This window comes from Pongo abelii, chromosome 5, assembly GCF_028885655.2.
Source record: "Pongo abelii isolate AG06213 chromosome 5, NHGRI_mPonAbe1-v2.0_pri, whole genome shotgun sequence".
Lineage (NCBI taxonomy): Eukaryota > Metazoa > Chordata > Mammalia > Primates > Hominidae > Pongo > Pongo abelii.
Genome location: NC_071990.2, coordinates 172525072 through 172596727, shown reverse-complemented (window position 1 = coordinate 172596727; position 71656 = coordinate 172525072). Strand labels below are relative to the sequence as shown.

At 39.7% G+C, this 71656-nt stretch overlaps 3 protein-coding genes across 9 annotated transcripts; 2 read left to right on the top strand and 1 right to left on the bottom strand.

The window, feature by feature from the left end:
• The first annotated feature begins 17542 nt into the window (after positions 1-17542).
• On the top strand, positions 17543-24912 carry PDCD2 (programmed cell death 2). Of its 2 annotated transcripts, none has more exons than XM_002817610.6 (6): positions 17543-17953; positions 18521-18763; positions 19075-19206; positions 22160-22263; positions 23310-23423; positions 24557-24912. In XM_002817610.6, exons 1-6 carry the CDS (start codon positions 17671-17673, stop codon positions 24713-24715), a joined length of 1035 nt encoding a protein of 344 aa, XP_002817656.3. In that variant the 5' UTR covers positions 17543-17670; the 3' UTR covers positions 24716-24912. The 2 variants fall into 2 exon arrangements, with proteins under 2 accessions (XP_002817656.3, XP_024104643.1); XM_024248875.3 differs by having other exon boundaries at positions 17550-17953; positions 23620-24912.
• A 4555-nt stretch (positions 24913-29467) lies between these two features.
• Positions 29468-47970, bottom strand: TBP (TATA-box binding protein). 6 transcript variants are annotated; one of them, XM_009242466.4, is made up of 8 exons: positions 47787-47970; positions 45166-45370; positions 40084-40493; positions 37669-37756; positions 35306-35397; positions 32540-32707; positions 30808-30902; positions 29468-30139 (listed from the first exon to the last, which is right to left on the bottom strand). In XM_009242466.4, exons 2-8 carry the CDS (start codon positions 45217-45219, stop codon positions 30060-30062), a joined length of 987 nt encoding a protein of 328 aa, XP_009240741.2. In that variant the 5' UTR covers positions 45220-45370; positions 47787-47970; the 3' UTR covers positions 29468-30059. The 6 variants fall into 6 exon arrangements, with proteins under 6 accessions (XP_009240741.2, XP_002817654.2, XP_054414506.1 ...); XM_002817608.5 differs by having other exon boundaries at positions 45166-45367; positions 47787-47926; XM_054558531.1 differs by lacking the exon at positions 47787-47970 and adding an exon at positions 47566-47758 and having other exon boundaries at positions 45166-45367.
• An 866-nt stretch (positions 47971-48836) lies between these two features.
• PSMB1 (proteasome 20S subunit beta 1) lies at positions 48837-67432 on the top strand. Its single transcript, XM_002817607.4, has 6 exons — positions 48837-49137; positions 53164-53271; positions 56353-56434; positions 58810-58939; positions 65215-65321; positions 67147-67432. The coding sequence occupies exons 1-6, from the start codon at positions 49025-49027 to the stop codon at positions 67330-67332; spliced, it is 726 nt and encodes a 241-aa protein (XP_002817653.2). The 5' UTR covers positions 48837-49024; the 3' UTR covers positions 67333-67432.
• The last annotated feature ends 4224 nt before the right edge of the window (positions 67433-71656 follow it).

The following is a 71656-nucleotide window of genomic DNA, read 5'->3' as shown; positions in this document are numbered from 1 at the left end:
GCAGTGGCTCATGCCTGTAATCCCAGCACTTTGGGATGCCGAGGTGGGTGGATCATCTAAGGTCAGGAGTTCGAGACCAGCCTGGCCAACATGGTGAAACCCTGTCTTTACTAAAAGTACAAAAAATTAGCTGGGCATGGTGGTGTGTGTCTATAATCTCAGCTAATTGGGAGGCTGAGGCAGGAGAATTGCTTGAACCCGGGAGGTGGAGGTTGCAGTGAGCCAAGATCATGCCATTGCACTCCAGCCTGGGCAACAAGAGTGAAACTCCGTCTCAAAAAAAAGAATAAATAAACATAAAAATAAAGAAATCTTTCCTTTCCAAATATATGAACTTCATCATTCTTCAGTTAACAGCATTAAAACGTTCAAAAAGACCTTCCATACTGTCCCACAGAAGCCCTAGAAATTGTCATTTTGTTAATCACTTTGGATACCTGAGAACTTGTAATCAAATGAGTAGAAATGTTGGTACCCCATCTGTGGCTGTCATCCTCCCTGTTCTCAGGAGTTTGTATAAGCCTAAATCTGAAAGGGTCTCATCCCATAAGGACCCTTGTCTCTTTTTCTGTTGCCTTTATCCACTGGCTCTGGCAACAGGGGTCTTTCTTTCTCCTTGGCTATCTTTGGATATAGGGGCTCCGTCTTCTGTGCCACCTTAGGGAATGCCTTTTGCATGCATAGCTAAGTCCTTAAAAAGCCTAAAGTTTGAGTAACATTTTGAGTGAGTACTCTCTGAATCTGGGTTGGAATCCCAGGCGTCTTTGTCTGGAAGATAACTCTTGGGCTAGAAGTTTCTTATCCTAGCTTTGGTTTTGAGGCCTCTCTGTTCTCCTCTTGAGTTGGAACTTATTCCTGGATTTTGTTTCATGCTGTCTCTTCCCCTTTCATCAGATCTTGATCTTGTTCCTTTCATGGGAACTTCTCAGTTGACTAAAATCTCCCTTCCCAAACCTCCACTGACTATGTGTTCCACCAATAAGGAACTAATCCTGTTTACTTCCTTTCCTGTTTGCATGACTTTACTAAGAATTATTTAGAACTTTAATGGCTCCTTTGAGAAAATTTTTATCTCTCAAATTGCCTCCTTTAGACCTTTCCTTTCCCAGTTGAGTCTCTCAGCTCCCTATAATCACTGAAACTTTAGGCACCCCCTCCATGCCTTGGAGGCTCTCAACGTGCTCAAGAATCTTCAAAAGCAAACACTTGAGCCTGAAAAATAAAATAGACAAATAATTTTAATTCCCAGGCTTCATAAGATTATATGTCAAGACAAAAGAAAATCTTAAAAATTTCCAAAAATATTGGTGAGAAAAAAGCTTTAGCCTTCATATGAAGAAGATAAAAACTTGTTCCATTTTCCAGAAACAGTTATAATACGAATATAAAATGGGGCAATGGCAAAAACCAAGTCTTCCATATAAACTAGTGAATTTTGTGTTATTGTAATCACATTAGGGTTCTCCAGAAAGGCAGAATCAATAGGATATATGTAGATAGATAGATGAGAGAAGACTCATTAGGGGAATTGGTTGACATAATTATGGAGGCTGAGAAGTTCCACGATAGGCTGTCTCCAAGTTGGAGAACAGGGAAAGCTGGTAGCATGGCTCAGTCCATGTCCAAAGGACTCAGAATCAGAGAAGCTAATGGTGTAACTCTGAAGCTCTGATGACAAGGGCAGGGGAGGAAGGATATTTCAGTTTCAGAAGGACATAATTCGCCTTTCCTCTTCCTTTTTCTTCTATCTGGGCTCTCAATCAATTGGATGGTGCCTGTATTAGTCCACTTTTATACTGCTATGAAAAAATACCTGAGTCTGAGCAATTTATAAAGAACAAAGAGGATTGGGCTGTGCACAGTGGCTCAGGCCTGTAATCCCAGCACTTTGGGAGGCTGAGGCAGGTGGATCATGAGGTCAGGATATTGAGACCATTCTGGCTAACACAGTGAAACCCTGCCTCTACAAAAAATACAAAAAATTAGCCGGGCGTGGTGGTGGGTGCCTGTAGTCCCAGCTACTCAGGAGGCTGAGGCAGGAGAATGGCATGAACCTGGGAGGCAGAGCTTGCAGTGAGCCAAGATCATGCCACTGCACTCTAGCCTGGGTGACACAGCCAGACTCCATCTCAAAAAAAAAAAAAAAAAAAGAACAAAGAGGTTTAATGGGCTGGCAGTTCCATATGACTGGAGGGGCCTCACAATCATGGCAAAAGAGGAAGTGAAGAGTCCTTCTTCACATGGCAGCTGTAAGAAGAAATGTTGAGCAAAAGGGGAAAAGCCCCTTATAGAACCATCAGAGCATGAGAACTCACTCACTATCATGAGAACAGCATGGCAGTAACCACCACCATGATTCAATCACCTACCACAGGGTCCATCCCTCAACATGTAGGGATTATAGGAACTACAATTCAAGATGAGATTTGGGTGGGGACACAGCCAAACCATATCAGTGCCCATCCACATTGGGTCAGGGTGGATCTTCCTTATCTCAGTGTCTTCCAGAAACACCCTCACACTTATGCCCAGAAATTGTGCTTTCCCAGCTATGTTAGTATCTCTTAATCAATCAAGCAGATGTCTAAAATTAACCATCAGAATATTTATGCCTGATTCATGGCTAATATTTCAGGATGGAAGCTATGAGACCTCTATTTGTGTTTCTATGTATATTAATATATGTTATGTATATGTGATTTTTCTTCACTCCGGAGAGCATTGCAAAATTCACTTATAAAATCTTCTAAAAGTGCTCTATTCTAACTTGGCTTGGAAAAAAAACAAGCATTTATAAATAAATATTCCCTAAACTCCAATAAATATAGGAACTGATCCAAATGATTTTCAAGTTAACACAATTTCAATAAAACTTAGTTAAATAAGAGTAATTTTATATTTTTGGTGTAATAAAACAACTATGTCTTCAGAGTTATCACCATTAAATATAAAACAAATTTCTATTCTGCTTGAGTTCTACTCAAATAAGCTAATATTATACTTACTAGATACTTAAAATCTTAAAGCTTATAGATTTGATTCTAATTGTCATTCTTATGAAAAGCATTATTTCAATAATAATTTTTTACAGTAAATCTGCCTAATAATAGTTTCTAAAATACTTTTGGTAATTTTTAACCTTAAAGTTAAGCTAAGTAAAAGATTTGCATTGAATATCTACATCATTTATAAATAAGATACAATACTAAAACATTAATTACTGAACATAAGTAATGCAAGTTTATATACTTTTGGCTTCTTGTTTTTACAGAGAGACTAAAGATATTTTGGCCCGTTAATAAACATATTTTTGTCTACCACACTGAGAAATTGTACAATGAGGAAACACATCCCTCTAGATGTTGGGAGATGATATACTCATACATTTTCTAATCTACTATAGAATGCTAATGTGCGACAGTTTAAAATTGTCTACTTCCTAGTTTCTCTGGAAGATAGAGATTACTAAGTATTAAAAACTAGAAACAACTCTATGAAAAGTACACAAAAAGCAGGGCATGTTTTGCAGGTAAAGTAGGATGTATTTTTTATAAGAAAAACCATACAAAATATAAAATAAAAAGAGATACCTAACCTTCCCTGGGTTATATTTGTATGGGTAAAATGTTATGTTTTCAGAAATTGTATAAAATGACTGGAAATTTGTCAATGTCCTCCTTATCCATGCTATGTGCCGGTATACTGTTTTGAGTCATAATTTTAATTATTATTTTAAATGTTTTGTGCCACCAAAAAAATAGAATATCCTTGTCAGTTGTGGTATAATGAACTCTCATCAGACCTTTCATCACAGCCATTTCATACTCTTTGGCGTTTAGATATTATTTCCCCCTGATACTTTCCTGAAAGCTCCTGCAATCAGCTACAGGTCAGAATGTTTGTCTCCAACACAGGACTCGCTCTGAGACTCACGGAAAAGCCTATGACAGGTACTCTGGTTGTAGGCTTCTGATGATATTGTTTAAATAACTTTAAGACCATACACTTGACTCAGTGAAGATCTCCAGAAGTCTAGTTGAGAAATTGATGGGTTCATGACACTGCTAACCCAAGATCCAGCAAGACTGGAATTGATTACATGGCACTGAATGAACTGATGAAAACTGATTATAATTTTATAGATTTATTGGAGCACTGCTGGTTCTTTAATGTTCCAGTTTCTGGATTTAAGAAATCTCTTTCTCTTAAGCTAACTATAACTCACAAACATTTAGTAGATTATAGTTTTGTAAACAGAAATGAAGCATGAATCTTTTTTCCCTGACTGATTTCTCCAAAATTTTGAAAATCTTACTGAATACTCTTATTTGCATGACAATATAGTTGTTAGCAAAAATCCAATAAGAATCTGTTCACCTTATAGCAAGACATAATTGGAAACTTTGGTTATATTATCAAGGTTTTTACTGGAATATCATATTTAGGAATAGTGTACCTGAGATCAGTTATGACCAGCAATTTTAAGGAACAAAGGCTGACTTTTATGAAGCCAATGCTTACAAAGCACTTTGACAAAAGCCAGCCTGGTACCTACATTACAGGGTTCACAGCCTTACCGGTTAGTAAAGAAGGTCATTTCCTGGTAGGCCCAGGAATTTGGGGATATTTTGGGGGAGTCAAGAAGAGAGGAATTCACATAAAGCTATGACTGCAGCTGAAATTTGAAAGTATGTTCTTGGCTTGGCTTTTAGCCTCAATAAGGCCTTTAAAAGTCCAATCTGAGATTCTGTATGAAAACTTCCAGCGAAGAAGCTTGAAAGCACCTATGTGGTCAGCTCTTGCTCTTGCTGCACTTACATAAATACTCAGGCAAAATCTAACAAAACTAGACTTATTTTTAAAACAAGAATAATCTTACACCGATTATCTATGATCAAAAATGATGGTTACTACAGAGAGAAATTTTATGTTTCAGTGGAAAACTGTAACTAAGCCACGCGTGGTGGCACATGCCTATAATTCCAGCACTTTTGGAGGCCAGGAGTTCAAGACCAGCCTGGGCCACATGGCAAAACCCCACCTCTACTAAAACTGCAAAAATTAGCTGGGCATGATGGCATGTGCCTGTAGTCCCAGCTAATCAGGAGGCTGAGGAGGGAGGTTCACTTGCATCCAGGAGGTAGAAGTTGCAGTGAGCTGGGATTGCATCCTTGCACTCCAGCCTGGGCGACAGAGCCAGATCCCGTCTCAAAAAATTGTTTTTAAAAAGGAAAACTATAGCCCTTGTGGGTTATCAGATTCTAGTCTTGTTTCTCGTTTTGGGCTATTTTCACCTCTTTGTAAACTAGATCCTGCCATCTGATGAATTTTGTCCCACAATGATACTTGTGGAATAAAAAGCCAAGTATTGTCTCTCCTACTAATATATCTATTGTCAGTTAATTTGAAGGTCTCCAACCCTGGAACAAAGTTAGAAGAGGAAGGTTTTGCTCCCTAAAACGCATAACCAAATTGTGGTACATTCATGCAATGGAATACTATTTAGCCATAGAAAGGAACAAGCTATCAACTCACACAAAGACATGAGTGAATCGTGCATGCACATTACTAAGTGGAAGAAGACAGTCTGAGGAGGATACACACAGTGTGACCTCATTTAATGAGATTCTGGAGAAGGCAAACTGCACAGATGGGAAAGCCATTGGCTGCATGGGGTGGGGATTTGAAGCATTCCATATGATTCTTTAATAGTGGATACCTGCCACTATGCATTTGTTAAAACACACAGAATTTTACAGCAAAATGGGTAAATCAAACTCTATTCTAATTAAATTAAAATATTCAGGATGTGGAGTATCCCAGCACAGAATACATCATGTGAAAAAGAATTTAACTATGCTACAAATTACTATGGTTTGGATGTGGTTTGTCCCTGCAAAATCTCGTGTTGAAATTTGACCCCCAATGTGGCAGTGTGGGGAGGTGGGGCCTAGTGGAAGGTGTTTGGGTCATGGGATGGATCCTTCATGAATAGATTATTGTCCTCCACAGGGGTGACTGAGTTCTGCTCTCACAGGAATGGATTAATTCCTGCAAGAGTAGGTAGTTAAAAAGAGTCTGACTTCCTCAGCTTCCCTGTTGCTTTTGCTCTTGCTATGTGTTCTCTGGTGCACTCCCTTGCTCCCCTTCCACTTTCCACCATGAGGTGAAAAAGACTGAGGCCCCACCAGATGCCTCTGCCCAATCTCGGACATTCCAACCACCAGTATTGTGAACGTTTTTTACTTATAAATTACCCAGCCTCAGGTCTTCTGTTACAGAAGCACAAAATGGGCTAAGACCCAAATACAGGGAAAAAGTCGCTGAAGGTGTAGGGAAAATGGTGTTGACCTCAGTCACTTTGAAAATGAATAGAATCTGTAGGCAGAATGCAAATTAACTATACTTCTTTTCTTTTTCTCTGTTTCTCTTTCTTTCTCCTTCCTTCCTTCCTCCCTTCGCTACCCTTCCTTTTTCTTCCCTTTCCTTTTCCTTTTCCTTTTCCTTCCTTCCTTTCTTCCTGTCTTTATTTGAGGCAAGAGACAGGATCTCGCTCTCTTGCCCAGGCTGGAGTATCATGGTACAACCATAGCTCACTGCAGGTTGGTACTTTTGTGCTCAGGCAATCCTCTCACATCTGCTTCTTGAGTAGCTGGGATTAAATGCTCCTGCCACCATGCTCTGCTAATTTTTTTTCTGCAGAGACAGGGTCTCTCCATGTTGTACAGGCTGGTCTGAAACTTCTGGGCTCAAGCGATCCTCCCACCTTAGCCTCTGGTGGGATCCAGGACCCCTCTTAACGAGGCCTGACCCTAGCCACCATCCCTCCTTGGCAGAGCCTTCACAGGATGTGAGATCACTCAGGCCAGCACACTTGCACGAGACCAGCTTCAGTTGGGAACTGAGTTAGGTCAGAAAGTCGAAGTGTTTGGTTCCTTTATTGATTTTAGCTCAAGTAGTCCCTGGGCTATTTGCTCACTGTTGTTACCTCTGCTTGCCACACATTAAGGACCCCAGTGCCACGTTGATGAATAAGCTGAGAGTGTGTTTTGTGGTGGATGATGGGTTATTTGCTTTCGTGGAAACTCTTCCCAGTTTTGTACTGTCCATTATGGGCACCCTGGGATAAATCCTGGAGATCCCTAAGGGCCCCAGCAATGGAAAATGCTCTGCTGAACCATGGAACCTGGACAGTTTATTAACATCTTCCACCTAAGAGCCCTCAGCTCTAATTGAATGCACTAATATCCCATATACTTCATGAGATTTACAGCGTCTGTCCCCTGCCACAGCTGGTAGTGCTGCAGTACATTTATGCTGCACAAATGCTGTGAGCCTTCTGCCTGGGGAACCCCCACAAAAGGTCCCAACAGGAGTCTGTGGACCATTGCCAGCAGGGAAGATAGGATTACTTCTAGTAAGGTCTAGTTTAAATTTAAAAGGGATACAAGTACAAACAGGAGTCATTGATTCACATTACAATGGGGAAATTCAAATTGTTATATCCACTTCTGTTCCCTGGAAAGCAGAGCCAGGAGAGCTTATAGCACAGCTCCTGATTGTGCCATATGTGGAAATAGGGAAAAGTTAAATTAAATGAACAGGAGGATTTGAAAGCACAAATAAACAAGGCAAAGCTGTCACAGATGGCAGAAGAAACCCTGAGGAAAGCAGGACAACCAGTCACAGTGACTAATTTAATGGTAGCTATGACAGCAGTGATCACCATTGCCATGAGTATTCCTTCAACAAGGGCTGACACGGAGAACAAATGTACTTATTGGGTATATTTATCAATCTTGGCTGGCAATAATGCCTGGATGTAATCACTCTATGACACACTTACACATGCTTTCTGATCTCAGTATTTACCATAATAAATCTGCTCCTATAATTAAGACATACTGCCCTCAAAAACCTATTTGTAAACAGGATTGGACCCAGTTAGAAAAAATGAACATACTTGTTTAGGAAGAATGAATTGCAGAACAGGCAGAGGTGCTGCACAATGCTTCCTATGGAATCATTATTGATTGGTCCCCTAAGGGGATGTTTGGCTTGAATTGCACCTCTCAGTCTGCATGCCATGGCCACACTATGTTCAGCTGGTCTGAACAAAATGGTCAGACGGTAGAAATGATAAGAAGGTCAGATGGTAGAAATGATAAGACATGGCAAGAGTTCCTATCATCTGGAACCATGGCAGTATAGTGGCACCTCAACCTCAAATGATATGGCCCACTCTAGGAGCTTAAATAAAGATTTGTGGAAATTATTAATAGCTCTTAATTAGATCAAAATTTAGGAAGGAATTTAAAAAGCATCTAGAAGGACACTCTACAAACTTGCCTTTGGATATTGCAAAATTAAAAGAACAAATAAAGCATCCTAGGCACACCTGACCTTAATGCCAGGAAATGGAGTACTTAAAGGAGCTGCAGACAGATAAGCAGCTAGCAACCCATTAAAATGGATAAAAACACTTGGAAGCTCTGTGATTTCAATGATGATTGTGCTTTTAATCTGTGTTGTTTTTGTATAGTCTGCAGATGCGGATACTGACTCCTGCAAGAAGTAGCCCACTGTAACAAAGCTGCCTTTGCTTTTATCACTTTGCAAATCAAATAAGGGGGACATGTTGGGAATAGGCCCCCAAAATCTGGCCATAAATTGGCCCCAAAACTGACCATAAACAAAATCTCTGCAGCACTCTGACATGTTTGTGATGGCCATGATGCCCACGCTGGAAGATTGTGGGTTTACTAGAATGAGGGCAAGGAACACCTGGACCACCCAGGGTGGAAAACCACTTAAAGGTGTTCTTAAACCACAAAAAATGAGCTTGAGCAACCTGTGCCTTAAGGACATGCTCCTGCTGCAGATAACTAGCCAGACCCATCCCTTTATTTCGGCCCATCACTTTGTTTCCCATAAGGAATACTTTTAGTTAATCTATAATCTATAGACACAATGCTTATCACTGGCTTGCTGTCAATAAATATGTGGGTATATCTTTTTGAGGCTTTCAGCTCTGAAGGCTGTGAGACCCCTGATTTCCCACTCCACACCTCTATAATTTTGTGTGTGTGTCTTTAATTCCTCTAGTGCCACTGGGTTAGGGTCTCCCCAACCAAGCTGGTCTCAGCAATAACCAACTTTTGATTTTGTTACTTTCTCTGTTTTTTTGGGTCTTCCATTTATTTCCACCCTAATCTCTGTTATTTTCTACTTTCTGCTTGATTTAGATTGTTTGCATTTCCTTTTTCATTTCTAATGGTAGAAGTTTAGATTATTGAACTGGAATCTTTCTTTTTAAATATAGGTGTTTACAGCTGTAAATTTCCTTTTCAACACTGTCCTGTGTCCCATAAATTTTGACATGGTGTATTTTCATTAATCTCTACATGTTTTATAATTTCCCCTGTGATTTCCTTTTTATCCCATAGGTTATTTTGTTTAATTGCTACTTATTTGTGAATTTCTCACATTTTCTTCTTTTATGGATTTCTAATTTCATTTTATTGTGGTTGGAACACATACTTTGTATGATTTCAGTCCTTTTAAACTCATTAAAACTTGTTTTAGGGCCTAACACATGGTCTATCCTAGAGAATGTTTCACGTGTATTTGAAGAATATATATTGTGCAGTTGTTGGATGCAGTATTATACAGATATTTGCTGGGTCTATTTGGTTCATAGTGTTGTTTAAGTATTCCATTTTTTGTTGATCTTCTGCCTAGATCTGTTCATTATTGAAAGTGGGATATTAAAGTCTCCAACATTTATTCTTGACCTGTGTATTTCTCTTTTTAAGTTAGTTTTTGTTTCATTTATTTTGGAGCTCTATTGTCAGAGGTATATATGTTTATAATTGTTATGTCTTCATGATACATTGACCATTTTATTATAAAATATCTTTGTCTCTAATAATTCGTGCATTAAAGTATATTTTGTCTGGTGTTTATATAGCCACTTCAGCTGTCTTTGGGTACTGTTTGCAGAGTATATTTATTTCCATCCCCTTTCTTTCAACCTATTTGTTTTCCTGAATGTAAAGCAAGTCTCCTCATATAATTGGAGAATGGTTGTTGTTTCTGTCTGTGTTTTGTGTTTTAATCCATTTTGCCAATCTCTGCCTTTTTTATTAGAATGTTTAATTCATTTACATTTAATTACTGATATGGTAGGATTTGTGCCTGTCATTTTGCTCTTTATTTTCTGTATGTTTCAAGTCATTTTGCTCTCCATTATTGCTTTCTTTACTGTTAGATATTATTATGTGCCATTTTATTTCTTTGTTTCTTTTACTCTATTTTCTTAGTGACTGCCTTTCAATTAACATTTAATTTCAGTTATCATCCTAATTTAAAACAATCTAGTTCAGATTAATACCAACTTAATTCCAAACATACACAAAAACTTTACTCCAATATAGCTCTATTCCCCTCTGTCTTATTTGTGGTATTAACATCATGCAAATTAAATTTTCATATAACATTGTCAAAACATTTTTATTGGTATTGTTTCCTGCAGTTGTCCTTTAAATCAGAGAGAATGAGTTACAAGCAAACAAAAATACATTTATACTATCGTTTTTATATACCTATGTAGTTACTTTTAACAGTGCTCTTTTTTCTTCTGTAGATTCAAGTTATGTGTAATGTTCTTTTATTTCAGCCTGAAAGAGGATGCCCTTTAGTATTTCTCATAAGGCAGATCTATGAATGACAGATTATCTCAGTGTTATTTGTTTATTATTAATTTGGGAATATCTCATTTTTTTTATTTTTCTTCTTTGGTTTTTGAAGGCTAGTTTAGCTGGATATACAATTCTTAGTTGGCATGCTTCTCCACTCCACTGCCTTCCCAAGTATGTCATTCTGCAGCATTTTGTTCTCTGTGAGTTTTTTACAAGAAGCCAGCTATTAATCTTACTGATGATCTCTTATACAAAATGAATTGTTTTTCTCTTGGTGCTTTCACGATTCTCTCCCTCTTTTTTGGCAGTTTGACTATGATGTGTCTAGGTATGGACCTCTTTAAAAAGTATGAGTAGGATACACTTAACTTTTTAAAATATATAAATTTTAATCAAATGAAAAGCTTAATGGAAAATTTTGGCTATTATTTCTCCAAATAGCCTTTCTGCCTTTTTTCCCCCTCATTCTCTCCTCTGGGACTTCCAGATTTGTTTGATGGTATCCTACAGATTTCAAAGGCTCTGTTCATTTTTCTTTATTCTTTTTTCTTTCTGCTCCTCTAATTGGGTAATCTCAATGTACCTATCATCAAGTCTGCTGTTTCTTTCTTTTGCAATCTCTAATCTGCTGTTGAGTGCCTCTAGCGAATTTTGTATTTCAGTTTTGTAATTTTCAACTCTAGCATTTCTTACTTGGTTCTTCTAATTGTTATCTATTCATTGGTATTCTCTATTTGGTGAGATATTCTTCTACATTCCTTTAGTTCTTCAGAAATGGTTTCCTTTAGTTCTCTGAACATATTTATAATAGCTAATTTAAAATTTTTGCCTAGGAAGGATAACATCTGGGCCTCCTCATGGACAATTTCCATTGACTGCTTTATTTTCCTGTTGGGAACAAGCCCCCCAAAATCTGGCCAGAAACTGGCCCAAAACTGGCCATAAACAAAATCTCTGCAGCACTGTGACATGTTCATGATGGCCATAACACCCACGCTGGAAGGTTCTGGGTTTACCAGAATGATGGCAAGGAACACCTGGTCCGCCCAGGGCGGAAAACCGCTTAAAGGCATTCTTAAGCCACAAACAATAGCATGAGCAACCTGTGCCTTAAGGACATGCTCCTGCGGCACTTAACTAGCCCAACCTATTCCTTTAATTCAGCCCATCCCTTCATTTCCCATAAGGGATACTTTTAGTTAATTTAATATCTATAGAAACAATGCCAATGACTGGCTTGCTGTTAATAAACATGTGGGTAAATCTCTGTTTGGAGCTCTCAGCACTGAAGGCTGTGAGACCCCTGATTTCCCACTTCACACCTCTATATTTGTGTGTGTGTGTGTCTTTAATATCCCCTAGTGCCGCTGGGTTAGGGTCTCCCCGATCGTGCTGGTCTTGGAATTTCCTCTGCGCGGGCTTTTGTTTCTTTGTGTATCTCATATTTTTGCTCAAACATGAACATTTTAAAGAATAGGATGTGGTAACTGTAAGCCAGACCCTTCCCCAAGGGTTTTGTGGTTGTTGCTGTTGAATTTTTTAGTGACTTTCCCTGACTAATTCTATGAAGTCTGTATGCTTTGTTGTGTGTCTTTCAGTCTTTGCTTAGTGTGCTGAGTGGTCAGCTAATGATTAGATAGAGATTTCCTTAAATGCCTTGAACCTATAAGTCTCCCAGCCTTTTTAGAGTGGCTCTGTATGTGTTGGGACACATCTTCAACACTCTGGCAGTCCAAGTCTGCTTTAGCCTTCACTTTCTGATTGCACAGAACCCCAGAGTCAGATGTAAAACATTACAGCTGCCTCAGGTCTTTCATGGCCATGCACAAAGCCCTGCCCCTGTGTAGCTGTCTAGATTTCTGGAATATATCAGAGCTTTTCAAAGCCTTCTTTGAACATATCATTCCCCAGGATTTTTTTTTCATTTTTAAAAATTGTGGTAAAATACACATGACATAAAACTTATCATCTTAACCATTTTTATGTGTACAATTCAGTACTATTAAGTCTAGTAAGTCCTCATTCATCATGGATAGATTCTTGGAATCTTTATGTGACTTTAAGCAACACTACTGGTAATAAAACCAATTTGCCATGGGATGATTGATATAAACAAGAGTTAAGTTCTTGTAACATATTTCTGGTCACAAAAACATCAACAAACATCTAAATAAAGACCCCAAATATTTATCATTTTAAACATTGAAATAAATGTGAGCTATACATTTAAGAAAGATTGATAAAAACAAGATAATTTTTTTTGGAGATGGAGTCTTGCTCTGTTGCCCAGGCTGGAGTGCAGTGGTGCGATCTCGGCTCACTGCAACCTCCACCTCCCAAGTTCAAGCGATTCTCCTGCCTCAGCCTCCCAAGTAGCTGGGAGTACAGGTGCGCGCCACCATGCCTGGCTATTTTTTGTATTTTTAGTAGAGACAGGGTTTCACCATGTTGATCAGGCTATCTACAACTTTTAACAATTGAGTAACATATACTCCTATGAACAAAATTTGGACCACATTTGGTTCTCTCTACCTGATTTCTCCAGAATTTGGAAACTATTTATAAGTATTCTTAACTTATGACAATACAGTTATTTGCAGAAGTGCACTAAGAATCTGTTTTCATTTGTAACAGGACACAATTGGGGAAACTGGTTGTTTTACCAAGGCTTTTACTTGACTTATGGAGCCAATTAAACCCCCTTGGAAAACTGCCCTCATAACTTTGTCTACACAGCTCCTGTACAGGGTTATTGACCTGTGGTAAGTAAATAATGTCACTTTCTGACAGGCCCAGGAGCCTCAAGTTTATCTTGGAACCTCAAGAGGAGAGGATTACCCAACTCACAGGTATTTGAGGGCACAAATCCATGGCTGGGCTCAGCTTTTAAAAAGTCTTATCTGAAATACCCTCTATGGAACAAAGTTCCATCAAAGCCAATTTAAAAGCCAATGTTAAAAAATAATGATTCTTGCTGCACTGTATACAAATAATTAGGCCAAGTATAATAAGGCAAACCTATCATGATTTGTCTTTAGTATAAATGGGAAACTAGAGACAGAAAAACTATAGTCCACCAGTTGTTAGATTCTAGTCTTGCCTAATGTTTTTCAATTTTTATCATTTTCTACAGTTTGGACCAAATTCTAATTTTTGTGGGCTACAAGTCTTCAAAATAATGTTTTCAATTTTTTTCCTTCTTTTTTTCCCCCATTTTTTCCTAATTTGGAGTCACTTAAAACTAAGCTGTCACTAACCTAAGTCACTTAAAACTAAGCTGTCACTAAACTAAGTCACTTAAAACTAACTTTCGTGAAGCCCTGTGAACTGAAGTAGACAACTTAAACTTCAGAAGAAAATAATGGGAACCTATTTACTACATACATAAGCCACTTTCATACCTGCTTACTGATGTATGGACTTCAGAGTAATGTGGCCTAGATCAATTTTCCAAGATTGTTCTTATTGTTCTCCCTTCCTCTCCAAATTTTCTCTTCATAGGACATTAGACTTCACAACCTTCTAAAAATTAGCTTTCCTAATAACTCAGGACCTACCCTCCTAGGAATAAACCATCCTAGCCATGAGAGAGCAGATAAAACCTGGGAACAGAAACTTATTTTCTTCAAAAACGCTTTCTCCAAAATATTTTAAAAAAGAAAAGGGGGGAAATGTGAAACGAAATTACCTTGTAATCCCATAATCACTAAGCTAATGGGAAAAGTCAAGCTGGGAACTGCTTAGGGCAAACCTGCTTCCCGTTCCATTCAGTCATCCCTCTGCTCACTGAGATAAATGCATGTCTGACTGCCTCTTTTAGAAAGGTGAATCAGAAACTCAAAAGAATGCAACAATTTGTCTCTCACCTACCTGTGACCTGGAAGCCCCTCCCCACTTTGAGTTGTCCCACTTTTACTTTGAGTTGTCCCACCTTTCCTGACCAATATTCATTTTACATATGTTGATTGATGTCTTATATCTCCCTAAAATGTATAAAACCACCCTGTGCTCTGACTACCTTAGGCACATGTTGTCAGGACCTCCTGAGGCTGTCACGGTCGTGCGTCCTCAACCTTGGCAAGATAAATTTTCTAAATTAACTGAGACCTGTCTCCAATTTTTGGGGTTCATACAGGTTAAATTGTAAAAAATCTGTGTCAGAGGAGGAAGTCCATTCAGAGGGTTGGGGGGCCTTATTTTATTTTTGGTTTATAGGATTCTGACCCTTTTTATTATTTCAGGTTGGCAATGAAAAAAACAGCAGAAGTATATAGGACTAAGGATTCTGGGCTGGGTACAGTAATTCACACCTATAATCCCAGCACTTGGGAGGCCAAGGTGGGAAGATTGCTTAAGCCCAGGAGTTTGAGGCCAACCTGGGCAACATATGAGACCTCATCTCAAAGAAAAAAAAATTATGTAGAAAACTAGAGAGGATAAATTAAAATTCCAATAAGAGAAATCTATTAACCTGGAAACCTAGAGGAAATGGGTGATTGCCTAATAAAAATACACATGAACAAAAGGAATCCTAAAATAAGAAACATACAAATAGGCCAGTTAGTATAGAAAAGCTTGGAATGATGCTTAGAGATCTCTCACTGGAAAAGACCCCAGGAACATACAGATAGATTCACAGTTAAGTTTTAACTGACCTTCAACAAATCCTGATTTTATTTAAAACGGTCAAGGCCTAGTTGAGGGAAGGGGAAAGAAGTTATTTTCTTCAATTGCTTTTATGGTATAATTTCTGTGAAAGGAAAATAAAACTCAGGATCACAAAATCACTAAACCAAAGGGTAAAGTCAAGCTGGGAACTATGTCAGGCAAACCTGCCTCCCATTCTATTCCTAAATAAGATAGCTGCCAAGATAAGAGGCTACATACCTCCCTTAAAATTTGCCCACTAGGAAATTCCTTGTGGATAAACGACAGACAGAACTCAGTTATCCCTTTAAGGCGCACCTGCGACAAATGCATATCTGATTGCTTTCCCTCCCCTATTGTTTAGGTAAAAATGATGATTCACTGAGCCAGACTAAATGGTGTATTCAGTGGAAGGCTGATCAAGGACTCAAAAGAATGCCATTTTTTGCCTCTTATCTACTCATGACCTGGAAGCCCTCGCTTCAAGTCCCACTTTACCTGACTAAAGTACATCTTACACATACTGACTGATGTGTCATGTCTCCCTAACATGTATAAAAGCAAGCTGTACCCTGACCACCAAGGGCACATGGTCATCAGGGCCTTCTGAGGCTGTGTCATGGGTGCAACCTTACCCTTGGTGAAATAAACTTTCTAAATTGATGGATGCCAGATGCGGTGGCTCATGCCTGTAATCCCAGCACTTTGGGAAGCTGAGGCGGGCAGATCAACTGAGGTCAGGAATTCGAGACAAGCCTGGCCAACATGGTGAAACTCTGTCTCTACCAAAGATACGAAAATTAGCTGGGTGTATTGGCACACACCTATAATTCCAGCTGCTCAGGAGGCTGAGGCAAGAGGATCGCTTGCCCGGGAGGCGGAGGTTGCAGTGAGCCGAGATCATGCCACTGCACTCCTCCAGCCTGGGTGACAGAGCAAGATGCCATCTCAAAACAAAAAAAAAATTGATGGAGCGTTAACTTTTGGTTTACAGTGTAAATGTTTATTTAAAAACAGACATTATTTTATGTACCATTACAAATATACTGCTACCCAGCTGCTCGGGAGGCTGAGGCAGGAGAATGCTTGAACCCAGGAGGCGGAGGTTGCAGTGAGCTGAGATCGCGCCATTGCTCTCCAGCTTGGGCGACAGAGTGAAACTCCATCGCAAATAAAACAAAAACAAAACAAATATACTGCCAACTAAACTGTTATTTTGTCAAAAATAAATGTTGTTGATGACTTTACTTCCATTAAAGCCACTGTAGTAGCCAAGGGAAAGCTTCCTTTTTGTCCTCTGAAGGTTCACTGAAAAGTCAACCGACAAAAGGCACATTAATTGGAGAAAGGGCACACAAATTTATTAACATGCACATGGGGGAGAACCAGAGTGATTTTGCTGAAACCCCACATGGGGTTCAGAAACTTATATACCATCTTGAGGTTACAGAATGGGGGTTTGGATTGTGGCATGACAGGTTATGGGGGTGGAGACCAGGCTGACAACCACGGTCTTGTTATGTAAATGAAACCTCCTAAGTAGAAGTCCTTAAAGAGAACAGATGGTACATGTTTCTTTCAGACCTTTGCAAACCAACAGTAAAATTCTAAACCCTCCAACCCACTGATGGACCCTCTGCTTGCCCAAGGGCATTCTGAAGTTAACCTGAAAAACTAGTTCAGGCAATGATGGGAAGTGGGGGTTGGCCATGCCTCATTATACACTCCTCCCTTGGAATTCAGGCACAGCAAGCCAGCACTAACATTAAAACAGAGACCTTAAGACTGATAGAAAAGACTCTTGTGCAGAGGCTTCTTCATTACTCTCAGGCACACAGGATTCTTGGTTTCCACTGTAGGGTCCTCACTTTACCTGTTCAACCTTCATTTATCTTTCACTGCCTACTCTTGGTTAGCACTTGGCCAGTGCACAGGTTTCCCACATCCTGAGGTGGACACCAGCAGGGAAGGTTTGAGGGAGGGCTCTGCCTCCCTGACGGCCACCCGCAGGCCCATAGCAGGACATTTGCAGAGGTGAGCGGAGCGCCGTCACCAGCTGCGACTCTCCCAAAGCCAGAACCATCCCAGAGCACACGGAGGAACCAGGAAAGCGGCTCGGAAACAGAGGCGCCAGGGGCGGGGCTAAGGCCGAGAGGTTTCCTCTGCCCCGTTCCCTCGCATTGGTCCTGCAGCCACTGCCGTCAGACGCGTTTCCGCCTCCTGTCCTCCGGAAAGGTGCCCGCCTCTTGCCTTCCTGCCCGGCGCCCGATTTCCGCCTTCCGACCCAGCTGTGGGCTGCGCCCCCCGCCAGCCCGCGCCCCGCATGGCTGCCGCGGGGGCCAGACCTGTGGAGCTGGGCTTCGCCGAGTCGGCGCCGGCGTGGCGACTGCGCAGCGAGCAGTTCCCCAGCAAGGTAGGCGGGCGGCCAGCATGGCTGGGCGCGGCCGGGCTGCCGGGGCCCCGGGCCCTGGCCTGCGAGCTGTGCGGCCGCCCGCTCTCCTTCCTGCTGCAGGTGTACGCGCCGCTGCCCGGCCGCCCGGACGCCTTCCACCGCTGCATCTTCCTCTTCTGCTGCCGCGAGCAGCCGTGCTGTGCCGGCCTGCGAGGTGAGCCGCCAGACGGGGTCGGGACGGGGCCATGCCTCCTACGCGTGTGCGGCGTTAATCCTGGGAGCGACGAGGGGGACGGCGGAAAGCACCGCTGCCGCCCCTCTGCCGCCCCATCCTCAGAGCTCCCTCCGCGCTGCCCCAGGAGCACCTTCTCCCGAGCCCTTCCAGGATGTCCTCATTTTTACTACATAAGCTTCTAACTGTGCCCACGCGCATTGGTAACCCCCAGCTTTTAATCAGTGGGTACCAGGTATGGTGTTAATTCAGATAATAGAAATTGTCTTGGAAAGATGGGTCCCAGTAGCTTTTTCGTATTTTTGGCAGTCGTTCTTAACGATCAGTCTTATTAATTTGATTAACTCAAACCACCTCCAGGAGGCAACTCAGTTGCGTGTACCGGACGAAATCTAGTTTCTGGATTTTAAAAGCTTATTCCTGAAAGCAAAAACGTTCATTTCTTTTTTTTGTTGTTGTTGAGTCTTTTCAGTTTTACGTGTAGACGATGAAATATGTGAATTGCTGTTTTGTTTGAAGATTAAAACTTTTCTCTGCATTCTTTTTTAGTTTTTAGGAATCAACTACCCAGGAAAAACGATTTTTACTCATATGAGCCACCTTCTGAGAATCCTCCCCCAGAAACAGGAGAATCAGTGTGTCTCCAGCTTAAGTCTGGTGCTCATCTCTGCAGGGTTTGTGGCTGTTTAGGCCCCAAAACGTGCTCCAGATGCCACAAAGCATATTACTGCAGCAAGGAGCATCAGACCCTAGACTGGAGATTGGGACATAAGCAGGCTTGTGCACAACCAGGTGGGTAATCTTTTTTTTAAGTCTCAGTTCAGTTTCATCGCCTTTGTCAACCCAGATATTTCCAGGATAACTTTAAAGGTAAAATTAGGAAAGGTATAGTACTTCAAAATTTTTCATGCCTGGAAAACCTTTGTAAAAAAAGCGGCTGTGAAGTCTGAATCACTGAATAATGTCACCATATAGGCATTTAATTTATGACCCTTTATCTAAAATGCCAGAACTATAGGGAATATAGTACTTTAGAGACAGCAAATTATTAGACTGTCTTCAAAACTAAATGATTACTAATAGTGCTGTCCTTTTTGTTTCAGATCATCTGGACCATATAATTCCAGACCACAACTTCCTTTTTCCAGAATTTGAAATTGTAATAGAAACAGAAGATGAGATTATGCCTGAGGTTGTGGAAAAGGAAGATTACTCAGAGATTATAGAGAGCATGGGTAAGCAGTTTCAGGACTTCATTAAGTGGTTAAACATATGCTTGGAAGAAAGGGCTCAATGTGCCTAGAAGAGAGGTACTGAGAGGAAGACTCACTCACTTTGGAGGCTGTAGCATACAATTTTCAGATATTGCCTCAGGTAAAAATATACTTCCTGGACTTTGTTTTCTGACACATATGAGGTGTGTTCTGCTCCCTGTAAAGACAAGGGTAGGTATCCAGATGGTCCCATGAGTAGGACTGCACAAGATGCTGGAGGCTTGGTAAGTTCCGCTGGGTCGCAGATCTATTTCTTAGGTCGGGATAGTGTGAGTGCCTAGCACAGTGTCGGGCATGCAGAAGGGCCCCTTAAAAGTTTCTCTTTCATCTGGCCAGTTTTAGGTACACAATTTTGTCAGTTTACTTACAGTGCATACTCTTGGGTAGTACTTGTGCTGACCAAGTATCTCAGAGGCTTATTTTATTATAGTAGCCAACATTTATCCAGCACTTACCTTATATAAAGGGCTGTTTGTGCATGAGCTCATTAAAATCGTGACAGCAGACCAGTAAGTCAGAAACTGCCCCATTTTGAAGGTGAGGAAATTGAGGTTCTGGGCATAACTTTCTTTGGTCACATAATATTAAATTTTACAATTTGAGCCTTGAGCCATACACAAAACCACCACAAAATTAGATTTACAGACTCAAAATGAAAACATCAGCTTACTGGTTTGTAGTTCATACTAGTCATACATTCCAAAACATGTTTGAGTCTTACTCTGTGCCTGACCTTGTGCTTGATAACAGGAATATAATGCGAAGCAATACTCCAGTGGTCAGATGCTCATAGTCTCATGGAGGAGCCCAGATAATACTTGGGGAAGTTAAAGTCCATGTAATGACTAGTAAGAGTACAATACAGGTGCCATGGGAACAAGTGACATCACTGAAGACTTCCTGGAAGGGGCCACACGTGTTCATACCTGTACGATACAAATGATAGATAATGAAAGTGCTTTTACCTTTAGGAGAAAGGAGAGCCTAGAGTAGGAGGATCAAGGATGAAAGCTGGACTCCAAATGTGCCTTGTTAGTGTAAATGTGACTGTGGAACTGTGTGAGTATTTTAAGATTATGGAGTGAAGTAAGTTTTAAAAAGCAGTCCCTAATCATCAAAAGTAAAAAACTCTCGATGTAGCCATATAACCACACTAAGAACTCTTCTAGGTGACTTCAAAACATAGGACAGTACATCTCTAGTGGAATATACCCTGAGAATGAAAAGAACGTAACAGTGTTAGTATTTTGAATAAACATGTTATTACTAGACTGTTGCTTTTATTTTGAGATGGTGGTGTGTGTACTGGGGGAAAAGGAAATGAGTAATTATGTTGGTGTTACTGAGAACTGAGATGTTGGGCATAGGAGGAAGATAATGTTGATTGTGTCTACGTACCATTTCTCTCTAAAAGGAACTCCAGGCTCTTTGGAGAGGTGGTTGATTCCAGAACTAGGTCAGGAAATGTTCATATAATGTGGGAACATGGTCGTATCAAAGATTAAGGATAAGGATTACTAGGGCCATGTCAGAACGCAAGCAACATGAAAAGGCTCCTGCTTACAAAAGATGGACAGTTTGAACATCCACAGGGACACTAACTGCATCAGATATGTTTAATGGGTTCAAAATGATATTTTAAAAAAACTCAGTAATCATCTTTGTAGGATACTTGGGAACAGACTCATTTTCAAATTGGTAAATAAAAGGAAAGAGTTTGCCTTCTAGGGGTACATAACTTAATTATGAATGAAGTGATATGTGTGGAATTTACTTCAGAGTAATGGAGTTGGAAGTGGCAGAGAAAGGAAACACTGGACTTGATAGTGTTGAAGCTGATTAATGATATGTGGCGGTTCGTTATAGTATTTCCACTTTTGTGTATGTTCAAAATTTTCTAAAATAAAAGAATTGAAAAGAAAAATGCTTCCTGGAGGTAGCTGTGTCTTACCTGAGACTTGGCAGGAGGCACTAGGGCCTGAGGGAACAGCGTTTACAGTGTCCTAACGGTTATACTGAAACTTTCCACGTATACTTGATGGAACATCAATCTGAAGGCATCCTACACTTCCTCCATCAGACCTGATGGTGCAAGTGAACACCATCAGTGCCTTTCCAGTTTCATCAAAGCAGTTATTTTAGCTTCTCTGACTCAAGGTATATCCGTTCTATTTTAATGTACATTACAAAGACTAATGGTTATACTTAGAGACACGGGTCTGTTGGGGACAGCAGTGTCTTAGGGTGGCTGTAATCCCAGGAAGGAATATGGAGAAGGAAATGAAAATTTTTTTTTTTTTGAGACAGAGTCTCACTCTGTCGCCCAGGCTGGAGTACAATGGCACCATCTCGGTTCACTGCAGCCTCTGCCTCCCGAGTTCAAGTGACTCTCCTGCCTCAGCCTCCCGAGCAGCTGGGATTACAGGCAACTACCACCACGTCTGGCTAATTTTTATATTTTTAGTAGAGACGGGATTTCACCATGTTGGCCAGGCTGGTCTTGAACTCCTGACCTCAGGTGATCTGCCCGCCTCGGCCTCCCAAAGTACTGGGATTACAGGCGTGAGCCACTGCTCCAGGCCAGAAATGAACACTTGATGACTGAGTGAGTGAGCCTACCAGCTGAGGATACTAATGATAAGAAGGGCTCACATTTGTTGGGTGTTCTGTGATGTGCTGGGCAGTCCTAAGCCCTTGACCATTCTGTTATTTTGAAGCTTTAAGGAAATGCACTAAATGGAAGTCCATATAATAGAGTTGCATGGAGTACCTGGAAATTCAGATGGTCCAATTTGAATGAGTGAATAAACAGGGAAAGCTATCTGATTAAAAGTGGGTCCCCTTCTCCATGTGTGAATTGTCAAGTTGTGGGGATTACTCCTGTTTTTCATAATAGTTAACGTTGATTTTTCAGGTGAAGCACTTGAGGAAGAACTGGATTCCATGGCAAAACATGAATCCAGGGAAGATAAAATTTTTCAGAAGTTTAAAACTCAGATAGCCCTTGAACCAGAACAGGTAAAGTGGAACTCATAGCTCCTCATTGTGTTCTCTTCAGACCATGTTTTATGAGTATCATCTGTGAGAAGAAATAACTTCATAGTAACATTAGTCTATTCCTTAGGAGCCTATAAAAGCAGGCTTTTGTTATCTTGTTAGAGGAGTTCCTCACGCAGATGGGCCATGTAGAAAGGTGTTTTGCAGTGCTGATCCATTTAATAGTTACTAAAAGACTAAAGATTATACTGTTTATCATACAGGGTTCATTTTCTAAAGCAAGCGTCAGGGATGGGAGATGAATGAGATGTTGCCTAAGGTACATGAGGTTTAGGCACCATTGGCTGCCCCCCACAAAAAGAAAAAAGGTTATTTTTGCCCATTTCCAACAGGTAACTTTGGTTTGTAAAATGTGACATGTTAACATTTTCTCCTTAACCTCCCCTACCATAAACGTAAATCACGAAAGAAAACTAAATTCCCATAAGCCAGTCACTGGTTCAAATAAATACACAGGGGTGTATATAGGAAGAATACATCTAGGTCTTAAACACTAAGGCAGTTTTTAGCAATGCATATGCTTTTAGACAAAATACAGAAAACCACTCAGTTGCTGTAGGAAGCTTATTACAGTGAAATTTACTTATGTTTGTAGTAGTTTTCAAAACACTATGTTTCACTTGGTATTTGTCCCTTCTAAAATTTTTTAACTCTAAAGGTAGGCACAGACTCTGGGCAGAATTCTGCAATCACAGCAGAGGCTCATTCTTAGTCCCTTCACAATATATTCATAGGATTAAGATTCCGACATTAGGTAGTAAAAGCGTCATCTGGGAAATAGATTTTGATGCCCTCTGAGTCAGATAAGCTGAAATAATCACTTTGAGGTGATTGAGAAGGCATGAATGGCACCCTGGCACAGCCAGGTCTGATGGGGGAACTGTGACATGCCTTTTGGGTCAGTGCTACATCAAGAGTAGGAACGTTCATGGAGTAGATAGCATGTTACCATTGGAAACTTTTAGGTAAGGTATTGATTATTTGAACATGATCTTCATTGATTTTAGATTCTTAGATATGGCAGAGGTATTGCCCCCATCTGGATTTCTGGTGAAAATATTCCTCAAGAAAAGGATATTCCAGATTGCCCCTGTGGTGCCAAGAGAATATTGGAATTCCAGGTATGACCTTAAATAAGGACCATTTGGTGTGTAATCACCATGATTGTTTTTAAACATTAAAAACTTCACCAAGGTAATTTGTGCACATGGGTCAACATGGCAGTACGGAAGGGTGCCCTATAATGAAAATCATCAGTTTCCTGCCTCACCTTGGGGCTAGTTCCCTGGAAGGAACTGTCTTTTTTCTGTTTCTTAGTTTTCAGACACGGTCTGTTGACTGACTTCTGTGACGATGAGGATATCTACACTGCTCTCCACCTCCAGTGTGGTTATGTCATTATTATTAGTGCCTCTGTTAACTTTTGTTATTTTAAATAATTTATACCTTCCTTTCTTGTTCCATTAATTAAAGTCTTTGACTCCATACTTTATGAGAGGAGTCTTTACTGTTTAATCTTGGTTTGTGGATTTGTTAGAACAAATGGATATAAGCATTAAAGATAAATGTCCTCCCCTGCCCAAAAGGATTTGTTAGCATCAAAATCCATTTGGGTAGGGTGGAAATGCTCTTGAGCTATGGATTCACTAACCTTACCAAAGTCATAGCTAATACTGGTTTGTTTCTTTGGGTAAAAAAGGAATTATGAGGACCATACACAAAACTCTGCTTGGTTCTTAGTGCCAAAGCTCTCAATGTCCAAACTGAGGTGACAGGATTTGTATAAAGTGATTCCATATCAGGGTGGCTATTCTGTCTATTCACTCTTTCAGTTAGACTACTTCTAAGATTCCTCTCTGGTCTCTATAACTACACTGACAGATGTCCTTTCTGTACTCATTACTAGTAATTACTGTTTCTTGAGTCAAGAGTAACAACATCTGCAATGATACAAAGTGAAAGTTGCCCAAATAGAAGCCTCAGCCCTTTTGAGTGACATATTAGTAATGAAAATAATTCATTAACAGCCACTTGTGAACTTCTTTCTCAAATGGAAAAGACCAAACAGAAGGTGAGAGGGGCTTTGAAGTCATAAGGAAGTTTTAGATTGTTAAACACGTTAATTGTATAATGTCTATAATCCTGCTTTGTAGTATGAGGATTGAAAGACCAAGATCCCTATAATCATCCTGGCTGAGGTCTCGTGCTCCCTGCTGTGAAGCAGCTTTCTAACTGTGTGTCACCCTCTTCTCAGGTCATGCCTCAGCTCCTAAACTACCTGAAGGCTGACAGACTGGGCAAGAGCATTGACTGGGGCATCCTGGCTGTCTTCACCTGTGCTGAGAGCTGCAGGTTGGGTACTGGCTATACAGAAGAATTTGTGTGGAAGCAGGATGTAACAGATACACCGTAAAGGCATCTTAAAGCCTTGAAAAATGTTAATAATCTTTTATACCTTGCAATTCCATTTCTGGGATTTTATCCTAAGGAAATACTTATACCAAAAATAGAGGTGCAGAGATGTTGATGAATTGCTTACACAGTGTCTACTTATTAGTGAAACAAAAGTGTCCAGTGACAGGGAATTAAATAAATTTTGGTACATCCACAGTGGAAGGCTACAGTCTTAATTATAACACCTATATTGACAACAGACATACCATTATAGGTGGTATTCATGGTATGAGTCTATTCTTGTAAAAATATTTGTATGCACAGAAATCTGCAAAGATGTACACTTAGTGCACTGGTTACCAACGAATGGTGGGACTAACTAAAATGGTCTTTTTACTTATATGTGCATTTCTTTTTATAATAAAAATGGGTTATGTGCCTAATGAAGTCAAACCATCTCACTCTGAGAGCATTTCCCACCCTAAGTTTTTTAAAACACAAAAATACTTGGTAAAACTCCAACAAACTTGTCTGATCATTAGGTGATTATCACAGGCTCTAGTATGTACTGGAAGCCCAGAATATTACAAAAATACCAAACCTCAGGTTGGTGAGTATGATGAACAGGAAACCCAGTAATTCTGAAGCAGCAGTATCACAGTTGGCAGGATCAGGAACAACAGTGGCTTTGTGATCACAGAACTGGAATTTAAAGAGGCTCTACCTTCAGAACTGATCTTTGTCAGCCAGTGGCCCTGCTTACAGATGAGACACTGAAATGCAAAAGGCGATGGTCTTCCCTTTCCATTCCCTTTCCATGTCAGCATTGTATACAGGTTCCCTGTCGCATATACAAGGGTTATGGAATGTAAGCCAAAATAAGGGTCTGGCCTAGGAGGCAGCAGCCTGAGGAAAGGAAGGCCCTGAAGTCAGTTTTCAAAGGGCTGACCCTTGGCCTATTATGTTTCTGATACATTTGTTTAAGCAAGTGGCTCCTAAGACTACACTAAGGTTTCTTCCGTCCCCTAGCAGCTCACAATTGACAATTCCCAGTTCTCTCAGCACCAGTGATGCCTGCCCTGAAGACACATTGCTGTTGATCAGTGCTTGAATACTGCTGGCTAATTCTGATAAATTTCTCAGGCTTATTTCCTTAATCTACATTGGCTCACATTGTCCCCTAACACATCCCTGTTAACTGAAATGCATTGCCACCATAAATCCTCACGTTTTCATAGGTAACATCACTTGCTAATGTAATTGTCTACTTGGCTATTTTATTTGTAATTTAAAAAGTTCTGTCCTAGTAGTCCGTATTATATAAGTATATATATGCAATTTGTATTAATTGTGTAAGATAGTTATACATAGCACCATATGGGAAACTGCAGTATGGAGTTTCTCCCATGGGGAGGTTATCAGCTACTTAAGAGCTAGAGGATACTAGTTTCGAACCTGGGATGGCTAAATCTATGAGAATCACCTATAACTATGGTGTCACAGCCTGTGGCTACTGGAGTAAGTTGTCATCAACTAGTGACAAGAGTTGGTCGCAACACTTAGTAGGAAGCACAGTGGTGTAAGGAAACCTGGACTAGTGGGGCCTTCATATCTAAAATTATGTATTATTCCCTATAGGCAGAATCTGTAAGTACGTTATGACTGCTAAGGGCTTTTAAAGCAAACATGTTACGATCTTTCTATGGTAAAAACTGTTATTTGGGGACATCACCAGATGATGTGGACATTCTTGCAGGTATTCTGGTGTACCCAGGCAAGCTGTCATTGGTGTATATTCCAGTTAACCTCTGGAGATGATCATAACAGTTTACAGGGCCTTTCCATTTGGGACGGATATATCAAGAGGGAGACAAACTGGTCCAAATTACCAGAAAGAAAATCTCACAGCACCGACTTGGCATCTGTGTTAAAAAATAGCAACTATATTTAAAATAAACTGTACAACATAAAAAATTTAAATTAAAAAATGCATTAAGCAAGTTGCCTTTAGAAATGTGAAGACATTTTAAAACACTACAAGATAATGAGCAAGTCTCACCTAAATAATCATGGCTCCACAGACGGTACCAGTCCATGCATCCACCATTTCTCAACACCTACAAAGTTTTAAGATCTGCTTGGTTCAGATACTGTCCAGCCACAGCAGCTCCCCTGTGCTGTAGAGAGCAGCATATTCAGCTTTGCCTTTTTATTTCAGATACTGAATATCCTTTGACAATTTCAGATATCACAGCAAAAAAAAAAAAGTTCCAAGTGTTTTTGGCAATCATCGGTGACAGTATTTTTGTTACTCTTAAGAATGTTATGGTGGAGGTGGGAGGATGGCTTGAGCCTAAGAGTTCAAGACCAGCCTGGGCAACAGTTGAGTGACTTTGTCTCTACAAAAAGTAAAAAAAATTAGCTGGATGTGTTGGTGTGCACCTGTAGTCCTAGCTACTCCGGAGGCTGAGGTGGATCACTTGAGCCCAGGAGTTTGAGACTGCAGCAAACCATGATTGTGCCACTGCACTCCAGCCTGGGCAACAGAGTGAGGCCGTGTCTCAAAAAAAAATTGCACATATAACAGATAAAGTAATGATAAAGTAAATATGTAAAGTACATGAGTAATTATGGGACATTCTAATTCCTCATTCCCCATGTCTTTAAGAATTAAAAATTCTCAGTGTAGAAGAAAGAGTATAATACAGAATTGGTTAAATAAAAACCCTATAAGCTTTGAATTTGAATTGGATATAGAATTGGTTAAATAAAAACCCTATGAGCTTTGAATTGGACATGTTAATATGAACTCATTTTATCTTGAAAACTTAAAAGGGGAAAGAAGCAAGTATTCTGCTATATGGAGCACAACACTTTATAAAAGTATTCAAATTAATAAATGAAAAAGAAATGAAATGACTAAAATGTCATTTTGCAACCCACTAATGAATTAACAGATCTAGGAATTACACAGTGGCTTCCAATTTGCAGGAAATACAGAGAATAGGGAAACTACACCATGAATTTCCAACTAGGAAACCCCAGACTATGAGAAGCTCTAAACACTAAATGGCCTGTAAATTGGAAAGAAAAGAAATGGACAAGGAACTTCAATTATCTTTAAATGCGTGAGAGTCAGGATAATAGTTACTGCTTGAGGGAAGCCAGGAGTGTGTGTCTGGATAGGACCATAAGGAGGGGCTTCTAGGACAGGCAGCAAAATTGTTTCTTGACCTGGTTGGTGGCTGCAAGGGTGTCTGCCTTTGAATAATACATTATGCTATACATTTGTTAGGTTTCCTGTATATGTAGCTACAACTGTAAGAGATGATTTTTTTTTAAGGTATATACACTAAAGTCCTAGGCACTGATAGGAAAAATAAATGTTGGAAAGGAAAACATAAAATTATTATTTACAGATGATTACATGCCTAGAACTTTCAATGCCATCAACTAAATCAGCGGTAACAGGAGTTCACTAAACTTGGAATAAGAAAAATATTATCAACAATAAATTTTGACAAAAATTTATCAACAATAAATTTTAAAGTGTTAAAAACTTCCAGTAATAAAACAGAAATGATAATATACTTAGGAATTAAGGAAGTAATACTTATGAAATATAAAAGCCCTGTGTGAAAAAAATTATAAAACTTCACTGAGGAACATAAGACCTACATACATGAAGAGATACTTCTTTCTTAGATAGGAGATAATATTGGAATATCTTTCCAATTAATCCATACATTATTGGCATCACTAATGATTGGGGAATGCAAGAAAAGGACATTTCATACACCGTTCTCTTTGGACTGCAATCTGGTATCAACTGATTAGTTGCTCTTCTAGGAAAGTTTACTACATGAATACCTGCACTCATCCAACACATACAAGGATGTTCCCTGCAGCGCTGTTTATGATAGTGAAAAACTAGAGGTCATGTAAAGACCATAATTACAGGAATAGCTCAGTAAGTGAAGGTACCTAAGAAGAGTATCCTAGATTCCCAATCATGGAAATAGGTTTATGATATATTGACTGAAAAAAGGGAAAGCTATAAAACTGAATGTATTATTTTTTTTTTCCAGTAATGGGATCAAATACCATGCCCAGAGGATAGACAGAACGGGGCTTAGAAGATACCCACTAATCTGGTCGTTATCTTGGGGAAAGAGACAGAAGAGAAAGGAAGGAAGGACCTCCCCTTTCTGATTTTATTCCTCTGAGTCAGCTGAAGATGTACTTTTACAATTAAAAAAAACAAGCCACTCTAACAATAAAACCTAAAAACCTAAGAACCCACAAATGTCCACCTGATAGTCCATGAGAAAAAAACTGCAAAACAAGCAAAAAAAAGTTACTGCAGAGAGTTGGCAGCCTGTGGATAGGGCACCAGCTTCTACACCTGAAGGACTCACTCATTTTTACCACTTACTAGCTGTGTAACCTCAGCCAAGTCCCTTAGCTGGGGCCCTTATCTCCTCACCTCCAACAGAGAAACAAAACCTAACTGAAGCGTTGTGAGGATTCCAGGCATTGTATGTAAAATACCTAGAAAACAGGAGTTGCTCAATATATGGAAGGTAATAAATACACGTTTCCCGAGCAACTGTGAGTTCTCAGATCATTAATCTCTTTTCATTGCAAAATACAATGAAATATTGACTGAAACAAGCAAACACCAAGATGGTTTCAGGCATTATATCTAAAATACAACTTTGTAGAAAACAGTATGATCACATGACTCTTACAAGGTATCATAACAACAATCTAACACTTTTATAAACTGCATTTATTGTACAGAGTACTCTGAAGAAACAAAAAATATGTACAACCATTCATTTTCATTAACACATGTATTCTGTCCTGCAATAGTGGAGAGGTGGAATGTGTCTGGCACAGAAATAACCCCTAGGAGTTATAAATTAGAAAAACAACACTTTTAAAAAAGATTTTTACTTTTCTGGTAGAAATATAAAAACTGTGGTTCATGGGGAAAAACATTAAAATTAAAAAGTCCAATCAATTATAGAGGTGGCTTTAACACTTAAAGTTTTCTCCCTCAAACCAACTTGTCAACAGCAGTGTTTAAAATCTACATATAAATAAATGGGCAGCGCTGCCCAGATAGCAGCACGGTATGAGCAACTCACAGTCACGCTGCGCGGTGTTCTCAGTGCACAAACAATGCCCCTTCCCGGCATCCCGCAGTGGGCACTTACAGAAGGGCATCACCTGGTGCCGCAACCTGCAACTCAACATCCATCTTCTCACAACACCACCATTTAAAGGTACCAAAACAAACTGATTTGTTTAAAAAAAAAAAAAAAGTGGGTGGGGGAGGCAAGGGTACATGACAGCCATTACGTTGTCTTCCTGAATCCCTTTAGAATAGGGTAGATGTTTTCAAATGCTTCATAAATTTCTGCTCTGACTTTAGCACCTAAGAAGACAAGTTGGAGTAGAGATGAGAGACTGAAATGGCACTTCTTAACATATTAAGACGGTAAAATTATTACCTTAAAGCTGCAAGCACAATTCTCACCATACCCAGTCAGATTAAGGCACAGGCATGAAAACATTAATGGTGGAATCCCTTGTCACAATCTTATTTTTGTTTATAAAACAATACTTTTAAAAAATCATCTTAGTGACTCCAGCGTCTCATTCTATAGCTCAAGAGGCATGTATTCACACTTCTCTCCTTGGTCCTGAACCAGGCCATAAACCAAGCAGGTTTATGAATCTTCTTCTCCCAATTGCTACCTTCAACTAGACTCATTTCTGAATCTTCCTTTCTTGTCTCATAATCATATTGCTGAGGAATCCTAAAGCTTCAGATAACTAATTCCAAGTGAAAACACCATCTTTTATTCAATGCAATGCTCACCTCCTCACTGTAAATGGAAGTCTGCTTGCAGAGCTGTGGTCAGACTTCCCTGCTCTCACTGTGCCTTTAGTGGGCACGTTTCTCATCAGACTTTGGGTGGCAGGCCTTTGTACAAGAAGCTAGCCCACTGTCTGAACACTGAAATTTCTTTTCAGCACTGAGAAAATGCCATACTCGAAACACTTACAAACTTTCAGATACTACTTCCTGTTACAACTTACCTGTTAATACAACTTTTCCAGAAACAAAAATAAGGAGAACAATTCTGGGTTTGATCATTCTGTAGATTAAACCAGGAAATAACTCTGGCTCATAACTAGAAGGAAAATTGCAAAAACAGTTTAGAAATCAAGAGCTTTGTGTGCTTTTAGATAAAATGAGGACCTGTACAAGAAAAAACATTGAATAAACAAGTAAACTAGTCAAGAGGTAAAGCACAGTTCTTCAAGCAGCATATCAAAGGACAGAACAATTAAAGCAAGTGAGACCGATTTGTAGGCATCAATTGATAACCATTGGATGGAAGGCTATTTGTCCTCCTATCACTTTACCCTATTTCTATTGAATCTGGATTTTCTGATTTAAGAAAAAGAGCCCTGTAGTTATGTCTGCAGTCTCTATATCATTAGATATAATGATATCTAATGCAGATAATAATCCTTTACTTTTACAGTCCTAATAATTACTATTACAGCCCTAATAATCATTTACTTCTAAGATCCAATACTGACAGTTTAACTTTTAATCATATCTTACCTCCTTAAATTAAAATATTCTCTAGCCGTCAATTGTGGTCAGGAAATTTAATCAAACTTATATACTAGCCTGAGAATTAACCTATACCTGATTAAGCTGTCTGACTGAATGGACTATTGGTATATATTCTTTTTTTTTTTTTGAGATGGAGTCTTGCTGTGTCGCCCAGGCTGGAGTACAGTGGCACGATCTTGGCTCACTGCAACCTCCACCTCCTGGGTTCGAGTGATTGTCCTGCCTCAGCCTCCCGTGTAGCTGGGATTACAGGCATGCACCACCACATCCAGCTAATTTTTGTATTTTTAGTAGAGACGGGGTTTCACCATGTTGGCCAGGCTGGTCTTGAACTCCTGAACTCAAGTGATCTGCCTGCCTCGGCCTCCCAAAATGCTGGGATTACAGGCGTGAGCCACCAGGCCAGGCCTGGTACATATTCTTCTAAGCCTAGTAATCTCATTTTTCTCAGTTCGGAGAGACTGAAAACAGGATGCCTCTGTTTCTGTGTGTCTGACCTAAGACAAAATTCAGGACAGGCTTCTCTGAGGAAGAGTGGAATGGGTAGACACATGGAACTCAAGTGGGAGCTTCCTAGGTGAAAAGGGAAATGAGCATACTAGGCATAAAAGTGGCAAGTGCAAAGGCCCAGGGCAGGAGGAACCAAGTGAGCCCAAGGGGCACACAGAACTAATATGCCTGTAAACAGACACCAGAAGACCATGAGATGAAGCAGTGAGGTGGGCAGGGCTGCCTGCCTGTGAGTCTTCACCTGCAAGTAGCAGGGAAGATAATTAGGAAGTTGTTCCTATGGCTCAACTTCACACTTTGCTGGTAGATCTGACACAATGTTGACTAAAAGAGAAGATCCAAACTGGGAAAATAAATTGATACAAGAGGTTAGGTTCAATTCATGCATTCCAAGTGTATTCAGCAATAAAATGATAAAACATACAGAAGTAGAATCAAATTCATTCCAGTAAAGGGGAGTTATGGGTACCGCAAAGTGCTAAAGGAAGCAGAGGCTGGTGAGGGTGATAAAGATGACTGAGAACATCAGGAAGACAATGCAAGAATACATACAACTATAACCATGTCAACTGTTCTCATATACTGAATATTTTGCATGTGTTTTATTCTGAACAATGTTTAGATTATAAATGAACTGTTGCCAAGAACAATCATAATACATTTCAGACTTACCTACTAAATTGTTGGTGGGTGAGCACAAGGCCTTCTAACCTTATAGGAAACTTCACATCACAGCTCCCCACCATGTTCTGAATCTTGAAGTCCAAGAACTTAGCTGGAAAACCCAACTTCTGTACAACTCTAGCATATTTTCTTGCTGCCAGTCTGGACTGTTCTTCACTAGGGAAAGGAAAAAAGTGAGTTATTCATACTCAGAGCCAGCTAAAATACTTATTTAGACTAATAGCTTATAAAAAGTCCAAAACAGTAAACTAATAAAGTGTAAACTGGTCAGCCTTCTTGCAATAGGAGAAAAGACTGACAGGCATTCACAATTCCTTATAAAGTATTCCTGGATCCTTGACAGAAAACTGTAGGCCTGCCAAAATGACCTTTCAATCCGCGAAATTATTGTAGCCCTAGATTTTATGGATGTGAATTATCACCATCATCAATCATCACTATTTCTGTATTTTAGCCCATGCATTTCTACTGAGAGGAAAACTAACAAACTTCATTTTGATCAGAAAATGTTGATGAGATTTATTATTGAACAATGTATTCACTAATTCTATCCTCTTTTATACCAAGACTCATCATGAATAGACATTCCTATGTCATTTGTTGAATAAACTATGACTTAGCAGTTCAGAGCTTACATAAGAAAAGCAGAATGTGGGCCAGGTATGGTGGCTCACGCCTGTAATCCCAAGCACTTTGAGAGGCCAAGGCGGATAGATCACCTGAGGTCAAGAGTTCGAGACCAGCTTGGTCAACATGGTGAAACCCCATCTCTACTAAAAATACAAAAATTAGCCGGGCATGGTGGCAGGCACCTGTAATCCCAGCTACTTGGGAGGCTGAGGCAGGAGAATCACTTGAACCTGGGAGGTGGAGGTTGCAGTGAGCCAAGATTGTGCCACTGCACTCCAGCCTAGGTGACTCCGCCAAAAAAAAAAAAAAAAAAAAGAAAAAAGAAAGAAAGAAGAAAAGAGAAGAGAAAAAAGAAAAAATAAAAGAGAAAAAGGAAGGCAGGCAGGCAGGTCGGGCACGGTGGCTCACACCTGTAATCCCAACACTTTGGGAGGCTAAGGCAGGCGGATCATGAGGTCAGGAGATTGAGACCATCCTGGCTAACACAGTGAAACCCCGTCTCTACTAAAAATACAAAAATTAGCTGGGCATGATGGCGGGCACCTGTAGTCTCAGCTACTCGGGAGGCTGAGGCAAGAGAATGGCGTGAACCCAGGAGGCGGAGCTTGCAGTGAGCCGAGATCGCGCCACTGCACTCCAGCCTGGGCGCAGAGCGAGACTCCATCTCAAAAACAACAACAACAAAAAAGAATGTGAAAATATTACCATAAAAAGACTATCAGGTGCAGGGGATCAGGAAGAACAAAAATCAAGCATATATATATATATGCTATGCTTTTAATTTTCAGGTAAATATATTGGTGGTTTCTTGTCTTGATGAAATAGTCATCCAACTAGATATACAATATTCAGTTTTCAGATGCTCTGGGACAAAAAGGCTAAATGCTGCATGAAAAGCTTGCCTTGATAAACCAAAAGTTTCTGACGTTCCATGCAGGGGAAAACAAGCAAACAAAAAGGCTCTTAATTAAAGAGGTTACTACTGCATGTTGTGGCCAAGGGGAAGTGAAAGGCAAGAACAGATCCTTGTCCTGCATTCTGAAAAAACTTGGAGACCAGGAGCCAGAATGTCCACACCAATGGCATTCCCTTCACTGAAAGACAATTTCAAACTTCAGAATAAGCAAAAATATCCACAGCCCACTTCTATGTGTTGATACCTCCAAGTACATTTAATACTCTTTCATTTAAAAAGTTTAAGTTTATTTGTTCAGTTCATTTATGAAGCTAATGTCACTAATTTTCCCCCTAGTTTTTGACTTCTACCAGGTATATGAGCTCTGTTTAGAACAGTCAGGACCCCAGAGTACTAACCTTCAGACAGGATCACTTCAGATGGAGAATACAGGCAATGACATTTTATAACAAGGGTGCATTCCTTAAGATCTGCACAACTCAAACACTCATAATGAAAGCTAGTTCCAGTGAGAAGGCAGGTTTCTGTGGCCAACATATGTGGTGCTGTCACGCTGCCAGGCCCAATAAGGTGTGCAAAGCCCTTACACCATTAGCTTAATAGTGTTTTAATTCTTGATCAATTTTTTCTTCCCTTTCAAGATGTATTTGTGTTATTTACAACATTTTTCACATAAAGGGAATTTTACTAATAGTTCTGATGTTGTATTACATCTTACCTAATTTTTTTTTTTTTTTTCTGGAGAAAGTGTCTTGTTCTGTCTCCCATGCTGGAGTACACTGGCATGATCTCAGCTCACTGCAACCTCCACCTCCCAGATTTAAGCGATTCTCGTGCTTCAGCCTCCCAAGTAGCTGGGACTACAGACATCTACTACCACGCCTGGCTAATTTTTGTATTTTTAGTAGAGATGGAGTTTCACCATGTTGGTCAGGCTGGTCTCAAACTCCTGGCCTCAAGTGATTTGCCCACCTTGGTGAGACACCACGCCTGCCCATATCTAATTTTTAAGAAAATGAAATCACTGCTATCTAAAATTAATAGAATCAAATAATAAATAAATAAAAATAAGAGAATCGTATTAAAATGGTTTTTATAAGAAAGCAATAATAACATGTTAAAGTGCTAACCTAATAACCTAAAAACAATGAGATATCACCTTTTCATTCATAACCCATAGACCAGAAGAATGAATTTCTTACGGCTACCTCTTGGCTCCTGTGCACACCATTTTCCCAGAACTGAAAATCAGTGCCGTGGTTCGTGGCTCTCTTATCCTCATGATAACTGCAGCAAACCGCTACAACGGTCAGAGAGAATCATTAGTGAGGTCACGCCAAACTGCTCAATTTTGTTAGGAGAACCACCCATTGACAAAAAATCACAACTGGTAGGAAGGGCACAGTACATCTAGTTATCAAAATATTTGTCCTGTATTTCTGTATATCTGTAAAGGATTTGCATACACCACATGTAACAAATATTCCTTTGCATAAGGAGCAGAAAATAATCAATTGTGACTACTAAGTTATACCAAATCTGTATGTTCTTTCACATGAGCATTCCATCACGAGAAATGTTTGCAAAATTTGGTTATGTTCTCAATAAATACCAGTGCTTCTGTTTCTACTTTATATTTGCTGCTTATCATGACTATAGCTTCTCTAATGATACATTTTGTTTTATTAATATGAATTTTGAGGCAAATCAATAAATCTTTTCTACCTTAATGGAATTAATAAATCAGATTACAAGCCTATCAATAGGTAATGAAGTAAAATCCTGCTTCCAATTGGCCTTTGGAAACAATATTAATGTATTAAACACATATAAATGCAAATTAGGAAAAAAACACAGTTTTAACTTTTATTTTCTGCTTTTTATGCTTGAAACATGTTCTTTCAGAAAATTTTCTTGCTAAGGTGGTAACTCAAGGGGAAAATATTTCAACTATGGGTTGAATTAATGGCCTCAGTTATTAGGTACATGATAAAAAGCAAATAATTACTTTGAAACAACTTAAAGATTTTAATACATTTAATTATACAATAAAAATCTATATATTTCTAATTAAGACGACTCTATGACAAACTAGATTGCTTTAACAATTTTATTTTTTTATTTCATTAATTTTTTTTTTTTAGAGACAGAGTCTCACTTTGTTGCCCAGACTGGAGTACAGTGGTGCAATCATGGCTCACTGCAGCCTCGAATTCCTGAGCTCAAGAGATCCTTCTGTCTTGGTCTCCCAAGTAGCTGGGATTATAGGTGTGTGCCACCAACCCCAGATAATTTTTTAAATTTTCTGATGAAATGAGGCCTTGCTATGTTGCCCAGGCTTGTCTTGAACTCTTGGCCTCCCAAAGTGCTGGGATTACAGGTCTGAGTCACCATGCCTGGCTTTTAACAATTTTAGTTTAAAACCTCCTCTATGTCTTCCCTGTGATTTTATCAACATCTAAAAAAGCTAGCAGTATATAGTAGTTTATATAAGTCCCAGGAAGAGCCTAGCTATTTTGAATTTCCAGAATTTCCTCTACTATTTTTATTGGTTAAATATCACTTCACTTAAGATCATAAAGTAATAAAATTATGTATTCAACTAAATGTGATTATAATAGATGAAAGATTAATTCTTAGAATGCTACATGTCATACAGACTCATTATGAGTGGTTAAAAGGTGATTTTCAGACCCTTAGCTATCTTTCAGATCTTAGGCATTATGTTTCAGGGATTTTAAAATGCACCCTAAGTCCATTACTTAACATTTCTCTCAACCCAGCTAATGTTTATCCAAATTACTTTGCCTACTATAGCTGGCAAACATCATCCCTATACATATACAAAATTCTTCACATGATCCCAATACAATATATATATAACTTAGCTTATTTTATAGACTGCTGTATTCCCAAGGATTCTTTTATCACAGACACTCAATAAAAGATACAAAACAATGCACATTTTACTTTAGATCTTCATTTTGTTGGTGTCAAGGGATAAACATAACACAAACTCTTTGATATACAGATTTTTTTTTTTTTTGAGGCGGAGTCTCGCTCTGTTGCCAGGCTGGAATGCAATGGTGCAATCTCCACTCACTGCAACCTCTGCCTCCCAGGATCAAGTGATTCTCCTGCCTCAGCCTCCCAAGTAGCTGGGATTACAGGCGCATGCCACCACTCCTGGCAAATTTTTGTATTTTTAGTAGAAACGAGGTTTCACTATGTTGGCCAGGATGGTCTTGAACTGCTGACCTCAGATGATCCGCCCACCTTGGCCTCCCAAAGTGCTGGGATTACACGCGTGAGCCACCAAGCCCGGCCAATTTTTTTTTTTTTTTTTAAGAGACAGGGTCTTGCCATGTTGCCTGGGCTGGTGTTGAACTCCTAGGTTCAAGAAATTCTCCTTCCTTAGCCTCCCAAAGTGCTGGGATTACAGGCTTTAGCCACTGTGCCTGGCCTGATCTACAGACATTTGTTATATAGCGTGAAATACATTAAAATATAGAGACATGGCAGAGAAGACAAAAAAAGAAAAAAAAAACAAATACATTAAAATAGATCTAACCTTGGGATTATATTCGGCATTTCGGGCACGAAGTGCAATGGTCTTTAGGTCAAGTTTACAACCAAGATTCACTGTGGATACAATATTTCTGTAAGAGATTTAAAAAGAAAACACGACTATTTAAATTACTTAACTTTCGTTGGATGAGGCATTAGAAATTATGCAGACATCTGATTATTTCAACCAGGCTTTAATTTTTTTTAATTGCTCACATTTATTGTTTAACAAGTATCATGCATAACACACTGAGGTAGAAGTTACCAGTATTCTCACATTTGGATAAATAAGCTGAGGCTTAAAGGTAGTGCAACTTGCTCAGGACGCAATGGCTCCCAAGTGGAGGAGCCATTGAGTCTGTCTGTCTCCAGAGCCTGCCCTTAGCCTTCTCACAGACAAACTCAATTCTCATCTGTGAGCTCTGAAAAGCTACCACCACCACCCTACTCCTAAGTCACTATTTATAATGAAAACAAGCAGGCATGAACTGCCCAGTTCTCTCAAAGTAAGTATCTTTTGAAAAACAAGAGCTAAGTGTATTTAGCAAAAAAAAAAAGCAAAACCCTGCTTTCTCTTCTAATTAACTCTCAGTAAATATGGAGAAATGGAGCCATCTGGGTCCACTGACCCTTTTCATTTCTCAGTGTTCTTAAATCACTTAATGAATAACTTATACAAGGATAAAGATATACTAAAAAGCAACTCTATTAGAAATTTTAATAAAAATTTAAACAACAAACCCACATTTTCATTATACATTTTTCTGCTTATGAAAGTATATATAGTTGAAATGGGCAATGCCCTTTGAATGCAATTAACTGCTCAACAACTGTCTCGCATGGACCTGGAAATCACCATCCCAAGAATATCGAGTCCAGATTTCAAATACATAGGTTCAAATACAATAGGTTTTAGCTCATTGTTGCTTCTGGTTCTTTTTCTTGTACTGTCAAAATGCAATACTTTTGAAAACTTGATGGCTCATAATTTTTTTCAAAAGAGAATGGCAGTCTATGATACACAACTGTAAAGCCAATTAGGTTGATCCACACAATGAATGTTTTCATTTCCATATCATCTATTTCCTTCCAATCACCATTGTATACACACCTGCCTTTAGCATTTGTCCACTTATGAACTAACTATACCAAGTAGATTTTAGTATATCTATCACAACTTTAGTCACATAATTGTTAAATGTATTCTTATATATTTTCATTAATTAAATATTTACCTTAATCCCTCTTAAGCCTACAAGATTGAGAGGGCACTGAACTACCACCCAGGAGGGTTCTTAGTAGATAGTGGAAATTCAGGAATGTGGATGACTGGATGCTCTGGGGAGTATCAGAACAACAAAGGCACTCGCAAGAAACAAACACCTGACTGTACTATTTATAATTTATTATTTAAATCAGAAATGCAAACTTAAATATTCCTGGGAGTCAGACAAGCATGCTGGACACATGGGAGTGGTATAGACAAGGGTGAGCTAAAAAGGGCTCTCTCTAAAATCACTAAAATTACTTTGTTTTTAAAGTTGTGTGTGGGGTCAAACAAAATTGTGGAGGCAAGATTTAGGTCTTTGGGTGAAAGTCAGCATCCACGATTACACACCACTTAGTTCCAAAAATGATCAGAGACAGCTTATAAACGACAACCATACATGTAACAAGGTGAATAAATGTAAACAGGAAATACTAGATCTAAAGGGAGTATGAAGGAGGAAGGTATCTGTACAAGAAAACTGAGGAGATGCAGAGACTGCAAGTAACCTTTTAATTTGGTCATAAGCTTTCTAAAATGAAAAGCTATACACTTCTTATTGAATGGGATTATTTGGAAATATTTGCTGGTTTTTCAGGAAGACGAAATTATTTCCTACTCCTACTACACTGTTACATATAGAACCCACTTCATTTAGGTAGAAAAATCCATTTACGACAAGAACAGTCATCCTCATTTTGTGGGAAGGACACAGACCTTCAAAGATTTATATGCAGCCCCCATAGTAAAAACAAAAAACAAGAACTACCAGAAATTATACTGATATTGTGACTAAAGACCTAAAATAGCATAAGGGAGAGACTATATAACATTGTGATTTAGCGATATCAGATACAGGGAAATGTCTATAATATAATAATAACAACAGTGAAAGTCAGATTAAATTTTATTGGCTCAGGTATGTAAACACAAATGACCACATTTCTAAACCTGTTAAGAGCCTTTTACTGAGGACACTGACTAAAATAGCTTTGCTTCCCTTTCCAAAGTGTGAAATAAAGCAAATTTTGATACACAATTACCATTAGTGCCACTCCCTCCCTTAATAAAAGGATCCATCTGAAAACAGAGCAGGAACACAACTCAAAGGGACTCCTAAGTGGGAGGAAACATAAAACACCAAGTACTCACTGCAGCTGCGGTACAATCCCAGAACTCTCCGAAGCTGGCGTGGCAGGAGTGATGGGGGTCATGGGGGTCATGGGGGAGGGATACAGTGGAGTGGTGCCCGGCAAGGGTGCAGTTGTGAGAGTCTGTGAGTGGAAGAGCTGTGGTGCCTGGCCTGCGGTTCCCTGTGTTGCCTGCTGGGACGCTGACTGCTGAACGGCTGCAGCTGCCACTGCCTGTTGCTGCTGCTGCTGCTGCTGCTGCTGCTGTTGCTGTTGCTGCTGCTGCTGCTGCTGCTGCTGTTGTTGCTGCTGCTGCCTTTGCTGCTCTTCCAAAATAGACAGACTATTGGTGTTCTGAATAGGCTGTGGGGTCAGTCCAGTGCCATAAGGCATCATTGGACTAAAGATAGGGATTCCGGGAGTCATGGCACCCTGTGGAAAGCAAGGAGAAAAGCAGGTTAGGCCGGCTGCTGCTAAGTGTTTGTGGAACTTTCTTGGTGGAACAGCAGGTCAGATGTGCAAAGACAGATACCTTCAGAGAATAATGGGGTTATTAAACATTAATTACGGAAGAACCAGCTATTCTTATACACATTGCTTTCTTCTTTAATACCACACAGTGGATAAACATGAAGAAAAATTGATAAACTGAACTTCGGAAAAATTAAAAACTTCTGTTCTTTGAAAGATACCATTGAGAAAATTAAAAGGCAGGCCACAGACTGGGAAAAAAAATACCTATAATACATACATCTGAGAAAGGACTGGTAAACAGAATAGTAAAGAGCTCTGACAACTCCATAAAAGAAGATCAACAAATAAAATAATAGAAAAAGGCAAAACATGTGAAGGACATATTACAAATGAAGATACAGGCATACCTCGGAGATACTATGGGTTAGGTTCCAGACCATCTCAATAAAGCAAGCGGCATGAATTTTTTGGTTTCCCAGTGTCTACAAAAGTTATGTTAGCACTATAGTCTATTAAGTGTGCAATAGCATTATGTCTAATAATATGTATATACCTTAATTTAAAAATGCTTTATTGCTAAAAATGCTAACAATCATGTGTGCCTGCAGCAAATCATAATCTTTTTGCTGATACAGGGTCTTGCCTCCATGTTGATGGCTGCTGACTGATCAGGGTGGTAGCTGTGGCAATTTCTTAAAATAAGACTGACGAAGTTTGCTACACTGACTCTTCCTTTCACTGAAGATGTCTCTGTAGCATACGATGCTGTTTGACAGCATTTTACCTACACTAGAACTTATTTCAAAATTGGAGTCAATCCTCTCAAACCCTGCTGCTGCTTTATCAACTAAGTTTATGTAATATTGTAAAGTCATCAGTTCTTCACCAGGAGTCAATTCCATCTCCAGAAACCACTTTCTTTGCTTACCCACAAGAAGCAACTCCTCATCTGTTCAGGTTTTATCAAAAAATTGCAGCAATTCAGTCACATCTTCAGATTCACTTCTAATTCTAGTTCACTTGCTATTTCCACTACACCTGCAGTAACTTCTAGCACTGAAGTCTAGAACCTCTCAAAGTCATCCACGAGGGTTGGAATCAACTTCTTCCAAACTCTTATTCATGTTGATATGTCACCCTCCTCCCATGAATCACGAACGTTCTTATGGCATCTAGAACCATGAATCTTTTCCAGAAGGTTTTCAATTCACTTTGCCCAGATTCATCACAGGAATCACTATCTATGGCAGCTACAGCATATGTCCCTCCCTGCTTCCTTTCTTTGAGACAGGGTCTCCACTGTAGACTTCAACTTCTGGACTCAAGTGACCCTCCCGCCTCAGCCTCCCAAGTAGCTGGGACTACAGGCACATGCCACCATGACCAGCTAATTAAAAAAAATTTTTTTTTGTAGCAACAGGGACTTGTTTTGTTACCCAGGTTGGTCTCGAGCTCCTGGCTTTGAGTGATCCTTCCACCTTGGCCTCCCAAAGTACCGTGATTACAAGCATGAGCCACCATGCCCTGCTGTATTTCTTAAATAGTAAGAATTGAAAGTTGAAATTACTCCTTGATCCATGGGCTGAAGAATGGATATATTATTTAAGCAGGCATGAAAACAATATTAATCTCCTTGTTCTTCTCCATCAGAGCTTGTGGACAACTAGTTACACTGTCAGTGAGTAATATTTTGAAATGAAACGTTTTTCTGAGCAGATCTCAAAGAGCTTAAAATATTCAGTAAACCATGCTGTAAACAGATGTGCTCTCATCAGGTTTTGTTGTTCTGTTTACTGAGAACAGGCAGAGTAGATTTAGCATAATTCTTAAGGGCTCTATGATTTTAGAACAGTACATGAGCATTGGCTTCAACTTAAAGTCACCAGCTCTATTAGCCCCTAACTACAGTTAGCCAATCCTCTGAAGCTTTGAAGCTAGGCATTGATTTCTCCTCTCTAGCTATAAAAGTCCTAGATAGCATCTTCTTCCAGTAGAAGGCTGTTTCATCCACATTAAAAATATATTATTTAGTACAGTCACCTTCATCAATTATCTCAGCTAGATCTTCCAGATAACTTGCTGCTTCACGTTGCATTTTTATGTTGTGGAGAAGGCTTCTCTCCTTAAAGCTCATGAATAAACCTCTGCTAGTTTCAAAACTTTCTTCTAACAGCTTCCTCTCCTCTCTCAGCCTTTACAGAGTTGAAGAGAGTTAAGGCCTTGCTCTGTATTACACTTTGGCTTCAGGGGATGTGTGGGTGGTATGATCTTCTATCCAGACCACTCAAACTTTCTCCATATAAGCAGTAAGGCTGTTTTGCTTTCTTATCACTTGTGGGTTTACTGGAGTAGCACTTCTAATTTCCTTTAAGAACTTTTCCCTTGCATTCACAACTTGGCTAACTATTTGGTGGAAGAGGCCTGGCTTTTAGCCTATCTCAGCTTTCAACATGCCTTCTTCACTAAGTATAATCATTTCTAGCTTTTGGTTTAAAATGAGAGATGTGCAGCTCTTCCCTTCATCTGAACACTTAATTAAAAGTCACTGTAAGGTTATTAATTAGCCTAATTTCCATATTGTTGTGTCTCAAGGAATAGGGAAGACCAAGGAGAGGGAGAGAGATGGGGGAACGGCTGGTCACATTGTAGACATTTATCAATTAAGTTCCTGTATTATACAGGTGCAGTTTATGGCATTCAATAATAATTACAATAGTAACATCAAAGATCACTGATCATAATAATGGATAATAATGAAAAGGTTTGACTGGGCACAGTGGCTCATGCCTGTAATCCCAACACTTTGGGAGGCCAAGGCGGATGGATCACTTGCAGCCAGTAGTTTGACACCAGCATGGTGAAACTCCGTCTCCACTAAAAATACAAAATTTAGCTGGGTGTGGTGGCGCATGCCTGTAATCCCAGCTACTCGGGAGGCTGAGGCAGGAGAATCGCTTGAACATGGGAGATGGAGGTTGCAGTGAGCCAAGACTGCACCACTGCACTCCAGCCTGGGCAACAGAGTGGCTGTCTGCAAAAAAAAAAGAAAAAGTTTGATAACAATAACAGATAATAATGAAAAAGTTTGAAATCCTGCAAAAATTACCAAAATCTAACCCCAAGACATGAAGTGAGTACACACACTGTTGGAAAAATAACGCCAACAGACTTGCTGGGTACAGGTTTACCACAACCTTCTATTTGTCAAACATGCAGTAAAGTGAGGTGGGCCTGTGTATGAGTGGCTGACAAGCACTTGCCAAGATGCTCAGAAACATTAGTAATCAGGCAAATAAAAATCAAAACCACGATAAGATACTACTAAGCAATCACTAGAGTGAAAGTAAAAAGACTGACAGCAGAAAGTGTTGGTGAGGATGGGGAGCAACTTAAATCTCTTATGCTGCAAAACAATACAGCCACTTCAGAAAACAGTTTGGCAGTTTCTTATAAAGTTATACATATACCAATATAGGACCTAGCAATCCTACTCCTAAGTATTTACCCATGAGAAGTAAAAACAGTGCATTCAAAGTCTACACAAATGTTTACAGTGCTTTTATTCATAATAGCTCCAAACTGGAAAGACCCCAAATGTGAGCAACTGGAGAATGGATGAACTGTGGAACATCCAAACAATGGAGTGATACTTAGCTATACAATGGATTAACTACTGATATACAAACAGTATACTGGGCTAAGAAGTCAGACATACACAAAAAAGCATACACTATGATTCCATCTATATGAAATTCTAGAATAGACAAAACTAATCTTCAGCATTGAAAAGCAGATTCAGTAGTTACCTGGGGCCAACAGAGTGACTATAAAGGGGAAGAAGGGACTTTTTAAAGTAATTGATATGTTCTGTAACTTATACATTATATATAATTATCAAAACAGACACTTAAAATGAGTTTTTTTGTATGTAAATTATATTTCAACAAAAGTTATTGATTTTTTTTTTTTTTTTTGAGACAGAGTCTCGCTCTGTCTCCCAGGTTGGAGTGCAGTGGCACAACCTCTGCTCACTGCAACTTCCACCCCCCGGGTTTAAGCAATTCTCCCTGCCTCAGCCTCCTGAGTAGCTGGGATTACAGGCACCTGCCACAACGCCTGGCTAATTTTTGTATATTTTGTAGAGATGAGGTTTCGCCACGTTGGCCAGGCTGGTCTTGAACTCCTGACCTCAGGTGATCCGCCTACCTTGGTCTCCCAAAGTGCTGGGATTACAGGCGTGAGCCACTGCAGCCAGGCTGAAAAATTTTTAAAGTAGATGGGTGGTTGAGAGCTTGAAATGTAAAAGGGGAAAAATAAAACTAGAAAATAATTTGGTGAGGGTGATTTTCAAAATCAAAGACCCTATATAATCATTTGGAACATGCTCATAAGTGTTTATCAAAAGATTAGGTGTTTCATAAATATATAACTTAGCTTCCAAACAGACTCCCCAAATAAACACCATTGTGCCTATTCAAAGCCTAATAGAACTTCTCAACAAAATAAGGCTTAAAAAATATATTAAATCATTTTCAAAAACAGATCATTAAATGCCCTTCCTTGCCTTTTGACACCATCTCTTGCAGCTCAGATTTCCACCCTCCCTATTCTCGCCCTCCTGCTGTATTACCTGAGGGGAGGCCAAGCCCTGAGCGTAAGGTGGCAGGCTGTTGTTCTGATCCATGATGTTCACTTTCTTCTTGGCAAACCAGAAACCCTTGGGCTGGAACTCGTCTCACTATTCAATTTTTTCCTAGAGCATCTCCAGCACACTCTTCTCAGCAACTTCCTCAATTCCTTGGGTTATCTTCACACGCCAAGAAACAGTGATGCTGCTTGGGAAAAAAATCTAAGGTTTAATTTAAGGATCCAGGTAACCTGTACAGTCCTATAAGCCAGTTTTATGGCTATACAAAACACAAACATGAAAACCAGTGAAGCTATTTTGGAATACATTTGTTTTTACCTTATAATCCTAAAGTTTTATTCCTTCCATGTTTCCGGCGATTGCATGTAAAATCGCCAACAAAACAAACATCATTTTGTTACGTGTTTAAATACTCGAAAAATGCTCAAAATCGAGCTGTCATAACCAGCATTAAAAACTTTTGAGGAAAAACACCTAGAGAAAAATAATTCCTAAGCAAAATGTAACATCAGAGCAGAATATTTACTAAGCACTATATACACAGCACTGTTAAGCAAAGTTTAGATCTTTAAATATTCCAATTTTACATCCTCTACAATGTCTTGGGGAAAAAAGTAAATATTAAATTCAATCCAATATACTTCAGAGTGATCATTTATCAAGCTCCTACTGTAATGAAACTGTAAAAAAAAAAAAAAGCTGCACAAAGATAAAGCCCTGAATTTTTATAAATGTAATAACCTTACCTCTTTAGAACACATTAATGGAAACTGTGCCTGTTATCTGACTTTTCTTAAATCATCATCGCTTTACTCACTACACATCTGAAATGAGTTTATAACAACATATTCTCACATAGAACTTAGAGGTCTCAAAGTTACAAATTATATGTCCAAAGATCCTTCAGGCATATGCACTTCAAGCATGTGCTGGTACAGAACAGATACTCAGATATTTGCTGAATGTATGAAAGACTCTGACGATCACTTTGAAAGGGCAAAGGCCCCCAAAGACTATCTATCCTACATACTCATCACTGAAAAACAGACCAAAAAAGAAAGCAAGCTCTGCTTCTGGAAATAAATATTATCAGAGATATTTCTTAAAGTATACTTTTTTTTTTGACAGTTATCCAATAATAACAATAACAGAAGTGCTGCAGATGAGGATATAAAGATAGGAGGATATAGTCCTTGGCATCAATGTGTTCAATATGAAGGGTATGCAAATAATTACTGTAAAACATAGTATTATAATAGCAGGTATGGTCTAAGCTAAGTTCCTTGAATGCAGAAACCAGCCTACATGTCTTTGTGAGCTCTGCATCTAGCACTATGCCTGGAATACAGTATGTGATCATGAATGAGCCCATATACACCCCTGGAAGAGAAGACAATATAGACTAACAGCCAATCACTATGAAGAGAGGGCAGTGTTTTCACAAAGCAGGGACCATCTAACTTGGGTCTCACAAGGTGAGTAGGAATTTACACATCAGGGCTTCAGAGAAAAGAGAAATCAAGCAGAAAGAGATAACAGATTGAAAAAGCATGCAGTATGCAGGCGACAAGCTTAGTATGACTGTATAGAAGGTCACTGCAGGAGATGAGACAGCACATATTGGTGGCTCATACTACCAGGAGTTTTCAATGTTATTGCATAGGCAATAATAACAGTTATGGAATTTTGGAAGTGCAGTATGAATAGATCTAATTTGGCAAGACTAGATGAATTTGAGAGGAGTACAACTGGAGGATGGAAGTTCCGTTTCAGGAATCTAAGGTTGAGGCAAGAGATAATGACGGCAGGATTTAAAGCCATTATAAGTATGATTAGAGATTTATCCAGGACCTTCGGTGGCTTCAGGCCACTTTTTGCAAATAAGTCTACAGAAGAAACCGCACAGTGATTACTGCACTAATTTATCCTCAGAAAAGAGCTGTTTGCTGGGTATCTCCATCTCTTGGAAATGGAAACATCAAATCCGATATTTTTTGGAGGCAATCAAATTAATTCTGCATAGCCTTCTAGTGTCTGTATAACTAAATGAAGCACAGTCTTTTCACAGAAAAGTCTACCTAGAGATTTGGAAAACCATGATGGCCTGAACCGAGAGACGGGGGACCTTGTAAATAAAGTGCTGTGTATTACATCTTAAGCGCTACCGTGCCCGCTGTCTCAGGCTTCTGACAAAATATTTACGTCTCAATGTTGGCAGCAAAACAGGCGGGCACAGATCTGGGTGAATCTGCTTCTAACATGGAGAAGAAGCGGATGGCAGGACAGGGCAGGGTAAACTTAGGGTCTTCGATGTAAGGGACTGTCCTGTCCTGTCTGCCGCCGCCCAGCCAGCCAGTAGTACCCTGAGCCCCACAATCGTACGATGGGAAGCCGCTTGCGAAACACAGCAGAGTAGGGCACCAGGCGGGAGCGGCGGCCGAGTGGCCGTTACAGGCCGGAACGGCGGCAGCACGAGAGGGAGGAACGTCCCCCGAGGGGCCTGCACGCGCGCCAATTCCTAGTCTCTTCCCCACCATTGCCCCCAGGCCTCAATGCAGTGGTCGCCTCCGCCCGAACCGTCAGAAAAGAGTACAAGCTGTTACCTGGGTCACTGCAAAGATCACTATGGGCCAGCGGAAGCGAAGTTAAACAGCCGGCGGCCCAGGCGCCCGCCACAGCGAACCTGCCCGACCTCACTGAACTCCTGGCGCGCGTTGATAATGTCACTTCCGCCAGTTCTGCCCTCGGCTTCAGGGAGTTGCTCCCACTAGGGCCGAGGCCATGAGAAGTGTGGGCAGAGGTCACTTCCTGTGTTTCCATAGGCGCGGAGCTTAAGGTAAGGAGGGGCGAAGCTCTTGAGGAGTTCCGGGGCGGGGCCGCCGTGCCACAGCCGTCTCTCATTGGCCCTTGCTGGACGTAGGAAAGATCGATTTTTAAATGGTGTGTGTGTGTATAGGTGTGTGTGTGTTTTGTTGTTGTTGTTTTGTTGTTGTTGTTTAAAGCAACTAGCGGCGTTACCTTTGGCAAGTTACCTGACCTCTCCCCCGCATTTTTTTTCTGTAAAATTGAATAATGATAATAGTGCTTACCCTTGGGCTGTCGGGAGATTGACAGAGGTTGACAGAATCAGTGCCTGAGCAGTGCTTAGCACTCAGTAAGCGCGTGCTCCTTACCTGTCAGCAAGAACGCTAGCTGATCTTCAAGCGTGTAGAATGACAGGAAACACTAAGCAAAACAAACGGCTTATGTTTACACATGCATTTATATTCAGTTCTGCCACTCCCATTTCATGCACTGTTGTCACATGGCTCTTTCCGCAGTTGTTTCTTAGTGGGACTTCAGCACGCCTTGATTTTCCCTTCTGTAGTTCACTGTAGCGTAATCATATGTTATACTGCTTGTTTTCTTTGTACTTTTTATTATCTGAGGTAGTGAGCTCTTTAAGGATAGGAAATGTTATATACATTTTTTATTAGCCGGGACAATTAACGCTCCCACCGTTATTCGAGTTGCCGTTGCACCATAGTTCTGACAATTTTTTTGTATGGTCAGACTTAAACTTTTGTCCATTGGGGTGAATTCCAATGTTTTCTTCGAGAGGGAAAAAAACAAAAAACAAACAAATAAAACCCTTTACATCTCTGTCAGCGCTTTTTGGAATGGGCGGGACTCAACTACCAAAGGGACAAGCAGCCGCGCAGCCCTCCAAGAGCAACGACTAGCGCGAGATAGAGAGGGCGGGAGCGAACTGCAGGAGAAACCGGAAGTGGCGTAACGTCCGGTCAAGGCAGCCATCTCGCCGTGAGACAGCAGGTGTCGGATCCGCAGGCGCAGCCGTGCGATGTTGGCCTCTACAGCCATATATTCGGCTCCTGGCAGAGACTTGGGGATGGAACCGCACAGAGCCGCGGGCCCTTTGCAGCTGCGATTTTCGCCCTACGTTTTCAACGGAGGGTAAAAACCCCAAAGAGCTGCCGCTTTCACTTTCGCCCTTCCCCCATCTGCTGAAGCCTATTTAGGAGTCACCGCCGTGGTGGCGCTGCCCCGGGCCCCTGCAGGCCTCAGAACCCTGAGCTGAGTGGGTCCGCACAAGGCCGGTCTCCCTGCCGTCCTCTCATGCCCTGTGTTTCCCTCTTCAGGCTCGCTTTGCTCAAGTTTACTTGGTGATTGCGATACAGCCTTGATTTTTAGGGTTTCCCATTACAGTCATGTCATTTGAGTTTTTATGTGGACTGCCACTCCATGCTCCTTGCTGCTGTAAGACAGTAAAGTAGAAATTGAAACATAGTCTCTGCTCTGTGGAAGACCATTAAAACTGGACCTCATGTACACGTTTCGTATGCCAGCAGGCGAGGGTAGAGGTTTAGCGTCTGAAACTTAAAAGTTAGGATTGTTTGGTCTGTGTTGTTAGATGCATAGCTGGGTTGGTAGCCGAAATGTCTAATTGTAGCCGCCTGATTTCTGTTATTTCTAATTGTAGCAGTGTAATCATTTTGTTTTATTTCAAATAGAAGGTGGGATTGGCTGAGCAAACTTAGTTTCATAGATAAGTGCTTTTTTTTTTAACGTTTAGCTTAAGTTCAGGAAAACAAAATACTCAGAAGATGGACCTTTTAGTATGTGTGTTCTTGTATGTTATGTTCAAGTTTGGGTTTTTATTTTAATTACCAGCTTTATCTTGAGTAGTATAATTTTCCGTGGTGGCACGCCAGAGATTTAGGGTTATAGAAAGATGCTCTGTTTAAGACTCTTGACAGGGAAGAGCTGTAAATTGAAGCAGTGGTTATAGTTACCAATCAAGCCTTGTACATTAAAATATACACACTCAATTTGAACGAACCGATGGTTCTTAAAACAAAAAATATTGGCTGGGCACTGTGGCTCGCACCTGTAATCCCAGGACTTTGGGAAGCCAAGGCAGGAGGATCATCGCTTGAGGCCAGGAGTTGAAGACCAGCCTGCGCAGCGTAGCAAGACCCCATCTCTACAAAAATAAATTTTAAAAACAAAGCAAAAATGTTAATTGGTTCCTCATAAATTTGAAATATAAATGCACATTTTTGGAGTGTGTTAGAAAGATAACGAAAGTCTGATTTTAGACTTGGTTCTGCCACTAAAGGACACTTTGGGTACTTCTGAACTTCTTGAACCTAAATTTCCTTATCTTCCTTAGTAGCTTCATAGTTTTTGGTGAGAATCAAGAGAGATGCATTTTGTAAATTGCAAGCTGTCATCTTATTTAATCCTTAGGAAAAGTGAATGTTAGGTGATATTAGCATCCTAGGGTTATATTAGACGTTAAACTGTCAGGGTCAGAGAGCTGGTGTGAAGTTGAGCCAGGACTTAATTCATAGCTATTTCACCACTGAGTTTATGGATACTTTTCCATTACGCACCTTAACACTTCCTGTGATGACTAATTAAGTTGTATATTGTAAGGAGGGTTATTGGACCTGTTTCGTAAGGCTGTTCTCTATAAATAAGAATTTTCGGTGTTCAGTATGCCCTGCTCATTACTCACTTTTTAATCCCTTGTAATCCAGTTTAAGCCATTACTGCCCTAAAAATTACTTAGAACTTTCTGATTACTTTTTCTCAGTCATTGTTCTTTTTCTTTAGTGTTTACTGCAGCTGGCTCTCAGGCAGCCTTCGCTTCTGCAAAATGAGGCCTCGTTCTCTTTTTCTACTCTGTCTTTAAATGTAGTTAAACAAGTCATTAGCCGCCTTGTTTATCGATCAGCACTCTTTCATGTCTCATTGCTGGGAGGATTACTTCCAAATCTGGTTTTCCAGTTCTGCCTCTCATGAGTCCCTCGATTCGGCTTCTTCAGTAAAACATTTCTAACTGGTTTTTCTGCTCTCAGGGTAACTCAGGACAGCTAGCAAAACAAAAAGCAAGCTAATTATTCCCCTCCATCTCCTCTTCTCCTTTGTTCTTCTTATTTTTTGAGACAGAGTCTCACTCTGTCCCCCAGGCCGGAGTGCAGCGGTGCGATCTCAGCTCACTGCACCCTCCAACTCCTGGGTTCAAGCATTTCTGCCTCAGCCTCCTGAGTAGCTGGGATTACAGGCGCCTGCCACCACGCCTGGCTAATTTTTGTAGTTTTAGTAGAGATGGGTTTCACCATGTTGGCCAGGCTGGTCTCGAACTCCTGATCTCAGGCAATTCACCCGCCTCAGCCTCCCAAAGTGCTGGGATTACAGGTGTGAGCCACCGTGCCCGGCCTCCTCTCCTCTCCTTTAAAATACTTATAATTATGCCATCATTCTGCTCATCTAAGTTCGAAATCTTGGATGTCATAATTGGTTTTCCCAGTTCCTAAAACATTTACGTGGATATAAAAATTTGTCTATTTTGTGTGTTTGTGATGATTTTGGATTTACTGTTCACCCTGCTACCTTACTATTGCATTAGTAGTATTAGAACAGCGTTTCCGTCCCATTTCACATACTATGTTATCGTCAGAGTAGTCTTCCTAAAACCCCACTTTGTAAATGGAACTTTTCTCTCTCTTGCATTCTTTTTTAAAGACCAGGTCTCACTCTAATGCCGAGGCACGATCATAGCTCACTGCAGCCTTGAACACCTGGGCTCAAGCAGTCCTCCCACTTCAGCTTCTTGAGTAGTTACAACTACAGATCATTCTTGCTCAGAATACCTTCATGATTTCTTGCTAAAATTCCAAAATCTTTAGCTTGGCATTTGGGATTTTCTACAGTATTGAACCCTGTCCATCACATAAACCTTAACGTCACTACATGTGCTTATGCAAAAGGGTTGCTTGAATGTATGTATGAGTTGCTTGAATGTATGTACTATTTGAATAATTACCTGTTTGCCATTGCTTGCTGTTTATATTACCTGGAATGCCATCCTTTTCTACTTGAGAGCTTTAGCACAAATCCCTCCTCAGTAAAAGTAGTGGCTTAAGTTTTCTGAGTGCTTACGTCTGTGAGGCACCATGCCTTTAATTTCCACTGTTGCATTGAAGCAGTGGTTGTAGTTATCAATCAAGCCTTGTACATTAAAATATACACACCCAAATATACATACACACCTTGTGACACAGGTACTGTTATCATCAACTTGCATTTGGAGAATTTGTCCAAGATCACATACCTAGTAAGTAGAAAGAGTGGATCTCTGTCTCATGTAATTCCAGAGCCCAGGTGCTTAGTCATACTCCAGTGCCATAGCACTTATAGCTAACACTTACTAGAGGACCAGTTACATGTCAGGGACTGCTATAAGGGCTTTACATATTTGATCCTTTGAACACCCTAATGAGGTAGCAACTGCAGTGATCTCTGTTGTATATATGATGAAATTGACGCTTTGAGAAGTAACTTACCCGCAGTCTCATATCTGCGAAATGGGAAAGCCAGAATTAGAACCCGGGCAGTCTGCTTTTGGAATTCTACTGTAAGTCTCTTTGATAAGCTGTCAAATTGTACAGCCACAGAGGGAAAAATTTACTGTTTGTCCATTTATTTGTCATTATATAAGGGCTTGGGTATAAAGAAATAAGCATTATATAGGCGTTATATAAGGACTTGGTTATAAAGAAATGAAACAAGAAAAAAAAATCCCATCTTCTCTAAACTTACAGAACTTGCGTTGTAGTACCACTGTCTATACCTGATCCTCAAGGGCACAGACGTGGTATTTAGTTGTTCTGTATTAGTAGTACCTTGCACAAGTAGGTATTTAATGTGTTGGTGATGATAATTCATTGGCTTTTCTGTTACCTCCTGCCAAGGAGACTTTGCCCTGATTTAGGCTTATTAATAATTTTTTTTTCCAGACAGCTTGTAGCCAGGCGTTCATTGTCTTCCCGCTCATCTTTCCTCTTCCCATTTGAATCATGTTTTTGTTGACATCTAGAGTATTTTATCCCATTATGTGCTATGGAGCATTCTTCTATTTGTAGGGATAGGATTACCACCCTGGAGAATTAATTTTTTTTCTTTTTTCCTCAGTACTGTATTGGCAATTGCTGGAGAAGATTTTGCAATTGTTGCTTCTGATACTCGATTGAGTGAAGGGTTTTCAATTCATACGCGGGATAGCCCCAAATGTTACAAATTGTAAGTAAATATTTCTAAAGACATTTCACAATGCCTTTGTAATGATTTAATGCTGTGAGAGTTTCTACTTCTAAATGATTTGTTTCATGAGTTTTTAAGTTGCTGTTGGGAGCATTTTTATTAGAAAACCATTTTCTAAGTTAATGTTTCCTAATAATTCAATGTGCAGTCGTAATAATATTTGCTATATTCAGGGTACCAAAAGTGCTTTCGGTAACCTAAATGTGTTCACCCCAGCATTTTACCGTGAAAAATTTCAAATATACAACAAAAGTAAGAGCGTTTCATAATGAAAACCCATATGCCATCACCTGGATCTTACTGTTTGTATTTTACTAAAATTACTTCATCACTTTTTCCATCTATACATTTGTCTTAGTCCATTTTATGCTGCTGTAACAGAATGCCACACACTAGGTAACTTATAATGGACAGAAATTTATTGATTTACAGTTCTGGAGGCTGAGAAGTCCAAGATTGATGGGCTGGTATCTGGTGAGGGCTTTCCTGCTGTGTCTTAACATGGTGGAAAGCCAGAGAAAGAAAGAAGAGCAAGCGAACCCACTGCTGTGATAATATCCATTCATGAGGGCTGAGCCCTAGGACCTAAACACCTGGTCCCAACTCCCAGTACCATCACAATGGCAATTAAATTTCAACATGAGTTTTGAAGGGAACATTCAAACCACAGCTCCATTAATCCATTAAATGATATTTTTTAAAAATCTGCCTCCCCACACTGTTTTTTTTTTTTACCTGAAACATTCGTTTTAGAAATATCCTAAGCAATTATATCCACAGCTCAGTTTTAATAAGCTAGCTATGTTTTTCCTAAAACATGAAAATAAAGCCAAAACTTAAAAAAAAAAAAAACCTGCATAAATCACCTGAATACATACTGCAGATTGGCAGTGGTCTGTATTTAACAGTTTTGGAAATGCTTATAAATGGTCATGAATTCCTGGGTTAATTAAACTTGAATTGTAATAGGAATGGGACTTACGAGGTTTAGGTCGTTTGGATGGACCCTCCTTGTATTGTAGGAAGTAGGTACAGAAGAAAAGATACATTGTCTTTCCTGGTCCCAGGGATGGCCCACATCTTAAAAAGCAATGAAGTTTGTTTTCATCTTCCCAGTTCTCTTTCTCTCCACTTGTATCTTTTGATACCCCCATACCTCCTTTCTGCTTTCTGTTTATGGTGCTCTCGTGTTACGTTTTTTTGTCCTCAAGGATGACACTTGTACAACTTGAAAGTAGTAAATATTAGAAATAAGATTTTAAAACAACTTTATGGATACCATCCTTGTACTAGCTTTTACTCATCTTTTAAATATTGCTTTGGTTACGTTTGCTGCTGAAGTGAGCACCTTTTTTTTTTTTTTTTTTTTTAATGAAACACGTCAGATATAGAGATAGAGAATAAGAACAATGCAGCATTAACAAATGCCTGTATATATCCCTCATCCCATGTCCTGTGGGGCTGACCTAGAACTAAGCTTGCCTCTTCCAAACCTGTTTGAGACTGTGTTCTTTGCATGAAAACTCCCATTCCTTTGATGCACCTGGATATTTGGGAAAAGCATCTTGAAGTTCTAAGATTTCTGTCTTTCCCTGTTGGTATTGTCAACCAATCTTGTTAGTAAAGGCAGTAAAGCCTTATAGGGGATTGGACGTCTTCACCTCAGTGCATTGAGGTTGATGGTAGGGATAGATGAGGTGATGTTAGTGATGACCCCAGAGGTGTCAGCTGCTCTCCTAGTAGGACAGGTATGGTTTGTGCGAGTCATTCATAAGTTTCCAAAAGGAATTATGTGGCCTCTGCAAAATATTGTTTAGGTTTCTTTGTAGATTCATATCAAGATCTAGGAATTAATTTTTGAAATACACAGTTGAATTTGTATGTCTATACCAAATTTTAATCCTTTCCATACAGATGGACATTTAGGTTTTGTTTTGTTTTGGGGTGCTATTTAAATGAGTACTCACTGGTGAGTCTAGAGCATCCCTTTGCATACTTGCACAAGTATATTGACAAGATGGATTTCTAGCAATAGAATTGGTTAAAGTGGTGTGTATTTAAATTTTTAATAGATACTACCGAATTGCCCATCTAACAAGTTAATCAGTTTATACTGTTTCCACAACCTCACCAGCATTTAGTTAGGCATTTTTAGCCAGTATAATTGGTTGAAATAGTCTCTTTTTTAGATTTGGATTTCTGAGTAACATAGAGGCTCTTATGTTTATGGTGACTTAATGTCTCTTTTTTCTGTGACTTGTCTGTTCATAGAAGGTTACCCATCTTTCCTTTATGTTATTGCTTTTCTTATTTGTAAGAATTTTTATAGAATTAAAATTAGACTTCGGGGGTAGATGCTACTAATATATTTTCTTAGGGTTTTAAAAAGCTATTCTTAAATTTCCCTGTAGAATTTTATGTAGTCAAATTTATGAAATTTTTCTGTGTGGCCCTTGGATTGTGTTGTTTAAATCTACCTTCACGAGGCTGGGTGCAGTGGTTCACACCTGTAATCCCAGCACTTTGGAGGCCAAGGCAGGCGGATTACCTGAGGTCAGGAGTTCGAGACCAGCCTGGCCAACATGGTGAAACCCCATCTCTACTAAAAATACAAAAATCAGCTGGGTGTTGTGGTGGGTGCCTGTAATCCCAGATACTTGGGAGGCTGAGGCAGGAGAATTGCTTGAACCTAGGAGGCGGAAGTTGCAGTGAGCCAAGATTGCACCACTGCATTCCAGCCTGGGTGACAAGAGCGAAACTCCGTCTCAAAAATCAATCAACCTACCTACGTATCTTCCTCAGCCCAAGATAGTAAAAAAATTCACCCATGATTTATTTAGTCCATTCGTAGTTGCATTTTTAAAGTCTTTGATCCACCTGTAATTCATCTGGAATAAGGGGTAAGATGGAATACAGACCCCTCCTCCCCAGAAGGGTGGCTGTTTGTCCCATTACCATTTAGGGAATAGTGGGAATCAGAATTTTAAATTTAAAATTGCTGAAGATATGTTTTGCTCTACTATCTAACCAGCTCAATTTTCTGAAATGTGCTTTTTACAGAACAGACAAAACAGTCATTGGATGCAGCGGTTTTCATGGAGACTGTCTTACGCTGACAAAGATTATTGAAGCAAGACTAAAGGTAGATGCTTTTGTACATTTCTACACTATTTTAAATTAATAGTAATTCATTAAATTCTTTGAAGCCTACAGCATGACTGTTGGTCAAATAGCTAGAGAGTCACTAGGTTAGTAGATGAATTACAAATGTATGCAAGAAATGAAATGATATCATTACTGCAGGGTCATTAAAGTTGCATAATGTGAAACAGCAGCATATTCCATTTGTTAAAGTCTTGTATCATATGAAGGGTTCTCTACCCTTTTAGAAGGAGCCTGGGAGGATTTCTTCTCTGAAGATACTCTTCCCTCAAAAACAAAGCAAATCAATTTCTGTGGCAGGAGAGAGCCCAGGAAAGATTTGACACAGGAGCTTGGTTTGCATCACCATCAGTTGACAAGCTTTTCCTCTTTACAGTGCTGTGCTCTTAGTTGGCAGGATGCATGAGTAGAAATACGAAAGAATGAATAAGCCGGGAGCTTGGATGAGAGGCACAACATGCACCATTAACTTCTGTCACCTGACAGGCTTCAGTTGATAGCCAGCTGCCAGAAGTCAGGGGTGATCACATTCTGTTTTGCCTATTCATGAATAACACTTGAGATTATTTACACTTATGAGTGTTTACTGGAGTATATAATATATTTATTTAACTGACACATGCTTTTTGAATGTGTAGAAAGGATTTCACTCAGTATTTATCAATTGTTAATGCTTTTTTAGAAACTTACATTGAAAGCTATAGTGACTTACATTTATTGGCATATTTATATGATAATTCCTAATGCTTATTTTATAAATGGGAGTTAGAAGACAAAAGTAAACATGATATTGTTAATAAAACAAGGAATGGTGAATTCAACATAATACACACCCCTTCCTGAAGTTTTTCTCTCATACTTTATTAGATGGTGAAATAAATGTTGGTGCTTGGTTTCGAAATGAAATGGAATGAAATTTTTTTTTTTTTTTTTTTTTTTTGAGACAGAGTTTCGCTCTTGTTGCCCAGGCTGGAGTGCAATGGCATGATCTTGGCTCACTGCAACCTCTGCCTACTGGGTTCAAGTGATTATCCTGCCACAGCCTCCCAAGTAGCTGAGATTACAGGCACCTGTCACCACCCCGTCTAATTTTTGTATTTTAGTAGAGACGGGGTTTCACCATGTTGGCCAGGCTGGTCTCGAACCCCTGACTTCAGGTGATCCACCCATCTCAGCCTCCCAAAGTGCTGGGATTACAGGCCAGCAGTGAGCCACTGTGCCCGGCCTATGAATAATTTTTTTATAGTTTTTATCTTGGAAAGACATTCCTCTATAAAAAACTTATCCGTTACTTGTAGTTCATTTCTAATCATTTTTCAGTGTTTTGACTGTCATTGTTTAATTTTACGGTGCTAGTTAGGTATCTATCTGCCTATTTATTTAGAGACAGCATCTCGCTTTGTTGCACAGGCTGGAGTACAGTGGTGCAATTGTAGCTCACTGTAGCCTTCATCTCCTGGGCTCAAACGTTCTCCCACCTCAGTTGAGATTACAGGTGTGAGCCACTATTCCTGGCCATTAGGTTTCTCATTAGAGATGTTTGCTATATGGTTAACAAAAATTGGTGATCTTGAATTCATTTTATGTTTATAATTTTTGTGAAGTTTCTCTACCAGTGGATAATGTAGGGCTCCCAACGGTATAGTAAAGCTAGGATTTGCAGTCACTGTATTGTCATGCTAAGACCCTGTTTTGGATGCTTGTGTTCTCTACTGTAGATGTTTTAAGGATCACGACCACTGCTGTGTATTAAAATCATGCAGAGTAAGCGTGCCGCCCTGTGTCTTCTGTTCTCACAGAGATCTGCTCCACAAAGAGAGGGACTTACATCTAGGTTTGATCAGGGATTGCCATAATTTTTTCTGTAAAGGACCAGATAGTAAATATTTACAGCTTTATGGGCCATTTGATCTGCTTCTGTAGTGAAAAAGCAGCCACGGACAATATTCATAGAAATAGGGAGTAGGCTGGATTTGGCCCCTGAGCCAAACTACAGGGGTAATTTGTTGACCCCTGGTCTATATGCAGAGTGAGGGAGAGAGATGGATTTAAACCCATCTTCCTTAGGCCACTTCATGTGCCCTTTCATGCACATTAGCTCTTGGATTAGCAGTACCTGAAATAAGGGTGGTATGGAAAATAGAGTCTTTAAACCAGAGAGCTGAGGGCAAACTTGGCATTCCTTCCCTTAAAATTTTATGTTAGTAATACTGTGTTGGTTGATCATGAAGGAAATAGGCATGCTTTCCCCTTTCACTGTGGTATGCATTTATTTATTCACTTTATACTGTTGATTGTTCTAGTCTATAATGGCCTCTGCCTCTACATGCCTGTGACTTTTATCAATAATTGCAGATGTATAAGCATTCCAATAATAAGGCCATGACTACGGGGGCAATTGCTGCAATGCTGTCTACAATCCTGTATTCAAGGCGCTTCTTTCCATACTATGTTTACAACATCATCGGTGGACTTGATGAAGAAGGTAGATTTCCTTCTTTCTGGAAAATGGTGGGGGGAGGAGTTATTATTCCCTAGATGTGTGTATCTCCATCTAGAGTTGAAAAGAACCATAAATACCATCTGACACAATTCTCATTTCATTTCTGATAATGAAAGTGATGAAGAAACTGAAGCTAATATATGACATCCAAAGGCACGTTAAAGCTCTAATAGTGAATGTTGAGCAGCCAGTTATTTTACTATTTTCTCAGGATCTTGCATGAGTTAGTAGTAAATAATTAGGCATTTTTATCTTATAGAAAGAAATCGGACCTAGAAAGCTTGACCTAAACGTGATTCTGAATATCGAAAATTTTTTTATTAACAAATATACTTCAAAAAAGTTCTTTAAAGGTTCTAGAAGTCATTTGGGGTAATTAATAATAAGCATCTACTCCGTGTTTTCAGAACTTTTTGAAACACCTCTTTGATTTTTTGTCAGAGTCAGACCAGGATTCCCTGAGAGTATTAAGTCTTGTTACTTAATATTCCATCCCATTTTTGATCCAGAGCTGCATTACCCCACATGGGCACCAATGTTTTCCACCAGTTCTCATTTGGATTGGCTGTTGGTTGCATTTAAAAACCAAATACAAGTACAATGTCCCAGGACATATCTGTGTCACTTAGAGTAGTCCATTGACACAGATGGATAAGTAGTCCGTTGACACAGATGGATAAGTAGTCCATCTGTGTCATTTAGAGTAGTCCATTGAGATAAGAAGTTACAGAAGTGTCTAGACGAGGATATCATTGGAGTAAGCCCATCTTCTGTGTTCCTTCTGGCTGAACCTGTAGCTGAAGTTGCCCTAAAAGTGGGGGCAGAGGAATTCCTGTAAGGGACTGCCCTGAACCTAGTTGGGGTTCCAGAACACTAAATCTCAGGGTAATCAGTCAAAAACATTTAGTGCTGCAGCAGTCCTCTCAGCAGACAGCAGGAAAAGATGTGTCCAAGGTGAGGGAGTTGATTTGCGTGTTGAAGGAATTTGGTTCAGGGCCAGGGATAGTTTCTGTGTGTTTAGCAACAGGGATAATTTCTCAGTGTTTCAAGCAATAGCCTAAACAACATTATCAGTGCCTGGGAATGTTCAAGGCAGGCCTTGGCGTGGGTCAGAGCCTCCAGGGGAATACATGCAGCTGGCCACATCACAGAGCATCTCAGTTGGACACAGAAAGAAAGCAAGGGGACTGGGGACCCTAAATCCTGTGAGGGGAGAATTCTAAGAGGAAAGGGTCAAGCTTCTTTTCAGCGCTCTGCCTCTCGGTTGTTGACTCCTATCGCTTTCTGTTCCATGAGCATTTTCTTTGTGTGTGCTATCTCTGACTCTTAACATCCGCCCCCATACACAGCCTTGGGGAACATTCTGATCATTTTACCTGCCATGGTTTAGGTGTAGACAAATTAGGTTGACACAATTTCTTTTTAAGGCTTTCAACCTTAGTTGAAAACCAAGAGAAAAAGTAAAGTGTAGAAATAGTAAAAATAGAAATGAATTACCTTTAACCTGGGTAATTAGAGTCTAGCTACAAATTAATTTGCCTAACTTAGCATGCAGGATGCTTCTGGTGTCTTTTGACTTACATTATGCCTGGCTTTAATGTCAGATTAATAGATTCAGATTTTAGCAACGTTAAAAATAGCTGCCATTGAATTTCAGCAGGCCAGACAGCATCCTTTGAGTTTTTCCGAGAGTTAGAGAGTCTAATCTGGGAAAGCTGATATCTATTAACCAGCAGACCTAAGATTCAGGTTTGGCTTTTGTTTCACTTCAGAGCCCTGTTCTTTGATTTCCATGTAACAGTGTTGCTAGTTTTGGTGACAACCTCAGGTGTCTCTAGAACTGTCTTTCTAAGCTTGTCTGTCTGGTTGGCTTTTAAGTGTTCTTTAAACTAATTTTTATTTTACAGAGGAATTTGTGTGAATAATAAAGCAGTCCTCTATCTTTTTTTTCCATTGCCGTAAGACAGTTTTCAGCTCTTTTACCTGTATTTCCTGCTACTTACCTCCATTTTCCAAACTCTGTATTTGTACTGCACTCTTTTGAGATATCTTTTGGTGTTTTGTTCTGGTAGATGATGGTTCTTAGCTCTTCTGTGTCCTCTTCCTCATTAGCATCCTCCTTTAACACATTACACTTTTGGTAACATAGACCTTTAATGTTTTTATTATGACCAGATAGATATTGATCTTTGTTGCGCCAAGTAGTATGCATTAATATTTTCTTTCTTGTGTAACTCGTTTTTATTTTTTTCTTAAGTTAACTATCTCTAATTGGCTCAGATTTCTTTAAACTTTTTGTCAGTTCCTTGTACATTCTCTGAGTACAATTCATCTGGTTGTCAGACCTTACATACTAGGTGGATCCCTTTTCCCTTTGCTCCAGGATGGACCACTGCCATCCTGAGATTCCCCCACATCCTGTGCTCTCCTCTTTCTTGATTTATTTCCTTATTTTAGAGACTTATCTCCTAAAAGATTTCTGAAAAAATCAAAATGGGACCTTTTTGAGACTTTGCTTTTAGGATGTTTTCTTTACCCTGGTGTTCTGAAATTGTATAGTGATGTTCCTTGCCTAGAGTTTCTTCTTTGTTTTGTCCTCTTTCTCTACCTTCTTTCCTCTCCTCCTCCCCTACCTCTCCCCACCTTCTCCACAACTACCTGGATTATGACCCGGAACTTTATTTTTGACTCTGCATGTTATCCATGTCTGTCTTTTTTGTTCTACTTTATGAAGATTTCCTTAATTTTAGCTTTTCATCCTTTACTGATTGCTTTTATTTCTGGTGTCATTAATTTCCAAGAGCTTGTTCTTATTTTTTGTCTTTTTTAAAAAAATCCTGTTTACTTTCTTTGCAGTTTTCTATATTTCATCAGAATGCTTTTTTTTTTCACGTTGTGTGTTCATTTTTGGCCTCTGTCTTCTATGTTAGAGGCTTCCTTCAAATTTCTGATTTTTTTTTTTTTTTTTTTTTTTTTTTTGCTGTCCATTCACATTGAAGAGTCTTGTACCAAAATTTGATTATGAAAGTCCTTGTTGACATGGCTTGTCAACTGACAGCCATTAACTGGGTGCTTAAGTAAGCAGCATTTTCTTCAGATGAAGAATTTCTTTAATCTTTTTTCCTGAGGTGAGGTGGGACTACAGGAAGAGAAGCCTGGTTGGCAGCTTTTTAGGCCTCGGAGGAGGAAGGGGGCTGAAGGTCTGTGTTTTGTTTACATCAGCTTTCCATTTCATGTGTTTTGCTCCTACCCTTTACCACTCTAGAGCCTGGTCCCGTAAGTCCAGAGCCTCTGCTAATGTCTCAGGAGACTTCCTTTACTGTCTTCTGTGTTGGTGGATGCAGGGACCTAGAGAGCAGTGCTCCATATTGAAAACTTCAGGACACCAAGGTCCACAGCTCTTTCCCTTGGTGTCAACCGCTGTCTGCACTAACCTCTCTGTCGTTAATCTCTTAGCTGCTCTCATGCCTTTTAAAAATTTTTCTCCTAAATTAAAAGTGGCTTTAGTTTTTCTGCAGTGAAAACAATCAGTACATGTTTATACATACGCTCATGCAGTTTTATGTAAGTAGGACTTTGGTATCTGTTTTTCTGTAACTATACATTATGTATTATCAAGGAGATCTAAGCTATATGCATAATGATTTTTGTATTTAATTAAAAAAATTTTTTTTCTTCTGTTTTTGCTGCTATAATACATACCATCATTTACCTAACCAGTCCTCTAAAGGGCATTTTGGCTTCCTGTTTTCTTAATATAAACAGTATGATGAACATCCTTGTACATACATTTTTGTGTACTTCTCCAATTATGCTTGTCTTGCTAGAATAAACTTCGAGTAGTTGAAGTATCGGGTCAGATAATTTTTTTTTTGTATTTTGTTGACTGTATCCTTTCTGAAGGACACGCCAGTACCCTGAGTACCCGATTTTATGTAACCTTCCCAGTATTAGAATTAACACATTTTGAAACGTCTTTTTGCCTATTGTACAGTCTATTATTTTCATTTATATATATTTTTGGGCATGTTTTCATATGTTTATTGACTTTATAAATTTCCTCTTTGGAGACTGATTCATATATTAACCGTTGCCCATTTCCTTATTTGCAGGTTAGTTTTCTTCTTATTGATTTTCAAGAACTACATTCAACTGTGTCAAATGTCTGTAATATTATAGATATTCCCAAGAGTGTTATTTGTCTCTTTTGGGCACTGCGTTTTGCTACACAGAAATTTCTGTGTTTCATACAGTCTAATCTGTCAATCATTTCTTTATGACATTCAGTTTCTTGCCTTGTTAGAAAAACTTCTCCCATCCGAAGCTTAGCTGTATTTCTTTTAAGACTTGTCTGATTTTATTTTTTACATTGAAATGATTGTGCTTTTTGGATTTTACTTTGATGAGGAAAAGCACTTTGTAGTCAAGATTCATGCCATTCTACATTTATTTTTATTTTTATTTATCTATTGATTTTTGCTGTTTTATACTGATTTTACTAGTGTCTCTCTTGCTTCTTCTAGGGGGTCTTTAAAGCTATGTTCTTGGACATAGCCCACCCTTTCTTTGGTTTGTTTTTTTAAATTTGTTGTGTGTGGTTTTCTGAGATTGGTTCCATCCTTGGGTAAACCTTTTGGGCCTCAGTTTACTTGTGGCCTGTCATCCTCATGAGAGATACAATCATTTTTCTGCCTTTACACCTTACATCTCTTTCTTTTTTTGTATATTGAGGTTAGTGGATTGCCTGCTGTGATCTCATGTCTTGTCCCAAGCTTGCTTCCAGCAAAAGTACTTTCCAGTTTCTTAGGTGACCTCAGATGGTGCCTTCTCCACCAGAGAATTCAGTTTACACAATTCTTTTTTTTTTTGAGACCAAGTCTCGCTCTGTTACCCAGGCTGGAGTGCAGTGGCGTGATCTCGGCTCACCACAACCTCCGCCTCCCGGGTTCAGGCGATTCTCCTGCCTCAGCCTCCCAAGTAGTTGGGACTACAGGCACGTGCCACCATGCTCAGCTAATTTTTGTGTTTTTAGTAGAGACGGGTTTTCACTATGTTGGCCAGGCTAGTCTCGAACTCCTGACCTCGTGATCGGCCCACCTCAGCCTCCCAAGAGTGCTGGGATTGCAGGCATGAGCCACCGCGCCTGGCCAAGTTTACGCAGTTCTATAGTAGAAATCATACAAAGCTAACAGTGGCAGTTGTACATGGTTAGTAAGGAGATTGTCCCTATATCACATCTCCCAGGGTACTGAGTTCTGGTATATAATGTGTTTTCCAAATCAGCTATATTTTTAAAAAATCATACCTTGTAAATGACTTGTGATTTCTCATACCCAGCACACAGTTCTTTTTAACAGGCCTTTTTAAAAATTGTAGAATTACCTGTGTTCTTTGTAATAAACTCAAATAATATAGAAGCATATGAATTAATTCCCTTCTTTTCTTGCCTCTAATTCAGTGCTCAAAGATGACCAACCACAGTTTGTTATTTATCTTTCCAGACTTTTTTGTGCTTGTACAAATAGTTTTCTTATTCTTTTAAACAAAAACAGTGTTGTATTATGCAAGTTACAGAGTTCTCTTCATTTTACTTTGTCTTGCGGATGTGTCCCTTGGACCTGTCTATATACATAAGTCGTGCTTTCCTTCAAGTTCTCCTCTTCATTAGCTTAGGAGAGCCAAGAAATAAAGACTTTCTTATAAATTACTGTTTGAGTTTGGCTGATGTGTCCTACAGAAACCTAACCATCTCTCTCTGTGTTCTCCCTACTCTTATGGGTCCTCACCTACTCCCATGACTTGGATTATTTTTATGTATTCTCATGGCTTCCAACTCTTACATCTGCAGTGCTTAATTCTCTTGTCATCTTTACCTGAAGATCATAAAAATGCCTTTCTCCCTCTTACCCACCCTTTCTGTGTTACTCAATATTGTATTTTAACTCCCAAGCCTACAGTTTACCCTCGAACAACACACCAACACAGGGATTGGGGCTCTCTGCTGGGTGGCACCTGTGCAATGGTGACTGTTCTGGCTGTCACCTGTGCAATGGTGACTGCATTCTGCCTGTCACATGTGCAACAGTGTGTGTGCTGCAGCTGTCACCAGTGCAACAGTGACTGTGTTCCAACTGTTCCCTGAAGTTTTAGCCAAGGTGATAGTCCGTTTTGTGTCACGTTTTGACCTGATTTATTTTTGCGATGATTTGGGATTGTGATTGGATGCCATCCTTATGAATACTGTTCTCTTCTTTAAGGAAAGGGGGCTGTATACAGCTTTGACCCAGTAGGGTCTTACCAGAGAGACTCCTTCAAGGCTGGAGGCTCAGCAAGTGCCATGCTACAGCCCCTGCTTGACAACCAGGTAATGATACTGTGTCCAGGTAATGATACTATGTCCAGCTTGTCATGGTGTTCAGTTGAAGTGCTTTCCTCCAAGTTCTCCTCTTCATTAGCTTAGGAGAGCCAAGATATAAAGACTTTCTTATAAATTACTGTTTGAGTTTGGCAGATGTGTCCTACAGAAACCTTATGGTCTCTCTCTGTGTTCTGCCTACTCTCTTGTGGGTCCTTACCTACTCCCATGATTTTGATTGTTTTCCTGTATTCTCATGGCTTCCAACTCTTTTATGTCTGTAGTGGTTAATTCTCTTGCCATCTTTACCCTGAAGATCATAAAAATGCCTTTCTCCCTCTTACGTACCCTTTCTGTGTTACCCAATACTGTACTTGAACTCCCAAGCATACAGTTGACCCTTGAACAACACAGGGATTGAGGTGCCAATTCCCCGAGCACTGGAAAATCCACATATAACTTTCGACTCCCAGAAAACTTACTAATAAGCCTAGTGTTGACTGGAAGCCTTGCCAGTAACGTAAACTGTGGATTATCACATATTTTGCATATGTATTATGTGCTGTATTCTTATGATAAATAAACTACAGGAAAGAGAATGTTATTAAGAAAATCATAGGAAAAGAGAATACATTTACAATACTGTATTTGTTGATACTGTAAGTTTACATCATCTGTTTACAAGGAGAATCATCTGTCTGGAGTGGTGGACAACCACAGCTGCAGACCTCAATCTACAGTACATATCAAGCAATTCAGCTTTTTCTTGTAATGTCATAACTTTCCCTGCTTCTTGGGAGCACTTCCAGCATCACTAATAGTGCTTTGTTTGGGTCACTTCTTATTTAAGGTTTATAATATTGCACTAAACACAATGAAAAAGGAGAACATTGAGAGATCACTTTAACTTTTTATAATCAATTTGTGTGTATTTTATGGTAGTAAATGATAAAACAGCTAGTATCTACATATAGTTTATACATTTGTGACATACCTTTCTCTTAATTTTTAAGATATTTTTAGGCTACTTGGTTCATCTGAGTTTTTTCAAATTGTTGCAGGTCTCCAAAAACTTCTCAGTATGTTTATTGAAAAAATTTATGTATAAGTGCACCTGAGCAGTTGAAAACTGTGTTATTCAAAGGTCACCTGTATTTCTAATTCATCCCTCTTTTTGATTACTGCTGGCTAAAGTCAGACCTACATTATTAGATTATTGGATTTATTTCCTAACATCCTTTCTGCCTACAAGTTTACTTCCCTAATTCATCCTGCTCAGTTTTCTGAAGGATGTCATATATAGCTACTCCTCTGCTTATTGCTTATTGACCTCATCTCCTGTCACCCCACTACACCCAGACCCTAACTCTGCTTTTCTCAGAAAAGATGTGCTCTTCCTAACTCCGTCCCACATCTTCAGTCTGGAATGTTCTGTGCTCTTCAGTGTAGCCTTCAGCGCTCACCTACTTAAAAGTCCTTTCTGCTGAAGCCTATCTTCTTCTAGGAGACTTACTGGACATTTGTTGGGGCTCTCCTGGCTCTTATTTTCTTCTTAGTTGTAATAATTCTCTCATCACTTTGCTTGCATATGTCCACCTCTCTAGGTCATGTGCTTCTCAAGAGTGGGAGCTTTGCCAGGGAATCCTTGTCAGATTTCTGATGTGTATAATTCATCCAGGTCTGGAAGGGTCTTTATTCAGTCTGAGGGATATTTTAATTTTGTGTAGTATTTTCATCACAAATCCTCATACACATGAGGGTATTGGAAGAAACTTGAACCTTTCCTTTGTGCTACTGTCACATGACATCTCACCCAAGTTTCCTGTCCCACCAGGTTGGTTTTAAGAACATGCAGAATGTGGAGCATGTTCCGCTGTCCTTGGACAGAGCCATGCGGCTGGTGAAAGATGTCTTCATTTCTGCAGCTGAGAGAGATGTGTACACTGGGGACGCACTGCGGATCTGCATAGTGACCAAAGAGGGCATCAGGGAGGAGACTGTTCCCTTAAGGAAGGACTGATCTGTGTGCTGTTATCACCAATCAGTTCAGAACTGGTTGATTTTGTACTTTGGAACTGTACCTTGGATGGTTTTGTTTATTAAAAGAGAAACCTGAAGTACTCATTTTGCTATAACTTGTCTTCTCTAAGCAGGACAGGTACAGGAAGTAGAATTTCTGTTAATTTTCTTCATTTTTCCCACTCTTTTCTATTTTTCCGAGATTTTTTTTTTTTTCTTTGCATTTTAAGTAATGAAAACAGGTCATGTTAGTTTTCCCTTACACTAATGAGCTAGGAATGTCTCTGTAAAAGTTGACCTTTTGGGCAAACTTATCTTATGAAGAGGGCTCTGGTGTTTATTCAGCCAGCTTGCCTGAAGGGACCTTTAAACCATCCAGAAGGGAGAGAATTTACTAGGGTTTTATTAAGACTCTAATGGTTATAAATGAAATATCTTAAGATTTTTCACTTTTGGGACTGTTAAGCAGTCTGGAGTAGCTATTTTGGAGAAAAATCTTCAACCAAAATAAAACTGTAAAAAAAAAAAGGCATTTATACAAGTTTTAGCCAGAAATCTGGGATAATTTTTACAAGCACTTTAGTAATGTTATAATTGAGACCTAAGTTTTGATAGAGCCAAAATTTTTGTTTTAGATCTATTAAATACATTTTAACTCCATTATAATATTTGAGTAATTTTCTTGTTATTGAACAAGTCAAATTATACCTAACATGGGAGTTGTTGTTTGCTTTGTATCTACATAGCAGATGTAACATAGCAGAACAACCTGTGGTATAAATGGAATTTTACTAATTTGGTGGTTAATCTTAGATACCACTTTTGTTTATTTTGCCTTTTATAAATAATTTAATTCAAATTATCAAAAGCTAGTAGATACATATTGTAAACATTTATTGCACAAACATCAGTACTGTCACTCACTATCACAGGCATTGGGGACACAGTGATAACACCTGGTTCATATTTCTCTTATAGTGTCTGTATGAGGATTCTCCAAAGACTCAGAACCAATAGGATATGTTTGTATAGAGAGAGAGATGAGAAAGGGTTTATTAAAGAAATTGGCTCACTCAATTATTGAGACTGAGAATTCCCATGCCTGGCTGTCTGCAAGCTGGGGAACCAGAGAAACTGGCAGCATGGCTCAGTCCAAGTCCGAAGGCCTCACAACCAAGGAAGCTGATGTTATAACCCTTGAAGTCCTGAAAATAAGGAGTTGGGTGTGAGGGGTTGCTAATCAAGTCCCTGGCTGGAGGAGAAAGACAGTGAATTATTTGCCTTTGCCTTTTGGTTCTATCTGGGCTCCATTCAGTTGGATGGTGCCTGCTCACACAGGCTGATCTGCACTCAGTCCACAAACTCCTAGGCCAGTCTCCGGAAACATCCTCACAGACAAACCCAGAAGTAATGCTTTACCTGCTGTCTTGATATCCTGTAATCCAGTCAAGTTGACACCTAAAATTAACTATCCCAATGTCCCAACTAAAAACTAGACTATCCCATTTCAAATCTACATTTTTTCTTCTTTTATATATACTAGGTATATTCTTATTCTAAAGGATTTCCCATTTTGGAATTTTCTGTTTATATGAAGTTGTGTATCTAGGATTTTCTATAAGGTTCTCACCTCCCAAGGTGTATAGGGAAGTTCTACAAATTGACTAATGATTGATGGCACATAATTAGTGTTTCATGATGTTTTTTTACAACCTTCAGCTAACATTGTTTTAATCCAGTATTGCTGTAGACTTTGAACATGGTCTCAGTTTTGGAGTCAACACGACTTAGTCCAGAATGTGCTTGGCATATGGCTCCTAGAGCTAACCTGGCTACTAGTTATTTGGGTAGCTTTTATAGATCATTCAGGCACATTCCTTGTGTGAAAAGACAACCTTTGATAAAGATTAGAAGTATGATTCATTCTTAAGAGTTAGCCTTGAAGATTCCAGTGAGAAGCTGCTGTTATGTAGAGACTTTCTCTTCATTACTGCCTGCAAGGGGATTGGAAGTATCTGGTAATATTACAAATGATTGATGGAAAACTGCTTCAGAGGTTGGCCATGACTCCATTTATACACACGGGATGCATGTAGATGTTTGGATTTGTCTTAATTATCAGACAGATGGCATAAATACTTTGCAGCAGTCTGCTCAGTAGGGCTGTGCTGACTTGGGAGGTTAGAAACACACTGAGCCGGTGACTGCCAGGTACCACTCTCGTGCCTCCATATTTCCCATGCAGCCATAGCTCCTGCTCTAGTCACAGTGACTTTGCAAGCCTACCCAAGGGGAATGTAGACAATTTAGTAGGAAAATAGTATTTCTTACCAACATGTCTTGGCCAAGCACAGTGGCTTACACCTGTAATCCTAATACTTTAGGAGGCTGAGGTGGGGAAATCATATGAGCCCAGGAATTTGAGACCAGCCTATGCAACATGGCCAAACCCCTCTCTACAAAAAATTAGCCAGGGATGGTGGCACACGCCTGTAGTCCTAGCTACTCAGGAGGCTGAACTGGTAGAATCACTTGAGCCCAGGAGGTCAAGGCTGCAGTGAGCTGTGGTTGTGCCACTGCACTCCAGCCTGGGTGATAGAGCAAGACCCTGTCTCAAAAAAAAAAAAAAAAAAAAAAAGGTATAATTATTACTCTGATAGGTTTCCTTTTTCTGCCTTTTTTGTACCTGTTACCTGGGTGAGCACTTAATGGCCCAAAAGTGTATTAACATGCTTTCTGATTCTAGGTCTCTCATTCCTTGTATTTGTGAATTTCAAACTGTAACTGGGAGATTCCCTGTATCAGAATTACATAGAGCACTTGTTCAAAATGAACTCCTAGGTTCAACAGACCAATTGTCCCAGTCTCTGAGCTAGAAATCCCAGGTGATTCTTATGCATACACGATTTGAGAACTTCTTTAACTCCTCATCAGACAGGTTCAATCAGAGAAGCCCTAGGAGACATAAAAAGATTTATTACAGAGTTTGGCCTCACATAAGAGGAGCTGATTAGATGATCTATATAAGCCTGTTTCTGTTTGGTTCTAGGAGCCTAAAACCCATAGCACAGGCTGTCAAAGGGGCGATGGTGCAAAAGGAGGATGGTCAACAGACTGGATTGTGACCTGGAACCATGGGGGACACCTGTGGCAGTCCCACTACCTTAGAACTTTCACTTAGTGATCAGGTACTGGCCTCCTTTTTCATGGCTAGACATGTACCTGGCCCAAGAGCTTGGGAGAAGTTGCAGAAGGGCCTGACAGGAGCTTAAGGAGATGGGACCCCATGTGCAGCCCATGCCACCAGGTGAGTCAGCAGGTAAAGAACACGCATGAGCGGTGACAGCCCATCATGCTCTGCTCAGCAGCACAAGAGCAGATGGCTGCTGCCTCACTGCACCTTCTGCATCTTAGGCTCCCTTGTCTGAGTGCAAACCCACCAGAGTTGTTCAGTACCCATCAGTGGTCTTCATTACTGCATGAAGTTCAAGTCTTTCTCCTTCGCTTTGTGAAATTAATTCAAACTTAAAGCTGTTGGAACTTTAAATTATTCTGAGCCTTGAAAGAAATGTGGCTATGCAGCCTGAGTCATGTGGCATGCAGGCGCAACTTCTGCCTTTTTCCCCCCTGTAAATAAGACAAAAGGGCACCAGATATAAGACCCCTCAAATCACTACTCCTCCTCACAGAGTAATAAAGTAATCTTGGAATGAGCGGCAATCTATAACCAATCAAATTGCTGTGGCGAATGCACTGGTCTTGAATGGAAAATGTGATCCTGCTAAAATTTCTAAGTGAAACTTTAACTTCTCCACTTTGAAACATTAACCTTACTGGTTTAGAGTCAGTGTTTCCAGGTGGCCATTCTCAAGCTCTGCAGTCGAATTAACCCTCTACTTAATCATATTTTCTAAATCTCATTATTTAAGGTTGATAGTTTTCAGATCCCTCCACGCCATCCTCGCCTCCCCACCCAACTCCCTACCTCTTCAACATACTTCTTCAACTAGCTGGGCTGCTTTGTTAAGTGGGTATGATATTCTCATTCTTCAGTGATTCAACTAGCATTGTCTGACTTTGTGTACTGTCCCCTTGAAATTTATAAATCATACTCTTAAAGTCCAGATCAAGTTTTATTTTCTCTATTGAGATTTTCCCAACTTTTCTAGATTTTATGAATTTCTTCTGAGCATCTATTAACTTGATACTTGTAGTTTATATTAAATATGAATGCAATTGTTTGCTGTTATTTCTTAAATATTGCCCCTCCCATTTACTTTTCTTATATATCTATTATAAAGTTTGGACACATAGGAGGCACCTAA

Bases quoted from the DNA above. Each gene is read 5' to 3' on its own strand.
- PDCD2 (XM_002817610.6), top strand. From the start codon at position 17,671: ATGGCTGCCGCGGGGGCCAGACCTGTGGAGCTGGGCTTCGCCGAGTCG. The intron at 17,954-18,520 runs GTGAGCCGCCAG...ATTCTTTTTTAG, and splicing joins GTGCTGTGCCGGCCTGCGAG to TTTTTAGGAATCAACTACCC. The intron at 18,764-19,074 runs GTGGGTAATCTT...TTTTTGTTTCAG, and splicing joins GCAGGCTTGTGCACAACCAG to ATCATCTGGACCATATAATT.
- TBP (XM_009242466.4), bottom strand. From the start codon at position 45,219: ATGGATCAGAACAACAGCCTGCCACCTTACGCTCAGGGCTTGGCCTCC. The intron at 40,494-45,165 runs GTAATACAGCAG...TGCTTTCCACAG, and splicing joins AGGGCTTGGCCTCCCCTCAG to GGTGCCATGACTCCCGGAAT. The intron at 37,757-40,083 runs GTGAGTACTTGG...AATCTCTTACAG, and splicing joins GGGATTGTACCGCAGCTGCA to AAATATTGTATCCACAGTGA.
- PSMB1 (XM_002817607.4), top strand. From the start codon at position 49,025: ATGTTGGCCTCTACAGCCATATATTCGGCTCCTGGCAGAGACTTGGGG. The intron at 56,435-58,809 runs GTAGATGCTTTT...CAATAATTGCAG, and splicing joins TTATTGAAGCAAGACTAAAG to ATGTATAAGCATTCCAATAA. The intron at 65,322-67,146 runs GTAATGATACTG...CTGTCCCACCAG, and splicing joins AGCCCCTGCTTGACAACCAG to GTTGGTTTTAAGAACATGCA.